Source organism: Balaenoptera physalus (genome assembly GCF_965194825.1).
Source record: "Balaenoptera physalus genome assembly, chromosome: 2".
Taxonomy (NCBI): Eukaryota; Metazoa; Chordata; class Mammalia; order Artiodactyla; family Balaenopteridae; genus Balaenoptera; species Balaenoptera physalus.
In genome coordinates, this window is record NC_138883.1 from 141,203,000 (window position 1) to 141,273,132 (window position 70,133).

General features: G+C 50.9%; 2 protein-coding genes, 1 long non-coding RNA gene and 1 pseudogene across 5 annotated transcripts; 2 read left to right on the forward strand and 2 right to left on the reverse strand.

The window, feature by feature from the left end:
* Positions 1 to 311: 311 nt before the first annotated feature.
* ISG20 (interferon stimulated exonuclease gene 20) lies at positions 312 to 14,251 on the forward strand. Of its 2 annotated transcripts, none has more exons than XM_082449937.1 (4): positions 312 to 1,175; positions 1,471 to 1,722; positions 12,281 to 12,481; positions 14,035 to 14,251. In XM_082449937.1, exons 2-4 carry the CDS (start codon positions 1,495 to 1,497, stop codon positions 14,119 to 14,121), a joined length of 516 nt encoding a protein of 171 aa, XP_082306063.1. In that variant the 5' UTR covers positions 312 to 1,175; positions 1,471 to 1,494; the 3' UTR covers positions 14,122 to 14,251. The 2 variants fall into 2 exon arrangements, with proteins under 2 accessions (XP_082306063.1, XP_082306064.1); XM_082449938.1 differs by lacking the exon at positions 312 to 1,175 and adding an exon at positions 1,276 to 1,354.
* Positions 5,956 to 12,272, reverse strand: LOC309655096. Its single transcript, XR_014260618.1, has 2 exons — positions 9,521 to 12,272; positions 5,956 to 7,811 (listed from the first exon to the last, which is right to left on the reverse strand). It is a non-coding gene; the product is annotated as an uncharacterized lncRNA (long non-coding RNA).
* Positions 14,252 to 18,479: 4,228 nt separating the features above from the next.
* LOC309655631 (myeloid-associated differentiation marker-like) lies at positions 18,480 to 35,269 on the reverse strand (the record flags this gene model as incomplete). Its single annotated transcript, XM_082450964.1, has 4 exons — positions 18,480 to 32,936; positions 34,437 to 34,652; positions 34,757 to 34,895; positions 35,214 to 35,269. The coding sequence occupies 4 exons, from the start codon at positions 35,267 to 35,269 to the stop codon at positions 32,094 to 32,096; spliced, it is 1,254 nt and encodes a 417-aa protein (XP_082307090.1). The 3' UTR covers positions 18,480 to 32,093.
* A 233-nt stretch (positions 35,270 to 35,502) lies between these two features.
* Positions 35,503 to 46,929, forward strand: LOC309655632 (myeloid-associated differentiation marker pseudogene; annotated as a pseudogene). The gene is made up of 3 exons: positions 35,503 to 35,521; positions 39,215 to 39,316; positions 39,405 to 46,929. The product of its transcript is annotated as a myeloid-associated differentiation marker pseudogene (transcript).
* The last annotated feature ends 23,204 nt before the right edge of the window (positions 46,930 to 70,133 follow it).

Genomic DNA, 70,133 nt, shown 5'->3' on the forward strand with positions numbered 1-70,133 from the left:
TGAAAACACCGAGAACCTGGGGAAATTCCTTTCGAAGCCCCAAATCTTTGTGACAACGGGGGGGGGCTGTCAGATTCGACAGCTCAAAGCTTGTTCCATGTGGATCTGGGGTAGGAGGCAAGATGGGAGTGCTCAACTCACCACAGTATATAATGGACAATTTCCTCATTAAAGCCGATTCTATTTTTGCCCCGGATGTAACTCATTCATTTATTCAATAAATGTTGAGTGCTCCCTATGTGTTAGGCATTGTTCTAAGGGGTCAAAGTTCTAGCTTGGGAGAGCGTAGCCCCTGGGAAACACGGCCGGGCTGGTGGGGCTCCCTCCAGGCCTGCTTCTCCTTGTCCTCAAACAGCGTCAGTCCAGCTGGAGGCAGAGCACGTCGAGGGCAGACAAATGACTCTTTCTGAGGCATCCCTGAGCCAATAGAGGCCGTAGGGCTTTACTGGGTTGGCAGTGGGGGATAGCCCCCCTTGCACCCCAACCTTCTCCTGCCCTTCCCAATCAATAACCTCAGTGTCCCAAGAGCCAGCTCTCCCTGCCCCCATAAAAGACCTCACAGAGGGACTTCCCTGGTGGTCCATTGGTTAAGACTCCACACGCCCAATGCAGGGGGCCCGGGTTCGATCCCTGGTCAGGGAACTAGATCCCGCATGCCACAACTAAGAGCCTGCATACCGCAACGAGGATCCCGCATGCCACAACAAAGACCTGGTGCAGCCAAATAAATATTAAAAAAAAAAAAAAAGACCTCACAGAGTTTTCAGATTGGTGGCGGCCCCCCGGAAGTTGTGGGACATTCCCTGGGCTCCAGTCCTGGGGATGTTTATTCCCTGGCCAGAGGGTGAGAAATGAAAGACAGATGTTGCAATCCACTCCATCCACATCAGCTGCGTCATCCGAGGAGGGGGAGGGCTTGAGCGATTGGGTGGAGGGCAGGGGCAAAGGTGGGACACCCAGACACAGAGCCGGCCAGCTTCATCAATTCTGGCTCAGGACACCGAGCTCCCCACCTTCCGGCAGCCCAGCCCATGTGCCCGGCCTCCCGCCCCTGATTTCACTTGATAGCAAACCAGAAACTGAAACAGGGTCAGGATTCCCGGCTTGAAGTCAGAGATGAGTCACTGCTAAGAGCAACTGCAGTAGCTGAGAAGGGGCACCAGAGAGGCAGGCAGGTGAGAGTGGGAGACAGGATGGTGGGTTCAAGGCATTTCTCTGGGGTAGCAGCCAGGGGAGGTGCTGGGAGGGGGTATCCTGGTCCTGAGGCTGCCGGGCAGGACCAGAGAGAGGCCCTGGGACCGCCGGCTGAAGAAGCCAGTTGGGGTGGCAAGAGGCCAACTTCCTTCTGTGCCAGGTGGTGTTTGTGACAAAGGGCAGGGCAGAGGGTGTAGGCTGGCTGGGAGGTGGCTGAGGACGCCTGGGGTCTCAGCTGGCCCTCATGTGATGCCCCTCCTGCCGCCCCCTCTCCAGCGCATCTGAGGGTCCCGGTGGAACATGGCAAGAGGCATGCATGTGGTGGCCATGGACTGCGAGATGGTGGGGCTGGGGCCCTTCAAGGAGAGCGGCTTGGCTCGCTGCAGCCTCGTGGACTACCACGGCAACGTGCTCTACGACAAGTTCATCCGGCCCGAGGGCGAGATCACCGACTACAGAACCCCTGTCAGCGGGATCACGCCTCAGAACATGGAGGAGGCCACCCCGTTTGCCGTGGCCAGGCTGGAGGTAAGAGAAGGGCCATATGCCAGCCAGGCCAACACACATATACTCCCCCACACACACACATACACACTTCCCCGGCACCTCCCCTGGTTGCTGGAGCTGTGACCTGTGACCCCAGCCATGTCAGATTCCCTGGCACCCATGCGTGGGGAGCACCAGGGCATGAGAAACCCGTTGGTGTGTCCATCACATCCCTGAGGAGGCTTCCTGCCATCAGACAACCTTAGACTTGTATCTGGGAGCAGCCTTCGGGGCATCTGGTCCACCTTGCTGGTCTTACAATGGGGAAGCTGAGTCCTGCCTGCTGTTCCCTGCACACTGATTTGGGAGCTAGATTCCTCCTTCTTTCCTCTATACCGGCTGCCTCTGGGGAGCCCTGTGGGGGAAATGGGGGATGGGTCCTGGGTGGAGGCCCTCACTGGCTGGGCGCTTGGCAGGGCGCCCTCCTGGTCCTGAAGGACAGGCCAGCCAGAGCCCACTGAGCTCAGGGAGAGCTTGCTCCCAGACCCACCGCAGGCCATCCACTCATAGTGATGGGTGTGGCACACCGAAGTCTCCCATTCTCTTGCCCTTCAACTTGTTGTGACATCTCCAGTCTACTTTCTGTTTCTCTGAATCACTAGAAGAAAAGGAAACTCAACCACTCTAGAAGTGGCACTAGGGTTAGTCATTTCTGGGAAGGTGAACTCACATTGGGGAAGTTCATGAAGAACACAAAGAACTGAGGTTCACCTCAATCCCACATACTGCGCATGTGCCAGGCTCCAGGTGCCGGAGATAAGCCCACAACAATAGCCCCTGTTTTCTGAGCACTGGTTACTCACTGGATGCTCTCCTGAGCTCCATCCAGGAGCTCATTCATGCCTCACAAAACAGTCTGCCAAAAGTGTCTTCAGGAGCTGTTAGCTCAGAGCTAAGAGGGCCAGGTTTGAATCCTGGCTTTGTTCCTTACCTGCTAAGTTACCTTGAGCAAGTTCCTCACCCTCTCTGTACCCCATTTCCCCATCTGGAAAAGAAAATGGGGGTGATGACAGCAGCAATCTCACAGGATTATTGTGAGGAACAGACATTGTGTGTCCCCATATTACAGATGAGGAAACTGAGGCTCTCTTGAACTAAATAGTGATTTGGTAGGACTGCTGAAACAAAGTACCACAAAGTGGGTGGCTTAAACAACAGAAATGTCTTCTCTCACAGTTTTAGAGACTAGTTCTAGAAGTCCCAGATCAAGGTGTCAGCAGGGCTGGTTCCTTCTGAAGGCTGCAAGGGAAAACCTGTTCTGTGTCTCTCTCTTAGCTTCTGACAATTTGCTGGCCATCTTTGATGTTCCTTGGCTTGGAGAAATGTCACCCCAATCTTCGCCTTCATATTCACATGGCATTCTCCCTGTGTGCGTGTCTCACAAATTGCCCCTTTTTATAAGGACATCGGTTGTATTCGTTAGGGACTCAACCTATTCCATTATGACATCCTAACAATAACGTCTGCAATGACCCTATTTCCAAATAAGTCACATTTTGAGGTGGCTGGGGTTAGGATATAAACAAATGAATTTGAGGGAGAACGCAATTCAACCCATAACACTAAGCAACTCGCACAAGTTCAGATAACTAGAATGTGGAAGGCTCGAAACCTCTAGAGCTGTGTGTCCAGTAGGGTCCCACCAGTTAGGGGTGACAGGTGAGCACCTGAAAAGTGGCTGGTCTGTCTGAACTGAGATGTGCTGTAAGTGTAAAATATGCACTGGATTTCAAAGACTTGATTGAAAAAAGAACCATAAAGTACTTCGATAATTTTAAAATATAGATTATATGTAGAATGGTAGTATTTTTATATATTAGGTTAAATAAAACATTAAAACTAATTTCACCTATTTCTCTTTACCTTTTAAAATATGGCCGGTGATGATTTAAAATTACCTATGTGGCTCACGTTATGTTTCTTTCTATTAGACAGCACTGTTCTAGAGGTACTAAGAGGGTACTAAGGAGCCCTGAGGAGGGGGCAGAGTACATCAGGGTGGTCCTGGAAAGGCTCCATGAGGCTGGTGCTATTTGCCAAAGGGGAGGGAGGATTCTGTGTATGCAACTCAGTGGGCCATAGAGAGCCACTGAGATTCTTGAGTAAGAGCATGGCAGGATCAAAACCACTGTCAAGAAGACCTGAACGGGGCTGCTGGGGAGATGGATGGGAGTGAGGAAAGAGATGGCAGCAGAGAGAAGAGTCAGAGACCCCAGGGAGCAGTGCCTTAGTCATCAGTAGCATCCAGAGGATCGGAAAGAAGGAAACGTTAGGACAGAGGAGGACAAAGGTGAGTCACCAAGAAGGGGAGGGCAACACGAAGAAAGGTGGGGTGGTTTAGGTGCCGATGGGAGACCTAGGGATACTACATGGAGCTGCCCACACTCAGATCCCCACTGAGCAGTCAGGTGGGCGGCTTGGCCCCATCCCTTCTCCTCCTCCCCAGCCTCCCTCCCCATCCCAGCAGCAGGAAGGGCAGAAGAGAAATGCAATTCCCTGGACGCCCTCCAGCACTGGCCTGGGAGTCAGGACACCTCGGTCCTCATCCAGACTTGGTGCCAAAATGCTTTTGTTTCTCAGTTGGAGATTATGCCGGGCCCTTCCAGTGTGTAACATGGAGTGCCGTCCGGAGTAGTCACTTAACAGCCGTTCGAGGAGGGAGGCGGGGATCTAAAGACCGGGCAGCTCTTTGGAACCACACCTGCCGTTCACATTTCCTGCTCGATCACTTACTGGTTTGTGCGACCTTTGGCAAGTTACTGAAACTTTCTGAGCCTGAGTTTTCTCATCAGTGAAGGGGGAGTACTAATGCCTCCTTCCTGGCCTTGTGTAGGTTGGGTGTAGTGATGTGGTCTGTATCCCTAAGCACAGTGCCTGCTTCATGGCTGATGGTCATCAATGTGCCTGTGGAGAGAACAAGGCAGAAAGTCAAATTTTACATCCCGTCCCCTCTCCAACTTCCCTTGAGAACCTCGGTCTTAGATTCTGGCCCTCGTTTTCTGCCTGCTGCACAATGTATGCTCCCTGCCCATGTCTTCTACCCTGCTGCCAGAGACACTTCCCCAGGCCTGGCTCAGATCATAGCCCCCGCTCCCATCCCCACGCCCTGGTTCAAATACCTCCAAGGCTCCCATTGCCTAAGGTCCGGCAACCCAACGTCCATGGTCCTCTAAACACCACCTACCTACCTTTTCTGCCTTCTCTCTCAGCTCAGCTGTGCTTCAGACCCAACCCTACTCTCTCCCATCCCCCATCCCTTTCCCTAGAAATACTGCCATTCTGGCAGGCCCAGGCCAGAGGAGTCCTGTGTGATGCCCTGCCCGACCCCCTCACCCTCCCCACCCCGAACTCTACCCCCCTGGGGGTCTCACCCTCCTTGCTATAGCCCACACACTTCCTTTCTTTCTTTGGCCGCGCCGCGTGGCTTTCGGGATCTTAGTTCCCCAGCCAGGGATAGAACCCGTGCCCCCTGCAGTGGAAGCACTGAGTCCTAACCACTGGACCGCCAGGGAATTCCCATAGCCCACACACTTGAGAGCTTGCCTAGCCACACACACGGGTCTGTCTAGCTCCACAGCTCCTGCCATGTACTTTATCTGCCCCAGGTTGGATACTGTGCTTTGAACATAGAAGGTGCCCTGAGAATGTTGGTGGGATTGGAGTTGAATTGATTTTCACAATATAGGAGTTCTGGCAGCTGCGTGGAAGAGAATTGCCTCTGCCTTCGTGTTGGCCTTTGCTGTCAAGATACAGTAATACACGTACAGCCCAGGGGGCAGAGAGCAAGCACTGTCTTGATTTATTTTTAAAAAATATTTATTTATTTATTTTATTATTTATTATTTATTTTGGCTGCGCTGGATCTTCGTTGCGGCGTGCGGGATCTTTAGTTGGAGCATGTGGACTTTTAGCACACTGTCCTTAGACTTGGCTGGATGTGGGATCAATCCCAGCTCTGCCACCTGATTGCCCTGTGTCCTCCGGCTTGTTGCTAAACCTCTCGGTGGCCCTCAGTAGGATCCTCTGTAACACAGGGGTGATGAAGCAGCACAGGTGTATCCAGCCTCACGTCCAGGCCCTGTTCTAAGCACTTTTCATACCCCACTACCTTTACACCCCACCACAACCCTGGGAGGTAGTTAACTAGTATCATCACCCCATTTCGCAGATGAGCAAACTTAGGCACAAGGCTGAGCAAATTGTCCAAGAAAGGGGTGGAGCAGAGACTCAACTTCTGGCCCGAGGGCTTGCTTTGTGATGTTCTGATCCTGTGATCACAGTGTGTAAATGCGTGCTGTGAATGCTAAGTGCCTGATGCACGAACAGGTAGTGTCGGCGCAGCGTGGGAGTGAAGCTGTGGTTATGAGGCAACCGCCATCATCTGTTTTCACAAACAAGGACACTGAGGCACCTTGACCTCACTCATCACCCACAGTATTTCAATCCCAAAGACCAGGCTCACAGATCCCAAGCTGTGCTGGGGAGCCCCCAAAGGGCAGAAGCCTGTTAGCCATTTATCAGACCCCACAAGGCAGGTGACACCTCTCAGCCGAGCCACCAGCTCACCGGGCACCGGTTTCTTGCAGGCCTTTTTCAAAGGTGGCTCGCCAGCCTGTCTCTTCCTGCAAGTGGGCCCGGCTAGCAGTGAGCCACAGACCAGGCCATAGAAGCCAGGCCGGCTCCAGGGAGCCACGGAGCGCCCCAGTCCACCCAGGGCCCATGCAGCCACGAGGCACTAGGATTTTGAGGGGGCTCCCCTCACCCCCTTTTCTGTAATGGGATGACATTGCTTTTATAATGCAAGGTAACTGCCTTGTTATCTTCTGACGCCTATAGGTCTCACTGTCATCCAGCACGGTGGTTCTCAGTGCACTGTGATTTTGCCCCCAAGGGCAAATCTGGAGGCGATATCTGGAGGCATTTCTTTTTTTCTTTTCTTTTTTTTTTTTTTACAGTAAGATCAGATATTTTTATTTTATTTTATTTTATATTTATTTTTTAAACATCTTTATTGGAGTATAATTGCTTTGCAATGGTGTGTTAGTTTCTGCTTTATAACAAAGTGAATCAGTTATACATATACATATGTCCCCATATCTCCTCCCTCTTGCATCTCCCTCCCTCCCACCCTCCCTATCCCACCCCTCTAGGTGGTCACAAAACACCGAGCTGATCTCCCTGTGCTATGCGGCTGCTTCTCACTAGCTATCTATTTTATGTTTGGTAGTGTATATATGTCCATGCCACTGTCTCACTTTGTCCCAGCTTACCCTTCCCCCTCCCCGTATCCTCAAGTCCATTCTCTAGTAGGTCTGCATCTTTATTCCCGTCTTGCCCCTAGGTTCTTCTGACCATTTTTTTTTCTTTCTTTTTTTTTTTTAGATTCCATGTATATGTGTTAGCATACGGTATTTGTTTTTCTCTTTCTGACTTACTTCACTCTGTATGACAGTCTCTAGGTCCATCCACCTCACTACAAATAACTCAGTTTTGTTCCTTTTTATGGCTGAGTAATATTCCATTGTATATAGGTGCCACATCTTCTTTATCCATTCATCTATTGATGGACACTTAGTTTGCTTCCATGTCCTGGCTATTGTAAATAGAGCTGCAATGAACATTGTGGTACATGACTCTTTTTGAATTACAGTTTTCTCAGGGTATATGCCCAGTAGTGGGATTGCTGGGTCGTATGGTAGTTCTATTTTTAGTTTTTTAAGGAACCTCCATACTGTTCTCCATAGTGGCTGTATCAATTTACATTCCCACCAACAGTGCAAGAGGATTTGGAGGCATTTCTTTTTTAAAAAATTTATTTATTTATTTATTTATTTATTTATGGCTGTGTTGGGTCTTCGTTTCTGTGCGAGGACTTTCTCTAGTTGCGGCGAGCGGGGGCCACTCTTCATCGCGGTGCACGGGCCTCTCACTATCGCGGCCTCTCTTGTTGCGGAGCACAGGCTCTGGACGCGCAGGCTCAGTAGTGGAGGCATTTCTGATTGTCACAAGTGAGGTGCGGAAGGCTGCTACTGACATCCAGTGGCTTGAGGCCAGGGATGGTGCGGAACATCCTACAATGCACAGGACACACACTCACACCAAAGGAGTATCTGGCCCCAAATGTTAGTAGTTCCAAGGCTGAGAACCCTGTTCTACAGAGAGCCTCACAAATCAGACTGTCAGCACAGGAAGGAACCGGCGAGGAGACCAAGGTCCAGAGAGGGGCAGTGACTTGCTAAGGACACACAGCAAGCTGGGCTACAGCTCAGTGCTCAGATGCAGGGCTCTCAGCTGAGAAGTCAATGCTCTTTTAATTCATTTTTTAATCTAACGGTAATTGTCCATAGACTGTAACTCATTTTTGTAAGTAAATGCTCTTCTAATGTTAACCTGGTATACTGAGAAGCATCCACCCCATGACGGGGATTGGGGAATGATAATGACACTCTTAGTTTGCAAATAAAGAAACTAAATCTTGTGTGGCATCGTGGTTTAGGTGGGAAACAGAAAGGAAGCCACAGTAGCTTGTGAACAGGGACTGGTTTCAGCTGTACCAAGCGCTGTAGCCCTTGCCTGGGTTGAAGTGCCCTGTCGGGGCCCCGCCACCTGGCAGGTCTCTCTGGGGCTCAGCCAGATGGAGGAGGACGACTTTGTCATCCAGGTTTACCCCGGGTAAGCAGACAGAAGCTGGGGGCAGGGGCACCCAGAGAGCTTGGCAGGGGACAGAAGGAAAGAGGGGGACCAGGGCCACTCCTGAAGGTGACAGTAGGGGACCTGGGCCTCCACAAGGGCAACATTCTTCAGAGTCCCTTATAATCATGTCTCCTGGCAGCCAGGAATGAATGAACGGACAGATGGAAGAATGGATGCATGATGGGAGCAGCGGGCTCTAAGGGGCCGTACAGGCATCGGTGCCGGGATTGCCAAACTTGGCAGATGGGAAGAATACCCTGGAACATTTGCTAATGCCCCTCCCCTGGTGATGTTGATTCCGCAGGTCTGGAGTAGCGCCCTGCCCTCTGGATTTCTAACAAGGGTCTCGGGTGATTTTTTTGATCAGGCCTGGGAAATACTTGGACTAGAGGGAAAACACAGTGGAAAGAGAATTCAGGCAGACACCAGGGCCTGTCACTCCTCTGCGTGTGACATGGGTACACACCACTGGCACCCCCCTTTCCCTGTTGGTAAGATGGTATGACAATCCCCACCTCACAGGGGCCATATTCCTGATTCAAGAAATCTTCAGTGAGTGCCGTCATGGGCCCAGCAGTAGAAATTATTAATTTCCACCCTGAAATTAATAATGCTAATATAATCCCTAGGTTCTCAGTAGGTAGTAATAACAACAACTGTGATAATAGGGACAGGGTCAGGCAGATCCGGACACCGCATCTCAGCAATCAACTCACCAGCTGTGTGACCTGTGCAAGCCTCTTACCCTCTCTGATCCACAACCCCCTTCACTATAAAATGACACTAAGAATATTCTTGTTGAGAGGCCCCATGATGAGGCGAGGAAAGTACCTGGCCCAGTGCCAGGCAATGAGAACAGATCGATGAATGTCCCTTTCCCCCAACCACTCCAGTTCTTTCCAGGAATTTGAGCCTCCCTCCCCTGTGTTTGGCACACCTGCCTCATGACACTGATTCAGGGCAGGTCCAAAGCCAGCAGGTCACACAGCCCTGAGGCCCATCCAACTGGCACCTCCACACCACCCTGGGTTTCCCTCCCAGCCCTGCCACAGAAAGTCCATGGAGCCTCACCTCTCCAGGCCCTCACCTTACAAATGGGGAAACTGAAGCCCAGAGACCATCTTCGACCTCCCTGAGACCACATAGCGAGTCCCAGCAGCCTTTCCCTGCCCGGTGCCCAGCATCTTTGTCCTGAAGAGTTGGCATCTCTCTGCTAAACAGACTGTTCTCCTCCTTTCCCTACTTCTTCCTTCCTTCTGCTTGTCTACCTCTTATTTTATTTGTCTCATGATGAGTCTCATGGTCCTGAATGTACCCCTCTCCCCCCGCCACCACCGGGACCCTGGGGCTCGGGAAGTGATGAATTTCCCAGGAATCTACCTCACAGTGACTCGGCCCTCTTCCGCCTGGGACCGGCTGCTGTGGCTGACTCTGGGGTGGCACAGTCCCCTCAGAGCTTTGTGTGAACTGGGCCTGAGTCAGCTCATAGACAGGAAAACAGGCCCCATTGTTCAGAAACATAAAGGATGTCAGCAAGGAAAGGCGTGTGACCCACAGCTGCCCAGCACAGCCACAGCCACTGGCCCTGGGCCTCTACCCCTCCCCTGCGTGCTGCCCGAGCCCTTTCCTCCACACATAGGATTCCCCTTGAGCCGCTGCTCTGAGGTCGTGCGCCCTTACTACTCAGGGTGACCCACAGACCAGCGGCATCAGAACCACCTGTTACAAATGCAGAATCCCACGTCTGAATCCAGATTTTGGTGAGATTCACCAGGCGATTCCTCAGCCCAAGTGTGACAAGAACTGGTGTCCCTCAGGAGTGGCCCAGCTTTATTCTTTGAGTGCTTTCCCCAGTCCCTAGGTTGGGCGAGGGTCTGTCCGGAGGAGGACCCCAACAAAACCACGGTACCGGTGGGGCAGGCTGGTGACATTATGTGTTGACAGTGGATGGACCGACTCTGCCCCCAGTGCTGTGACCGTGGACAGGTCACCTCACTTCTTGGAGCCTTAGCTTCTTTCTGCAGAGTGGCCACAAGGGGGAGCAAGTCAAACGCCCCATGGGATGTCTGGGGAAGCCACTGGAAGCAGAAGCAGGACACGGGACGGTGTTGGCCATCCAGAGGGCTCCTTCCTGGGGCACAGAGGAAGAGATGAAGGCTGCCGGAGAGCTGTCCTAGTTGGGCCTGAGATGGCCATGAGCTGCCCTTCAGCTGGCGCCTGGTACAGCTCGCCCCAAGGTCCCCCTTCCGTCCTCCCCAGTGGCAGCCAAGGGAAGGAAAGGTGACCCGCCTGTGTGGCCAGTGATTGTGGCTCTCCATAGGGCCACCGTGGGAGAGGAGGTGAGAATGGAGGCCTGGGCATACGTGCAGGGCACAGGACTGGGGCACCCTGAGGGTTGCCCTCTGCAGCTTGGCCGCTGGGCTGGCGGAGGCCTGGAGCAGGCAGGTCTTTCAGCATAATGCGGTGGTGATAAGCAGGCTTTGAGGGCTGGCCCTGCCACGAACTAGCCGTGTGACTTGTCCCAGTTATCTAGTGACGCTTAGCACGTCACCCCAAAACGTAGTGCTCCAGTGTCAATATTTATGTCGCTCAGGCATCTGCAATCTGGGCAGGGCTCGGCAGAAGGGGACAGCTGGTTGGCCGAGGCACCCGGCAGGCCCGGGATTAGAATCACGGGATGGTTCGCTCACCCACCTGTGCCGTGGCTGGCGCTGGGGCTCCTTGGGCACAGCTCCCTACCTCAGGGTGGTCTCCCCAGCATGGTGGCTTCAGGGTAACTCAGGGCTCCCGGGACACTGGCCCCATAGAGAGATCAGAAGTCACACAGCCCGGCCCATATTCAAGGTGAAGGGAATTAGACTCCATCTTTTCTGTGAGGAGTGTCAAGGAATCTGCAAATATTTTAAATTCATCAGAGTCACCTTGAGTAAATTACTCCACTTCTCAGCACTTTAGTTTTTTCAACTGCAAAATTCAGTTAAACACAACCCTCCCTCATAGCTGTATGGCTTTTCTATGGCTGCTATAACAAAACCGTAGACTTGGTGGTTTAAAAGAACGAAAATTTATTGTCTTACACTTCTGTGGTTCAGAAGTCTGATGTGGGTCTCACTGGGCTGAGATCAAGGTGTCAGTAGGGCCGTGTTCATTTCTGGAGCCTTTGGAGGGGGATCTGTTTCCTTACCCTTTCCTGCTTCTATGGCTGCCCCTGTTCCTAACTCTCAGCCTCTTCCTCCACCTCCACAGCCAGAGGCAGCCTGGCAAGTTCACATGGCAGATCTCTCTGACCTCCACATATAAGGACCTTGGGATTATGCTGGGCCCACTCGGATCATCCAGAAACTCTCCCTATTTTAAGGCCATTTGATTAGCAACCTCAAGTCCATCTGCAACTTTAATTTTCCCTTGCTGTGTAACATGTTCTCAGGGCCTGGGGATTAGGGAGTGGGCATCTCTGGGAGGTCAACCCGCCTGCCACAGGAGGGTTGTTAAAAGGATTAAACGACATAATGTATGTGATGCACAACGAGTGCCTGGCTCATGGGACCATGGCCATTGCTATCACACAGAAACCACGGAAGGAGTTGGGATGGGCCTTCCGGCAGCACTGAACTGTTGAGGGTGAAGGGGTCTGGTCCAATCTCCTCATTTTATCGATGATATATACGTTCCAAGCCCAGAGAGGGATGGTGATTTGTTCATAGTCACACAGCAAGTCCAGGAGGACTTTGCTCATAGTCACACAGCTCAGGCCAGCACCCCCCCCCCCAACATGATGTCACCAAGTTGCCCCAGACCCACCCGAAGTACCCTGGGTGACGTTTAGGGTGCGTGTCTTCCTGGCCAGATCCTGCAGCTCCTGAAAGGCAAGCTGGTGGTGGGTCATGACCTGAAGCACGACTTCAAGGCGCTGAAGGAGAACATGCGCAACTACGCCATCTACGACACGGTCGCGGACAAGCTTCTTTGGCGCGAGGCCGGCGTGCTGTACTGCCGGCGCGTCTCCCTCCGCCTGCTGAGCCAGCGCCTCCTTGGGCGGCGCATCCAGGTGAGAACCACCCCCTTCCCAGGCTGGGGCCGGACTGCCGGCTCTGGGGGCCTGGCCCTTCCCGCTAGGACTGTAAAGTCTCCCAATAGCTCCGGAGCAAATATTTGGCCCCAAAGATGCTCAGCCTCCCCTTAGTCCTGAGAGGCTGTGTGCTGTGAGAGGGGCGGGGTTTCTCCAGGAGGGCAGGGCGTTTATCTGGGAGCTGACCCAGGAAGCCCTGCTAGAGTGAGGATGAGCGGCAGGGAAGGGAAGGCACCCAATCGAGGCGTTTTTGTGTGTTTTCAAAATCATGCCAGTTTCCCTGCGGGTAACTGAAGCTTAATCCCCCTGCCCAACTCTGCGAAATGGTGTAGAGCACAGAGCGCAGATGTATCCAGGGAGCCGCACTATTTACACACACCTCCCTTTCGGCAGGAACTGATGCTGCTCCCGGGGCCCTAATTCCTCAGCACTTGCAGCCACAGACAGAGCAGGCCCCCCCCCAGAGCCCCAGGCAGAAGCCTCTGGAATTGCCCCCCAGATAGGAAAGCGGCAGATATCCGATGAGGGGGATTCCAAAAAGTGAGAGAGGGACCCTGAGCTCAAACCCCCAGGCAAAGCAGTCTCCAGGAGGCGGCAGGCAGGTGTGTGCTGGGGGCTGGGAGCTCACGGGGGTGGAAGGGCCCAGGGAGGCGGGGTGGACACTAGGAGCTGCGGCCACACGTGGGCCCTTCCAGCTCCGCCGATGTTTATGAAGCACCTGCTCTGGGCCAGGCTGGACCAGAGGCTGAGCACCCGGGTGAGCAAGGCCCGGCCCATCCTTGAGAAACTCGTGGTTGAACGGAGGGTGGCCCGAGACCTGAGCATCAGCACATCTGTGGGGCGTGTCCACAGAGGGGAGGGCAGGTGTCCTGGAGCAGGGACGGAGGACGGGGGGCAGGCAGGACACCAGGTCTGAGTGGAGTGTGACGGGGCCGTCTTAGTGGAGGAGGCAAGAGAGGGGGCGCCGGGGAGGGGAGAGCCCGAGCCCCAGCCTGAGGAGTTGGGGGTGGCTTGGCTGGGGAGCAGGAATGTGTAGGAGACAGGGGATGGGCCTGAGGTTGGGCCCCTCTGTTGGGCTTGTGGCACCAGGGACCGAGGACAGAGTGTCAGCACGTGGATTCACTGAAGAGCCCTGTTCTCCACGTGCTGAGCAAGGAGCCCCTTAGAGACATCTGTGTCCACATTCCTCGGTGCCCTGGGGCTCCCTGTGAGAAATGCTTCAGCCCCTCTGGGTCTGAGGCCAAGTCTGCAGTGCCCGGCCCACACCCAGCGGATCGTAAGCACCTGGAGGGCACGGCCTGGCCCTCAGGATGCTGGATTCTGTGCCTGGCCATGCCTGGGTCTAGTGCTAATGGGTGAAGCCAGGCCTGCTCCGGCCCCCTGCTGAGTCCAGGGTGTCAGAGGCCTGGGAAGACTCACCCACTGACCCACTTGAGCCCTGTAAGTCAGGGTGCGAGCAGGGAAGGCCCAGGTCACATGGGCGCCTGGATTCAGCCGCACCCCAAGTCCCCACTCTGTACCTGTGTCTGCAGGACAGTGTGTTGGGACACAACTCGGTGGAAGACGCCAGGGCAACAATGGAGCTCTACCGAATCTCCAGGAGAATTCGAGGACTTTGAGGGCTGCCCGTCTGGTGGTATTCAGCACCCTCCGCAAGGACTACAGACCTTCGTCTCTTCAAAACAAAAATGCCCTTGCTTTTGGAAAATACATTTTTAGCAATAAAATGGCTCTATATTTTCTCTACTCCCTCGGATTCTCCTCTTGTCTTTTTCTTTCTTCTCTCTGAGCCAGGTGTCTGTGGACACCACCCAGCACTGAGAGGACAACGAACACTTGAGCCAGGACAGGGACAAGTGTCAATTTGCTTAACATCTTGAATCCTGTGGGTCCAGGAAGAAGTTCCTGTGACTTAATTAATACCCCTGCTTCGGGGCTTCCCTGGTGGCGCAGTGGTTGAGAATCTGCCTGCTGATGCAGGGGACACGGGTTCGAGCCCTGGTCTGGGAAAATCCCACATGCCGCAGACCCGTGCACTACAACTACTGAGCCTGCGTTCTAGAGCCCACGAGCCACAACTACTGAAGCCCCCACGCCTAGAGCCCATGCTCCGCAACAAGAGGAGCCACTGCAATGAGAAGCCCGCACACCTCAACAAAGAGAAGCCCCCCTCGCCACAACTAGAGAAAGCCTGTGCACAGCAATGAAGACCCAATGCAGCCAAAAATAAATAAATAAAAAATTTTTAAAAAACCCAACAACAACCCTGCCTCCACCTCCCTTTTCCAGTTGCATTTATTCCTGGGAGCGTGGCATTATTTTCTGGGGGTGACACCCACTCAGAGGTCCATTCATCCCATCTTGAAATTGGTTCCAGGGCACTGGTGAGCTTCCAGGCAAAGGTACAGGAGGAGTGATGGGTGCCACCCCTGGTGACCTTCAGCAAGTCATCCGTCTTCTCATTTGTAAAATAAGGAAGCAAAGGTGGTGGACTCTGGAGTCTGTGGGAACTAGGCTGAAATTTGGGTTCTGCCATTTAGTAGCTGTGTGACCTAGGGCCAATTACTTAACCTCTCTGTGCCTCAGTTTCTCCATCTGTAAAGCAGGAACTTCTAACAATTCATAGGGTTCTTGTGAGAGGCTGTAACAAAGTGTCCAGGACCATGCCTGTCATAGCTCAAGCAGCCACCAAATTCAATAACTGGTGACTATCCTGCACACAACCCGGCGTTCTAGGAGAACTGCTGCCCTCTGCTGCAGGGCCTGGCCCTCTAAAGGAAGGGCATGAGTAGGGTATGGAGAGAAGGATCCAAACCAGAGCAGTGACTGTGCAGTAGAATCGGCTGCAGAGTTGTTATTTTAATCCCTGACTGGGTCCTGCTTCAGCTCCACTGAACCAGGCTCCCTAGGGGTGGAGGTTAGGGTGGGGGAGTGGGGGTGAGGCAGGCACCTGTTAGTATTTTGACCTTCACAGGTGATTTTGAATCCTAAGACATCTGAATCACCAGAGGAGCTTTTTCAGCGCCCCCCAGTACCTAAGCACCATGTTTTCGCACTGGACCGGGCACCAGCATCACCTGGAGGCTGCTGGGCCCCATCCCAGAGTTTCTGATTCAGAAGGTCTGGGGTGGAACCCAGGAATCTGCATTCCCAACAAGTTCCCTGTTGATGTTCTGCTGCTGGTCCGGGGACCATGCTTTGAGAAGCACTGCCCAAGCGGCAGGTGACTGTGATGTGCAGCCATGGATGAGCCACTGGCCTAAGGGCTGAGCACCGCCAGGTGGACACCTGTCACGGATCCAGCCTCGACCCTGCCATCTCCCGTGGCTGCCTGCTCATGCAGACAGAGGGCCACAGTCCTGCAGGATGTGCCCTAAATAGCCCACTGCATGGGTGAGGGACTCCAGGTGAGGTTAAGAACCCCAGGGATTAAAGTCCAGGCCCGTCCGCCCCCAAACTCCAGTGCTTTACACTCAGACAGATTTACAATGGCGGTACTTTCCATTTGCACCACTGACTCTGAAAGTCTGGTCTGGGAAGGGCAGGGGAGGTGCACCTTGATCTCTCTGGGTTTTCTCCTGCCCTGTCTCCCATGTTTTAGGGTCAGGACCTCTGCTCTTAAGATCAATGAATGAACACTGGAAGCTGCTGGGTGAGGCTGTGCGTTTGGCTGTGCGTGGCCACCAGGTGGAGCCCTTGGGCCATCTCGCCCCCAGGCTGCCTTGCAGTCAGAACCAGCGGGAGGGACACTCTGGCAGGAGGTGTGAGGGGCTGGGTCTTTAACATGGTTAGGCGGCTGCTCCAGGGACCCTCTAGATGCCCTCGCTCAGCCACTGAGCTGAGGCTCAGAGGGGGCCGGGGGCCGTGGTACAGCCTGGCCTGGAAGGTGACCCCAGGCTCCCTGACTCCCAGCCCAAGGTTCCTTCCAGGGCTTCAGGCTTCCTTGAAAGGAGAGGCACCAGGATTCCCAGAGGAAAAGTTTTCCCAAAGGAAATCCCTACCCCGACTTCTTCTTTCTGGCTCTGGGGTTTGGATGCCCCCAGGGGAGAGAAAAGCTGGGGAGGTCCCCCTACCTCCCAGGTGGGCCCCCAAGGTGAGGGTCAGTCCCCAGAGGGCAGCGTGTGCTGTGGCCCCTGCCCCTCTCCCGGGCTCCCTGCCTCCTGCCCAGCCAGCTTCTCAGTGGAGGGAAGCACAGTCACGTGGGAAGCACATGGGTTGATGCTCTAGAGAGACCCCAGCTTCAGTCAGCCGACCTGGCTTGAGTGTCTCCCTCTGTGGGCTCAGGGTCCCCGGCCATCAAAGGGGCTGAGAAGGGGACTGAGATCCCATAGGCAGGGTGTCCAGCCCGGGGCTGGGGGTGGTGGGGGCCCATAAACAGCAGCATCACCACTGATCCTAATAAAACAGCTGCTCCTGCTGCCCCTCTAGACTCCTGACCTACCTGGGTCCCCACACACCTGGGGTCGTGCTGCCTGGGTTTCCCTCTCTCCTCCTCACTCTCCTGTGAGATCCTTGGGGTCAGGGCTACTCCACCGCTCATCTCATTATTCCCAGAACTTGCCACAGGCCCTGGTGCTCTGCCAGGGAGTGAGGAGGTGGATGGAGTGATGGAAGGAAGGAAGGACGGAGGGATGAATCCATTCTCAGCCGGCACTGGAATAAGAGGTCTCGTGTCTGACCTAAACATCCTTTCCTCCTTAAGCTGCCCCACCCGACAGAGCTCCTCTCCTTCCCTCAGCGAGCACACATCACACAGCCCAGCGCAGCGTGAGGACCAAGTAACACAGTGGCCGACATTTCTCAAGGGCTCGCTCGGCACCAGGCACAGTTCTAGGTGCTTCCCACGTATGATCTCATGTATAGAAGATGCTATTATTCTGCTCATTTATGATGAGGCAGCTGAGGTACAGGGAGGTTGAGTAACTTGACCAAAGTCATACAGAGATTAAGTGTTAAGTCTGGGAGTGGAATCACATTAGGGGAGAAGATGCTTGGGAATTCCTCACCGTGGAGGGGAACTGACAAATCCAATCTCCTTCTGTAGCAGCACAAGTCCCATCCCTGGCTTGGAGAGGAAAGTATCCCAGGACAATGGGTGAGTGACGGTCAGCACTCAGGGAGCCTGGCTTTCAGCCCCAGACACTGGAAAAGGGAATTTAACCAATATTTATTGGCATCTGCTATGTGCAGTGCATGTTGTAGCTTCTCCTAGTTTAAAACAAAACAAAAGCAAACCCTCGATTCTACATCCTCCCAGCTATTGTCCTTTGCACTCTTTCTCCACAAGCATCCTGAACACGATCTACACACCCCTCTCTCCATTTCCCCTCCTCTCATTTGCTCTAAGCCCAGCTCTGACTTCTGTTCCCACCTCTCCATGGAAACCGCTCTCACCAGGTCACCAGTGAGTACCATGCTGGCAACTCAAGATGTATTTCCCTTCTCATCACTAGACCTCTCAGCATCATTCACCTGGGTCAGGAAACCCTTCTCTGGAGTGATTTTCCTCCTGCTGCTCAGCCTCTCCTCTGTCTTTCTCCCCCTCCTCCTCCTCCTCCTCTCCCATCGTCTGAGTGTCTCAGGTCCTCAGGACTTGGGCCCAGGCCACCTCTTCTTTGTGTGCCTTCTTGTCCTCGTCCAGTCCAGTGGCTTTAAGAGTCCACTCAGTCGACAAATGTTATTGTGCCCCGAGTGTGTGCCAGGCACTGTTCTAGGCACTGGACAGAGAGCAGAACAGAACCAATAGCTCTGCCCTCATGGAGCTTACACTCTAGTGCAGGTGATGGAGAATATGCATATCAATACATAATATCAGGTCAGTGGATGATGAATGCCATGAAAAAGTATGACAGATGAGAAGAGCATTATTGAAATGTGGTGAAGGGCAAGGCTGCTATTTTAGGTGGGTGGGCAGGGCAGGCTGCTCTATGGATGTGACATTTAAGAAGGTTCTGAATGAAGTGATTAGGCTGTATAGTGACAACTCCCCAATTCCTGCCTCCAGAGCTGATCTCTATTGAGATCCAGAGTCATATCCAACTGCCTCCTGATCTCTCCCCTTGGATGTCTCAGGACACCTCACACTCACCATGTCCAATCCCATCTCTTGAATCGCCCTGCCCCCGACAACACACACTGATCCTTCCTCATCTTTCCATCTCGGTCAGTGGCACCACTTTCACAGATGCTCTTCACAACACACTTGTGAATCCACCCACTCTTCTTCCTCTCTAGAGTCACCACCTGGTCCAGATCCATCCATCCCTCTCACCTGGACGCCTGCCATAAGCCTCCAGCTGATGCCTCTATCTCCATTCTTTCCCTCAATTTCTGCTTGGAGTAAACTCAAACTAAGAGACCTTCGAAGGCTTCTCTCTGCTCCCTTAGGATGAAACACAAACGCCGAAACGTCACCTCCAAAGCGCTGCAAGCTCAGACCCCTTTCTACCTCTCCAGACTCATCACCTCCCTCCCTCCCTCCAGCCGCTGAGAACTTCTTCCAATTCCTCTTTGTCATCTCAGAGCCTTTGCAAATGCAGCTCTCACTACTTGGAATGTTCTACTGTGAATAATAACATTATTTTAAATGGAATATTTAAAGAACAAAACGAGCTCCTCACCATTAAAAATACCATCGCATAAATTTTAAATTCGATAAAAATATTGGGAGATGAAGTCTAGTCCATCTTTCAGAAAATAGACTGAGATGTTTAGAGATAGAAAATAAGACAGAACAGATAAGAAAATTAGACGCTCTATCTAGGAATTTCATATCTAACAATTAGGATTTCTAGAGAGAAGAAAGAAAACAGAGGAGGAAAATTTCTCAGAGTTGAAGGGTATGAATTTCCTAAGACTCACTGCATGCTTGGCAAGAGGTCTAAAGTAAGACCTACTGGAAGGCACATCACTGTGGAAATTAAATCCCTGGGTGTAAAGAGAATACCCTAGACAGCCAAAGCAGTGTAATAAGGTACACATTGAAGACCAGGAGTCAGAAAGACATCAGACTTCTTAAGGCTGGAAGCTTGAAGACAATTGATGTCATGTCTCAAAATTCTGAAGGAAAATTATTTACCTGCTAAAATGCCATAACTAACCAAACTACAGGTCCAATATGAAGACAAAATAAAGATTGTGTAAAAATTCTACACTTTCAAAAACTTATCTGCCATATTTCTTGTTAAAAAAGCTATTGGAGGATGTGGTCCACCCAAATGCAGGAGGAAACCAAAAAAAGAGAAGAACCAGTATGACAGGCAAAGGATGCTCCGGGGAGGATGGGGAAGGGATGTCTCCAGGTGACAGTGTATATTGAGTCCAGAGAAGAGACAACTCAGACTGCAGCAGGATTCCAGGGAGACCTGGATATCTCTAAATGAAAAAGGGAACCACACCGAAAGGAGATCTGTAGTTCTATTGGTTAGGCAATTTCAGGCACATAGAAAACTAAGCAAAATAAAATATGAGATGATTATTAATGCTAAGAAACAAAGAATGTACAAGAATAGTAGAAATACACCCTTTTGTCAATATTTCTGTAGTCATACAAATATAAACACTGAGCATTGATTTAACCCTGCAAAATCATGATATAACTATTTTGAGAAGATAGAGAAAGGGGGGACTTCCCTGGTGGTCCAGTGATTAAGACTTTGCCTTCCAATGCAGGGGGTGTGGGTTTGATCCCTGGTCTGGGAGCTAAGATCCCACATGCCCCCCGGCCAAAAAAACCAAAACATAAAACAGAAGCAATATTGTAACAAATTCAATGAAGACTTTATAAATGTCCACATCAAAAAAAATCTTAAAAAAAAAAAGATAGAGAAAGGGTGTGCATACCTCTTACCTTTACATTTCATAGGAAGGAGTCAGGAAATAATATTCCAAATAGGAAAAGAAATAAACAACAGTATAAGCATGCTATATTGAAATATAGAGGTAACTATCATAAAAGAGAATTAAGTGAGTTGAAAATGCTTACCTTTGGGTAGCAGTTGTTGAGGATGGGGGGATTTGGCCAGGGGAGCATTGGTTTTCTATTGTAAGCCTTGGTATGTTACTTACTTTAAAAAAATGGTTTGGGTATTATTTTTAGAAGAACTTAAATAAAATGCAATGGGAGAGATAGGTAAATTGGACTGGAAAGAGAAACACAGGGAGCTTCAACTGTATTATTAATTGTTTTAGGTGATAGGTGCACAAGTGTTTGTTATATTATTTATATGCCTCTCAATACCTAAAATATTCTATAATTATTTTTAAACAGCAACAGCAAAGTGATGCTATTCAGAGAGGGTAACTGAAGGTCCAGGGTTGTGGAGTTTAGGAGATGGGATAGAGCATAAATACAGAAGTTAACCATGGATAGAAGGAAGGACAGTTATGACTACACCAAAAGAAGAGGGGTTAGAAAAGGTGGAGATACAGAGATATTTTGAACTATAGTTGGGAGAAGCTGAGAAATTACAAATCCCATTGCAAGAAATAGAGCTGTAGTTCTGGTTTTCAGCTGAAGATATAGGAGCTATGGGAAGATATTAGTCTCCTAAGGCTGCTGAAACAAGTTACCATAACCTTGATGGCTTAAAATGACAGAAAGTTATTCTCTCACAGTTCAGGAGGCCAGATATCTGAACTCCTGCTGTCAGCTGGGCCACACTCCTCTGGAGGCCCTGGGGAAGAATCTATTCCTTGCTCTTCTAGCTGAGGGTCACTGCTGGCATCCCACTGTGTTCCAGGACTTCTGGCAGCATCACTCCCGTCTCTGCCTCCATCTTCGCACAGCTTTCTTTGTGTGTGTTGGTCTATAACCTCCATCTGCCTCTCTTTGTTTTATTTATTTATTTATTGGCTGCACTGCTCTGCATGCGGGATCTTTGTTCCCGACCAGGGATTGAACCCGTGCCCCCTGCATTGGATTCTTAACCATTGGACCACCAGGGAAGTCCTGCCTCTCTTTGATAAGAATACTTATGATCGAATTTAGGGCCCACCCAGAAATCCAGGATTAGCTTCTTCTCTCAAGACCTTTAACTTAATTAGATCCGCAAAGGTATTTTTCCCAAATAAAGTAACATTCACAGGGTACAAGAATTTGACATGGAAATCTCTCCGGGGAATATTTTTCAGCCTACAAGAGGGACTGATGGAATTTAAGGAAACAGTAATTTTCTCACTATTCCCCAGGGGAAATTCAGTAAGAAATCAACAAAAGCAGAAAAGAAGTTGCTGAATAAAAACGAAAATGAAACTGACTTGAATCAACGAGCATGAATTTTGTAGTGGACTCTTTCAACAAAGTTGGTAGGCTCAATTTTGTGTCAAAAATCTCCTTTTCTGTGATTCCCTTATCACTTTGAGTAGCCAAAAGCCTGAAACGTTTGTGTTGATTGTGTAATTTTCAGGTGTGGCAGGGAATGAAACAATGTGGAGAAAGATACTTTGGGTAAATGTAAATCAACTAAAGCCTGGGTTACAAATTTAAATTCTGACAAATAGAATTTGAGGTAACAAACATCATAAGGAACTAGGAGGTATTTTATGAATTGATAAAATGAACATCGATCAAGACGATGTAACAAACACAAACATATATGCATCTAACAATATAGCCTTAGAATATATGCAGCAGGGCAGTCCAGTAGAAATTTCTGCAATTATAGAAATGTTCTGTACCTGCCCTGTCCAATACAGTAGCTGCTAACAACATGTGGGTATAGAGTGCTTGAAATGTTGCTGGTGAAACTGAGGGGTTGAATTTTTAATTCCATTTGATTTTAATTAGTTAAAAATTTAAATAGCCACACATATCTACTGGCTGCTATATTGCACAGTGTGGATAAAATAAGAACTGAGAGAATAATGAGGAGATATACATAAAGCAGTGATAACAGTTGGAAACATTAATGTACTTCTCTCAGAACTGGGTTGATGAAGAAAACAAGAAGGATAACTCTGAGGTGGTAGCAGCAGGTTCCTCCACAATAACAACTTTTACCATCTTCTTCTTTATTTCCTGTTTTGACCCAAAAAGAGCTGAATGTTCACACTATTTGATAACAAATAAAGATATTTGCTATTTACTAACCGATTTCATCCACTATCCTCATGATTCATGTTTTATCATGTTGGGGGCATTAAAAAATATTTTTCCCCTTTGGACCTTGAGTCAGTATTTGGATATTCCATTGGGTTGAAGTCAAGCAATAGTAGATGGCCTTCTGCAAATTCATCATCTAGGTTCCCCTGACCCTTGGTTCCTCTCGAGCTATGACCATATCTCTCCTTCCCCTTACAGCCAGTAGCTACCCCAGGAGAAGCATATATTTACTGTCTTCCCTTCTCCTTCTCCCTCTCCAATACACTGGCTTCTGTCCTGAGAACTTCATGAAAAAGCTCTAAGCAAGGCTCTCAATGATCTTCAAATGGTCAAATCCAAAGAACCCTTTTCAGTGCTTATCTCATGAGATCTCTGCTTATCTCTGCAGCATTTAACCATGTTGACCACACCCTCCTGGCACTCTCTTCTCTATTATTTTTTTTATGACATGAACCTCTCCTGATTCTTTCCAGCTCACTGCCTACTTCTCTGCAGATTCCTCTTCTGCCTGCCACTTAAATATCACTGTTTCCTCCGTACTTTCTTCTCCGCCATCTCTGCTTCTCACTCTGCCTAGTCTCCCTGGGAATTTATACTTATGTCCATAACTTCAATTACCCCTTTAGGGAATGACTCACTAGCCTCTTTCTTAAACTCCTAACCTGTCCAGTTGGACTATCCACAGGCACTTCAAACTCAGCAAGTCACACAATTCTACCTAGAATCATAATCCCCATTTTACCTTCCTCATGTACTTCTCTCTTGGTTTCATGACTTGATACACCCATCCAGTCACTTAAGCCAGAATCCAGGGCTTTCCTTAGCTCCTCTGTCTCTCTTTCACTCCCCATATCCAATCATTCTCCAAATACCTCCTGCAGTTACTCTCAGTAACTGCAGGAGGTCTTTGGAGTTACTCTCATCTTCACTGCTCATGACCTCATCATCACTCTCCTGGATTTTATTTAAATTTTCTTCCACTGGCACCTTATTTACAGTCTTGCTTTCCTTCATTCCTTATTCCACTTTGTCTTCCTAAAAGTCAAAAACTTGTTATTCTTCTGCTCAAAATATCTTTCAAAGTCAAGTCTAGTGGGTAGTTGTTACACAACTACCCACTAGACTTGGATAATTTTTTTTTCTTTTAGAAATAACACTTCATCATTTCTTTGCGATCTACTCCTCTATAGTACGCAGACCTGATGGGTATTATCAAGAATCAAGAGTTTCTGGCCTTCTCAAGCTACACCAATTGGTCCCTGTATCCAAGAGGTTTGAACACTGTGGATTCATTCAAGCCTGCAAACTATTGCTCATTTATCCCATCAGCAGCACTCTGACAAAGCAGGTGTTCTCACTGCCTAGACCCTTAGTACTTCCTCAAGTTACCATATATTCTCCAAATAAATCAATTTTCTGATGAAATCAGCAAACATCGATTTCTGTTTCTTACAACCTGGCAGCCTGCTCCAAAATCCAAACTCATTAATAAGGCAGGCCAGGCCCCTCAGTAAGTGGCCTCCACCTTCTTCTCCTGCATCACCTCCTGTCATGGTCTCCCTCACCATTCACTCCAGCCTCCAGAATAACACTCGCACCCGTAACACTATACACCTAGAAAATTCCTCCCCCTCCTCTCCAAGTCTCAACTTGTGCCACTTCCTCTGTAAAGCCTCTCCTGCCACCCCCAGACACTCCACCTTCCCTGGCCCCTTGAGTAACTTTCGATCATGTTTTACTGAAACTGCCCCCTTACAGGTCTAATCTGCACCCCCTCCCACCCCTTGAACTGAGACCAGAGCACAGCCTGACATGTGGTAGTACTCTGCTCAGTCAATGCTACTCTAAGCCTCAGTTTCTTCATCCAGAAAATGGGGATAATAGCATTTGTGTTTAGACATGAAGGCTCTTGATTACACCCTGCAGAGAATATCTCTGGCAACTTAAGCAAAGAACAACTGTACTAGAAGGATGTTGAGTAGCTTCAAGAATTATTAGGGAGGGACCATGCTTAGATCAGGCTCCGACCAGGAAGAAGGGTTGCTGGGCAGCCAGGGCACAGCCAAGGGCAGCTGGTCCAGGCACCGTGGCCACTGGAAGTACACACTGGATGCTACTGTAGGCTCAAGTTGAATGAATTCCGATCTGACCTGGTGTCTGTGTGACCCCTGCTCCTTAGGTGTGTGTCCAGGCCCCATTTGTGGGGCAGGACAAATGTTTATCTGGCCTTTTAAGTTTCTTATTGACAGTGAGGCCCGGTCATTCACCAAAACTCACGCATCCTCAAATATGGGGGGAGTTCAGGCTCTCAATGGTTCCCCTCCTTGGAGGTATACATCACACAAGGTCATGGGGTTGTTAGGAGGATTAAATGAGATAAAACATGATCCAATGATTCTCAAACATTTCGCCTAAAGGCAGAAGGGATGGAATGTATCCAGGTCAGGAGGTCCAGCCTGGATCCTGAGGCTGTAAGCTTGTGTAATATTCATTCAACAAACACCTCAATGTGCCAGGCCCTCTTCTCAGCACTGGGAATACATCAGTGAACAAAGGAGAAGATACCCCTACTTGGTGGATCTATATTCTACTGTTTATATTTGAAGCCTCATGTTTCACTTGAAAGTGAATGTGAAGTTTTGCATTCTATTTGGTAATAGGACCCTTACAATATACCGATAACATATCAGGCTTGTTTCAATACATAAGTAATGACTTCCTACTAATGGGCTGGTGGCTGAGCTGTCCTATTTGCTTGAAGATACAGACAACTGTGTCTTTATGTGCCTATATTTGAGCAAGTTCTGGTTGACACCAAGAACAAAGTTTTACCGAATGTGTGGGAGGGGAGAAGAGAAAGCAGGGGTGCCAAGGCCCTTGGGAAGGGGACAGATAGTGAGACATGATGGAGGGATCTGGGGCCCTGCCAGACTCTGCCAGGGTTCAAGAAGAGAATATTCTGGAAGTGCCTCCTTCTGCCTGAAGCACCAGAAGAACCACAAGCTCTTTCTTTTAAGGGATTTGCATAAGGAGTGGTCCCAGACTAGCAACAAGAGTGTTACTGGGGCACAGTGGTCAGGGCTGATGGGCAGCTGGCCCCAGCTCAGCACGGACTTGGACCACTGCGGTCACCAGGTGGCCTGAGGGATGCTGTGCTGCTGGCAGCAGTGGGCAGCTGGGAGCCCAAGGGACAGGCAGGCTGCAGCCGGGACAAGGGGAGTGACTTCCCTTGGCAGTAGTGCTAAGAGGGTGTCATTGGCCCTAAGGCTTGTCAGGGCCAATGTAAGGAGGGAAGGAGGCCCAGAGAGACCCACACTCCCACTCCATGAGCAGCCTGGTTGCCCAGATGGGTGGTTTTGGAGAACTTTGTTTCCTGAGGAAGCTCACTCTCCTTCCAGGCAAAGCGCTGGACTGTTTTATGGGAAACAGATGCTGGTTGGAGTGGAGGTGAGGGGATGGGCTTGATCTGAGCACCCGCCCCCCATCTCCCCACCCCTGGTCAGAAGCAGACCCAGAAAAGGCCAACTAGGATGAACCCTCACCAGCCCAGCTGCCTCTGGAAGAGACCTCAGATTACAGCTCACACGTTTTGTCAGCTAAGAAAGGGTCCATGAGGACTTGGGCTGCAGCTGGGCTGTTGTTGACACAATTATGAGGTCACACGTGTCGTGCTCGCTGCAGGTCAAGCACTGCTCTGGATTCATTTTTTCCTCCCAGCAGCCCTATGAACTATATACTCACTGTCCCCATTTTCACAGGCACAGAGAGGTTAGCTGGCCTAAGATCACACAGGTAGTAAGTGGCAGAGCTGGGATTTGAACCCAGCCACGTGGGTTCAGGATCTGAAACTCTGCTTGGCGTTGGCCTTGCAAGTTATACTCAAGAGGGAGAGAATAGCCAATACTTCCTCAGCACCCACAGTCTGACTAGGTGACTATAACCTCTATTTCATTTCATCTTCAGGGATATTATTGTTGTCATCCCTGTTTTAGAGGTGACGAAACTGAGGCTCAGAGAGTACATTACATCATTTGCTCAAGGTCACACAGTTACTCCCTGACAGAGCCTGGATTTGAATACAAGTCTGTCTCACTGCAGAGCTCAGCTCATAATGGTACCTCAGTAAATGCTGTGCCCCTTCCCTCTTCTCTTGGGTCCAGGAATCATCTCCTGGACACCATCTGTCCTGCTCTGGCTGCAGTGCCCCATCCCAGCCAGACCACTGCCTACTGGTGAGCCAGACAGAAAATGCCATAGAGAGCGTGGAGACCTCACACGGGGACTGACTGGAGCCTTGCCACCCTCTTTCGGGCCACCCACCTCCCTAGAGAGACCCGAGAACAGGAGCCAGCCACAGACCAGGGCCACATGGGTTGGCAGCCAGTGGCGTGTCCCTGGGGTGGGCAGCCAGGTGCCCGAGGCAGCATGAGAGAAGAAGCCAGCTCCGTGATTTTTCCGAGAAGTTGGTCCAGAGCCAGAGAATGGGAATGTTCATGCCCTGGACTCTGTTCTGGAAGCAGTGCAGGCCACAGTCTGGGGCTGGTGTGACCTGGAGTCACCCCTGTGTGGAGGAGGCTCTGGCTGGCCGGCTGATGAGGGCAGCCTCAGGCCGCTGCCCCGGGAGACAGCAAGCCCAGGCCAGGCAGGGAGCAAGGGAAGGGCCTGAGGACTGGGTACTGGGGGCTTCTCCATCAACTGTGTGTGCTAAGGAGCTGTGGGAGGTGCTAGCCACCCAGCAGGTGGACTTGGGGGCCATGGCTCCCCCTCCCCAGGCCCCTGGGCTCAAGGTGCCTCTCATCCCTCTGCCTTTCGAGACAGGGATGTGCGGGCATCTCTTAGCTCCTCCCCCAGCCTGTCCATCAAAGCTGCACGGAATATGGAGACCATCTGGCCAACCATCCCTCCCCTGACCCTTCTTCTCCATTTGGCATATCTTCATACTTAAATTTTGTTTTCTTAAAAAGGTAATATATTTACATGGTTGAAAATCAAAATGCTCTAAAAAGACATATATTGAGGAACGTCATTTCTCGCTGAGACTCCATCCACTCTCCCTTCAGCTCCCTTCCCCCACCAGGACCAGGTAACTGCTCCACTGCACTCACGGGAGTCCTTCCCGCGCTTCTTGATGCAAACCAATTGTATACAGATGTATTTATTTGTATTTCTCCCCATTTCATTACATCAAATAGCATACTAGACATCATTCTGTATCTTACTGTTTTTACTTAATATACCTTGGATATATTTCCTCATCATTATTTTGAGAGTATCCTCTTTTTTCCAGCTGTATAGTACTCCCTCTTCTGTCTGTACCATGGTTTATGAACCAGCATCCTAAAGATGAGCACATAGTTGTGTCCAACCTGTTCAATCTTATTTTCAAATGAGATCTTGGGCGGAGCTTGATTCGCGCCAGGCTGCTCGGGGTAGAGAAGGTGCTGGGTGAGGCCAACACCCTACTTGCTACCCCACTGCCTCACCAGAACCCTAGCGCTCCAGACCACGATTTTAGCCCAATCTGCTCACCTCATGGGTGGGAAACTGAGGCTCAGAGCAGGGAGTAGACTAATCTGTGGTCATGAGTTACACTGTGGCAGAATTGGAACTAGAAACCAGATCTCTTGGGCTCTTCCCTCCAGACTACTCACGGTTCATCCCCAGGGGGACCAGACCAGGGCAGTGGCGCCACTTGACTGCAGTCAGAGTAGATGTGACTGTGGACCCAGCTGTGAACCCCAGATCTGCCTCTCTCTCACTGTGGCCTTCCGACTCCTCTTTCATTATTTGGAATCAGCCCCTTTGTACTCCCAGCAGGAAAGAGCTCAGGGAAGAGGCAGGGTTGGGAGGGGACCAGGGGTCTCTGGCACCCCCTCCCCCATCTTGCAGATGAGGAAACTGACTCACCCAGCAGTGAGTGACCTCCTCAGGGTGACGTGGCAGGTTTGTAGCAGAACTAGGGTGGATGGGGCACAAGCCCAGCCTGGAGGACGCTGCTGCCACACTTGTAACAGGCAGCGTGGGGCAGTGGAAAGGCAGCCGGCCTGGGAACCAGGAAACCTGGGTCCTGTCTTTGACTCTGCCATACACGGGGTGACTCTGGACAAGTCCTGCCCTCTCCCTGGGGTCCAGCTGCACTTCCTCTATGACAACAGGGTTGGACTAAGTAGAGGACCTTTACACTTTCTTTTGAGCTCCATAGTGAGAGGACTGGACCTTGCCTTGGAACTGTGACAAATTAAATTGTAACCTTTAATCCCTACCAAAGAGGAAGGATGGGGCAGCTGCTTTCATGAACCATGAGACTTGGACAATGAGTGCTTCAGCTGAGCCCATTCTGGGTAATTCTTGTACTAAACCACAGAGGCATTTCCATCCTCCTGGGAAGTGAAGTCCCAGGGTTGTGTTCAGTTTGATTTGGGAAATATAAGAATATGAAATTACTTGCACCAAGACTTGTGGATCAATGTACACTTGCTTTCCCAATGAAAAAAAATTAATCAATAGTCAATCTAAGAAAAAAATGGAAATTTTATTCCCACCAACCTGAGGATTATAACCTGGGACACAGTCTTTCAGAAAGCTCTAAGAACTGTTCCGAAGAGGTACGGGGTAGGTAGCCAGTATGCATGTGATTTTGGTGAGGGGTGCGTGCAATCAAGCACACATTTCGTTAGAAGGTCACTGTTATTTGCTAGGAACAGATACGTTAGTTACTGGCACTCCTGTTTTTCTAAGTATGGGAAGATGCAGGAAACTGGGTTCATAAAAAATTTCTCCTGCGAATATCTAACTGAGGGCCAGTTCTGCCAGTTTTCCCAGAGCACAGAGTGCCTCATCCCGATCTTAGCCCTGAATTCCTTTCAGGGTGGATTGCAGGTCAGTGACTGCCGTGGCTAATGACTTGATTCTTGCAGAACTGGGTGGTGGGCAACATTTTTTATTTCACAATCCTCTCCCTTTCGGCCTTAATTTTGACCAGGGTTTGGGAGGCATTTCATCGCAAATTTGTCCCAAGGCGCTAGGAATGCCCATATCAGGGCACTCAAGGTGCTGTTACTCACCTAGTCCTGCTAACAGTAGCCAAAATCCTCTGGACCAGCTGTCTTACTAGTCTGTCAGCTCCAGGAAATGGTTCCCTCCTGTTGCTTCTTCCCATATCTAGAGTCACACTACTACAATCACGGATCTTATAGACTATACATCAGGTCAATCGTTTCAACTCACTTGGTCATCATTATTTTTCTCATAGGCTCAGTTACACATTTGGTAATGCAAGAAATAATAATCTTGTAAAATAGGCAGAATACAAGTAATACAGCCAGTGATATTAATAAAGTCATAAGTAAGCACTGTTATCTTCTAAGGAGTTCATGGCTGGCACCAGAAGAAGAAAAATTCATCGTTATGGTGGAGCAGGTACTTCTTCCCTTGGGGAGGTCGGGTTAACACAGAATGCAGATGCACAATGTACACTAGAGGGAAGGGAGGAGGCCAAATGGGCAGAGAACATTTTTATGTTAAATTTTTCTGGTCTTGCCTAAAAATAGCAATTTTACTTCATTACTTCTTAAGATTTTCTTGCCATGGGGACCACCTCCTGGGAGCCCTCCCCATCCATCCAACCTGCCACTGGGTGAAGAACTCATGCTTCACCCCAGGACTGGAGTGAGTGGCAGCCTTGGTGGGGGGGGTCCTTCCCCTGCCTCTCCCCCAGAGCTCTGCTTGCCTGGCCCCTCTGGCCCTGGTGACACAAGGATGCTGGGCTCTGAACATCCTGGCTGGGAGTAAGAGAGGAAGAAGGCTTATGATGCGTTTCTGACCACCAGTTACTGTAAGGGGCTGCTGGTCTGAATGCACAGGAGCACAGAGGCACACACACACACACACACACTCAGCATGCACACAAACACACACCTTTAAACAGAGGCACCAGGAGCTGGCAGGGCTCCTTTGAGAGCTAGGGGACCAGATAAGGGGCATTGGGGTGGGGCGCACCTCTCCTTTCCTAAGGCTGGTCCATTCCCTAGGATTTGGCTGCGGCGGTGGTGGGCAGGCTGGAGGGATGGGGCATGGTGGGGGAGAGACTGAGGGAGGGGTGCCTTGAGAGGGTGCTTTGGGTGCGAAGGGAAACCTGCTTGGCAGCGTCTGAATTCTAGGCAAATTTGGGGCGATTAGGATCTGTGGATTTTGTGGGGTTTCTTACTTTTATCTTTAAAAGGTTTAAAAACTAACATTATAGATGTGGTAGAAGGGACAAAGCTTCTCTCCGTGATTGACAGCAGGGGCTGATGGGGACCAGAAACTCCAGGAACTTTTAAAAAATTATGCACATTTATATAGATGCCATTATTCATGAGTCCCAGAGAAGTAGGAAACAGCAGCAAGAAGCAACTGGCACACAGAAGCACACGTGTGTGCACCACACGCAGTCACTGCAGTGTCTTTGACTATGGCAGCAGCAGTCTCCACCCCATTCAAACCACTCCAACAAAAATAAAATGAAAAGAAACTTTCCTTCAGAATAAGGCCACCCAGTAATTTGTGACCTCCTAACCAGGAAAAAAACAAACAAACCCAGTCTAACATCAGCTTTAAGGCTGGCAGTGGCCATGTTCTTCTCCCCGCACAGGCAGGACGTGCTGTTTTGAACACTGAGGCAGGAGGGCCACATCGCTGCCCCTCACAAACACTGCAGATGGTTGTCTTCAAGACCGTGCAGTTCTCTGCCAGCTCCTTTTTTGATTCCGCAGAGCGTAGTTGGGATGGAAGGCATCCACCCCTGGCTTCCTCTAAGAAGGTCTCTAGGCAGTGGGTTTAAGTAAGCCTGCAAAAATTCTGGAGCCAATTTCAGCTGGGGCTGAGTACCAGCTAAGGCCTAGGGATCCAGGGTCTCTGCTTTAATCCTCCTGTCACTGGAAATCACTGGCCTCCAGAGATTTTTTTTTTTCTCCACTGGGAGAAAGGGGTTCAAATCCCTAGCTACCCACGCCACCCACTGTAAACCTACACACATACACCAACGAAGGCACCTCCAGGGGCACAGGCATGCTTTGGCTGTGAGGCCCCTCCGGAGGCCCGGGGTGTGAACAGCTGCACAGAGGGCTGTGTGATGTGGAGTCAGCACCTTAGGAGGTGGGAGGGGGGCGGTGGGCAGAGGAGGAAGAAGCTCAGGGTCCCGATGGATCAGAAGAAGGAAAAGGGGAAGAGGCGGTCAGCACACAGGAGACAAGAAAACAAAGATGACCAGTAAAGGGCCAAAAAGCAGAAAATGTAGAAAAGATGAGGGCAGCAAGAGAAAGAGGCAAAACAGGATCTGGGCAACCACACAAAACAGGAAGGAGACAGAGCGGAAGGAGGGGAGGAAACAGGAAAGAGAGCGAGATGAATGGGGAAGGATGTGAGCAGGGAGAGAGGGGACAGGATGAGGACACCAGGGGACAGAAGAACTCAGAGAAAAGTGGGAATTGGGAGCCCCTGGGATGATCCTCAGTGCCTGACAAAAACGAGAAGGGCCCAGTACACTGCGTCGGCCATGTAAGTCAGCAGGTTGATGGCTGTCAGGATGGCCACAGCCAGTTGTTGGTCGCAGATGCACATCGTGGAGGGGAGCTCATCACTGCAGCTCACATCGCTGGACCGCTGGGGATGGCCGCCGAACTTCTTGCTGAACTGGTAGAGCGGCCAAAGGACCAGGGCGCTGGCGTAGGGGAGGACGGAGAGCAGACTCAGCCCCAACAGGAAGATGCAGAAGATGGGCTGCCTATTGTCGCAGTCAACCAAGCCCAGCAGGAGGGCCATGGTCCCCAGGAGGAAGCAGATGGGGTACACGGCCACGCACCACACCAGGGCCGGCTGGGGCTGGCACAGGTGGGGGCTGCAGATGAAGGTGAAGATGACACTGGCCACGAAATTCTGCAGAAGTTTGAGCAGGCTATGCATGGTACCCATTAAACTGGTGAGCTCACCTGGCAGGTAACAGGCCCAGGTCCAGACCACTTCGGTGGCATAAGCCACAGCAGCGATGCAGGAGAATGCGGTGGCAGCGATGGCGTGGTCCCGGGTGGGGCCCTGAGGCAAGAACTGGATGTAGGTGATGGCAAAGACGATGGAGGCCGAGAGGCAGACGAGGGTGGCGTGGCAGGCACGGTTGATGGAAAAGTTGTACCAGTCGAGGGGGAAGCAGGACTGGAGCCCACATAACTCAACTATGAGGATGATGAGGGTCACGACGAAGCAGAAGCACCAGATGAACAGGTACCAATTACTTATGGCCCCACTCCAGGTGCCCACGCGGGCCACCAGGGAGAAGGCCACACAGGTGGAGAGCAGCTGCAGGAAGCGGAAGAGTCTCAGGATTCAAAACGGGGAGCCCAGACTGGAGGACGGTGATTCGGAGGGCGTGTTAGTGGACATGGTCAAGAGGGTCTCCTCAAAGGCATGGCAGTGGTCTTCACTGAGGACCCATCAGAAAAAGATCCGGCTCTGGAGGGGATTAAGTCACACGCCTGGAGAAGGCTCGGGGGCCTGTGGTGGCTGAGGCTCAGGATGTGTGGAGTTTGAACCAATGGCCCAGACACTTGGGTAACAGCACAGCCGCTCCAGAATGATTCTCCCCACACATCATCCTTGGCCTTGTCAGGAGACTGTCTTATCACAAAGCTCACAGCTGGGTTGGGTCTGGCCTCAAACCCATGAACATTTTTTTATCTCTTTGAGCTGTGGGCCATTATCTACAGAGACAAAGGGTACAATGGTCCCTATCTGCAATCCCACCCCTCCAAGTCAATGAAAATAGAAAATAATACTTAAAAAATTCTTTGGTAACAAGGTTTAACCTGAAAGGACATGAGACAATTTATGGTCTTTGTTTATTTCATTAGTGTGAATGTTCAAAAGTTCAGTTGCACAAACACTAACGTGTTTGATTACAAGGCGCTTTCAGACCCCAGTGGGATGTTATGTCATATAGAGTATATGTACCAAGTCACCTGTCTGAAGCTGCAAAATTGTGAATTCTGGAGCATATCTGATCTGAAGGGTTTCAGAAATGGATTGTGGATTGTACCACTTAACCCCATTCTACAGGAGACAAAACTAAGGCTCAGGGAATTAAGTCCCTTCTCTAAGGTGGCATGGTTAGGAAGTGGGAACCCCAGATAAAAATGCCAAAGCCATGGGTTTGAACCCTTTGCTCTACAGCCCAGCATTTCAGCAGGGCCCGTTGGTGGGAGCCCAGGACCAAAGCTTGGGCTCTGGGAACCCAGGACATGCCTTCAGGGCCATGGCCTCCTTCCACTGCAACCTGAAGAGACATGTGTCCCGGCCTTTCCTCCCTGCAGCCATCACTAGAAGGAGCTGCCATCTGAGGAGACACATCCCCACCCGGAGGAGGGCAGCTTCAGGGGTGAACAGGGATAAGCCATGGGGTGAAAGCAACGCAGTGGGGACAAGATGATATGTGAAGTAGGAATTGTTTTGAATCCCCTCCCCCCAAATTTTGCCTTAACATGTGACTCTTCCCTATTTGGGAAAGAAGACACCAACCCAGCATTACTCCAAGAAGGAGCATCACGGGGGAACCAAACAACAAAATAATATGTTTGGCTGTTAAGTTCCAAAGCTGCCATCCAGGTGCGAGTCTGGAAGGATCTAGCAATAGTCCTACCTGAGCGAGGATTTTTCTGGCCTGGGAGACCGGTTAGCAGCTCCAAAGGTGGGAAGGAGGGATTGGAAATGGACGAGGATGTTGTGTCTGGATGCTGATGCGGAGCCTTTCAGGGCATCCCAGGGAGGGGGTGGAGGATGGACGGATGATAGGCCCCCTCTTACGGGCAGGAGCTGAAAGAGGAGGCACCTGCTGGACCTCTGGGTGGTGACAGCCCTGAGGATGCACTTGGGACTGGGGCGGGGGCAGCAGAGTGGAGATGAGCTGGGGAGGATTCCGGGGTCCGAGCGGCCCCGAGGCAGCCCAGTAGGTGTCTTCTGACCCAGAAGGGATGCAGGCATGGAGCCCACCTTCCCCATGGAGGAGGGGCTGGAATGGAACTGAGGGAGGGAGGACGGGGGCCTAAAGGGGTTTCAGGGTTGGGACAGGGGACACGTGGCGAGCGTGGCAGGGACCATGGAGACCAGGGAATTGCCCAGGACACCTGCCCAAGACGGTCCCGCCAGCAGGGCTGCAGTCCTGCCTCACACAGGGCCTCCTGCAAGGGTCCCAGGGTGTGGGAGACTGAGAGCTCCTCCCCAGCCTGCTCCCTCCTCAGGGACAGCTGCCCTGTTTCAAAGGGACTATTGGCCGAGAGGTGCCCCCAGGGCTTAAGGGTCAGCACCCTGAGCCCGCAGCCAGCTTCCTGCCATCAGGGGCCTTGTCACCTTTGCTGATAATAAGCCCTGGGAAAAGCTGAGGCTGGAAAGAGAAACACAGAGCAAACCCCGAGAACCTACCTGGACTCACAAGGCTCCTTCAGCCCCAGTTGCCAGTGGAGCCCTGGAGCCTGCTGGCCTTCCAGTGGGCACTGCCAGGGGTGGGGTGTGGGCAAGAGGCACTGGATTTAAGGGAGGCGGGGGGTGTCACTCTGACTGTCCCTGAGTTTGTTCCCAACTTACTTCCCAAACTGGCCCTGCAATTTACACCTAAGGCTAAATGACAGCTTTGGATGCATGTAACGCCACAGAGGGAGGGCTTGGAGAAGGAGAGGCATGGGGGTTCCAGCTGTGTGGCCCTGGGTAAGGCATGTGCCCTCTCTGGGCCTCAGTTCCCCCACCTGTAAAGCAAGAGGTTTGCCTGAGTTTCCCCAAAAGCCCCTCCTCCACTCTAATCTGTAAGCGTGGAAATGGTGCCCCAATCAGAGCACATCCTAGATGTGGCTGAGCCCTGCCTGCCCAGCAGCCGGGCATGCTGGACTCGAAAGACAGTGAGCCGGGAAAGTCATGGCTGGGAGAAAGGAAGGAAGGAGGAGGGGAGATGGACACTCGGAGTTACAGGGAGCCTGTGGGGCCTGGAGGAGACACTTCGTAGCTGGATGATCCTGGGCAAGTTACTTCACAGAGTCTCAGTTTCCCCATCTGTGCACTGGGCTTAATACCTACTTTGTGTCAATTAAATGTCTGAAAGAATGAGAAGGGCTTATCAGAGGGCCTGGCACATGGCCCTCTCAGTTCATGCCAGCTGCCTGTTCCCCTCAAACAGGACCCAGAAGGCCCTGACCCCACTCTGGACATTAGCACATGCAAGCTTGATTTGCTCCAGATCAGGGTTTGCAAGCCAGTTTGTACTGGAGGTGGCCCAGGGATGTGTTTGTTTTTCCTTCCCAGTGTTTTCAGGAAGAGATGGTGTAAAATCGGTATTATTTCTTCTCTAAGTGTTTGGTAGCTGCAGGTTTTAATGTCACATGAAAATCCAGATTTTCAGCTCCTTTTGAAGCGTCAGGAGATCTGGTGTCACTGCGCTGCGTTCCTTAGGAGGGGGGGGTAGCTGGAGCTGAGCAGCTTCTACGCCCTTTACGTTATAATGTTTTTCATTCTTCATCTCTGTTTAGTATTTTCTATATTTTCTCATTCTCATGTATAAGTGACGTAAAGCAGGACTCTGATCATATCTCATGTGCCTGGTTTCCCCCCTTCAGCGTGGCCAGGCTTCCTGCCTGCTCACAGGCGCGTCCACCCCCGCCCCCCACCCAGGGAGCATCCACATCCTCAACCTCAGATAAAACCTTCAACACATTTCACGTGCTCTGAAACCATATTTAGACATGTGTGTACATATATGCATACGTTTGTAGGGCGTATCTGTAGATTTTTTTCCCCCGATTATAATCATGAGACCATGTCATGCACACTGCATTGTGCTTTTCTACCATCCCCCGACAGATGCAGCTGGTCCTCTCCACTGGGCCTTGGTCCTCTCCATCTCCTTTACTTATCTCCTTCCCTCCCAGCTCCTGTGGGCATTTGGACTGACCACCCTTCTCTAATCAGGGAATCATACTCTGTGAGTCTCAGACACTGGGTGACCACAGGATTATGACAAGGGGTCCCTTGGATCAATGTGCCCATATGCTCTAGGGCAGGAGGTCGGCAAGCTTTTCTGGAAACTTTTAAAAAAATATGACAAAGATTATATTTTTCATTTCTGGAAATTAATCTTGTTCTCCTAGGGCTACTGCAACAAATTATCACAAGCCTGGTGGCTTAAAACAACAGAAATTTATTCTCTCACAGCTTTGGAGGCCAGAATTTTGAAATCAAGTTGTCAGCAGGGCTTTACTGTCTCTGACGCCCCAGGGGAATGTCCTTCCTTTCCTCTTTTAGCTTCTGGAGGCCCCTTAGCTTGTGGCACTGTTACCGAACTCAGGCTCGGCGGCTCGTCAATCAAGAAGTCAAATACTGAGAGACAAGTGTTGGGCTTTGCCTAGAACAAGGTGCCGTTCATCGCTGTCAACATAATCGTCACCAACGCCTCACCATCAGCCCATGTTGGGCAGTGAGTTGAAAAAAGTACTAATGAACGTCTCCACCACTTTTTGTGGATCATCTCAGTATGGAGGATTGGCGTTTTTACAGTTTAGTAGGTCTGAGGTGGAAAACGGAGTATAAGACCAATAACAGCCACCTGGCTGTCCTTGTGCATTCAGACCTCCTGCAGGGAACTGTCTTAGTGGAAATCCACCCCCCCTACCCCTCCGCCTCCCCCTGTAGGGGACACGCTCTGGCCAAACTGAGCGCCCTGTGGGGTCTTAAAGGGAGAGACTACTCCAGACCTCGTTTCTTCCTCATGCTGTGAGGGCGCTGAGGCTCTGCCCGGTGCACTAGAACTCTTCCTCCTTCCAGAGACCGGGGGAAGGGACCCCGGGCAGCCCCTGCTTCAGGCATCAGGATAGGAACCACAGCAGCTGGGGTGGATTCAATTCCCTAAGAAGCTGACCCCCTCTTCTTCCTCCCTTGCCTGCAAAGACCCATCTGTAAAGGGGGTGGGCTTTTCACAGTGTAGTTTCCCTTTTTTAAGGGCAGTTTTCCCTTTTTTTTAAGGGCATTAATTTAGTGCCCTTGTTGGAAGAACCCTTATTATGGAGCAACAGGAAGGCCTGCACATGGAATTTCCTCCCACTTACCAGATCTTTGACAAAACAGTTCTAACTGCAAAATAGTGGAGTCATTTAGAGACCCATTCAGGGGTCACCGTTCTTCAGAATCGAAAACATGCATGGGCCAGGCTGCATTAAAACAAAAAAATCAGGCTTCCCTGGTGGCGCAGTGGTTGAGAATCTGCCTGCCAATGCAGGGGACACTGGTTCGAGCCCTGGTCTGGGACGATCCCACATGCCGCGGAGCAACTGGGCCCGTGTGCCACAACTACTGAGCCTGCGTGTCTGGAGCCTGTGCTCCGCAACAAGAGAGGCCGCGATAGTGAGGCCCACGCACCGCGATGAAGAGTGGCCCCCGCTTGCCGTAACTAGAGAAAGCCCTCGCACAGAAACGAAGACCCAACACAGCCAAAAATAAACTAATTAATTAAAAAAACAAACAAACAAAAAAATTAAAAAAAATTTTTTTTTCTTGGTTATAAGGTCACAGCTACAGTTTTGCCAGGCTGCCAAGATACGTCCTAGTGGACTTCTAGAAGGGACGGATGTAGACCCCACTTCACTGGCTCCCCAGAACAGATTTCAAAACAAACAAACAAATTCTCCCTCGGGGAGATACTGGTGCAGAGTCATAAACAAGCCATTACCCACTCCTGCAGTGTCCAAACTGAGCCCAAAGTCCCAAAGGGCAAAGAATATGCCCAAACGGGTGGGAAGGGGGCTCCGGGGTGCACAGCCCTGCACTCACTCAAGAGCTCGGCTGCTCCTTCAGAGGCCAGTTTCCTTCTCTCAACAGAAAGCAGAAGCAGGCTGTCAGCAAGGAGTGGGGAAAGACAGAGAAAGTTCTGGAAACGAACAATTTCGGCAGCTTCTGGCACATGCCTGTAGATCCTGGCCAGAAGTAGCTGGCGCCCTGACCTTCCCAGCTGCACTCCCCTCCTCACCCCAGGACGAGGTGGAGGGGCCAGAGCCTCGGGGACCTGACGCCTGCCCGGCTGCATGACATTGTCACCCAGCTCAGGCTCGGCTGTCGCTGAAGAAGCCAACACTGAGAGATAAGTGTTGGGTAGAAGAAAAGTAGCTTTATCTTAAGGAAGCCGGCAGCCAGGGGAGAAGGGGGTTTACTGCGCAAAAAGAACCAACTCCTTACATGCAAGTTTCAGCCGGATTTATACAAGAAGGGAAGCAGGAAAAGCTGCAGGCTGCGCGCTGGGGGTGCCCTGCTCTTCTCTTTTGGAGACCTTTACATTAACCACGAGGCGCCTTGCTGGCTTTTAAACTTGAGTCTGGTCCTTACATTGTCCAGATCAGAGGGTCAGTGTTCTAGGGGTCAGTGGTCATATATTTCTGGAGAAAGAAGAACAAAGACAGAGCAAAGCAGGCAAAGCAAAACAGGAAGCAGTCCATCAAACCCCAGAGCTGTGTTTAACTATTCACAAGGCTTTGGTTGTAAAACAAGCAAGGTTACAACACCAGTGACGGTGACCTGCCTGATCATCACCATTACCGTGTGCTCATCCTCAGACCTGGGCTCCGTGCCCATCGTGGGCTTCCCCTTCCACCTGCTGCGGCTGCTCTCCACTTGCGTGCCCCTCTTGCTGGTGGCCAGTGAGGACACTCTGAAGGGTGATGTAATTAACTGGTGCACGTTCATCGGTGCTTCTTCTTCACTGTGTCCCACATCATCTTCATGGTGGAGTTTTGTGGGCTCCAGTCCCGCCTCCCTTGCTCCTGGGACGGCTTCTCTATTCCCACGCCGTTTACTTCGCCGTCGTCTGCCTCTCAGCCTCCGTCATCTTCCGCATCACCTACATCCAGTTCTTGTCTCCAGGCCCACCCGGGACCACGCCATCGCCGCCACTACATTCGCCTTCATGGCTGCTGTGCTTTACGCCACTGAAGTGGCCTGGGTCTGTGTCTGGCCTGGCGATATATCTAACTGTGTGCCCACGTTACCAGGCGTGCTCAGGAGGCTGGAGAACTATGTGGCCTGTGTCATTTTCGTCTTCATCGGCAGCCCCTACCTGTACCAGTCCCAGCCGGCCCTGGTGTGGTATGTGGCCGTGTACCCCATCTGCTTCATCCTGGGGGCCATGAACTTCATGGTGAAGGGGTCTGACTGAGACGAAGATAAAAAGCTGCCTGTCCGCTTTCCCCGTTTCCTGTCGGGGCAGATTATGCTCTCCATCTTCTTCTACACCACTGCCTGGTCCTCTGGCCTCTCTACAAGTTCAATAAGAAGTTTGGTGTCCAGCCCCAACGGTCCAGCAATGGGAGCTGCAGAGACAGACTCACCTCCTTGGCGTGCATCTGGGACCAACGACTGGCTGTGACCATCTTGACAGCCATCAACCTGCTGATTTATGCAGCCGACATGGCATACTTGGCCCAAGAGGCTTTTGTAGGGACTAAGTATCAACCCAGGGGCTCCAGGTTCCTCTTCTAACTGGAAGTTTCTACACAGAGTTCTGATGTCCTCTTCCTGGCTCCCCTCGCTCCCTGCTCACATCCTTCCCCATTCATCTCGCTCTCTTTCCTGTTTCCTTCCCTCCTTCTGCTCTGTCTCCTTCCTGTTTTGTGTGGTTGCCCAGATCCTGTTTTGCCTCTTTCTCTTGCTGCCCTCATCTTTTCTACGTTTTCTGCTTTTTGGCCCTTTTCTGGTCATCTTTGTTTTCTCGTCTCCTGTGTCCTGACCACCTCTTCCCCTTTTCCTTCTTCTGATTCATCGGGACCCTGAGCTTCTTCCTCCTCTGCCCACCGCCCCCCTCCCACCTCCTAAGGTGCTGACTCCACATCACACAGCCCTCTGTGCAGCTGTTCACACCCTGGGCCTCCGGAGGGGCCTCACAGCCAAAGCATGCCTGTGCCCCTGGCGGCGCCTTCGTTGGTGTGTGTGTGTGCGGGTTTGGGGTGTGGGGTGGGTAGCTAGGCACTGGGCCTCCTTTCTTCCAGTGGAGGGGGGTGTACAGTGCACCTCCCCTTTAAGTTAAAAAAAAACCCTCTGGATGTCAGTAATTTCCAGTGGGCGGGAGGATTAAAGCCGTGACCTTAGATTCTAAGGCCCCACCTGGTGCTCAGCCCCACCTGAGATTGGCTCTAGAATTTTTCCAGGCTTACAAAAACCCACTGCCTAGAGGTCACCTTAAAGGTAGTTGGTATGCCTTCCAACCCAGCTACTCTCTGGGGAATCAAAAAAAGGACCTGGCAAAAAATCACAGGGTCTTGGAGACAAATGTCTGCAGTGTTTGTGAGGGGCAGCGATGTGACCCTCCTGCCTCAGTGTTCAAAACAGCATGTCCTGCCTCTGCAGGGAGAAGAAAACGGCCACTGCCAGCCTTAACAGTGATATTAGCCTGGGTGTTTTATTTTTCTTTTCTTTTTTCAGAAAAATGGTGAAGATAACACTATTTACTTATGACCTGATTAACGTCACAGGCTCTATTATTTGTACTCGGCCTTTTTTACAAGATTATTGTTTCTTGCATTAACAAATGTGTGACTGAGCCTCTGATAAAAATAATGATGACCAGGAGGGCAAATGAGGGTCAGGAGGGCAAAAATTACTGGGTGATCCTTTTTGTAACGGGGAAGCTTCTTTTCAAATTTTCTTGGGCAGGTGGGTTGGGGGGTGGGCGTTGCTGCGGCCACAGTCAAACTGCACTGCTTGAATGTATTTCTCTGTGCCTCTTGCTTTCTGCTTCTCTGGGACTCATGAATAATGTGACCTATAAAATGTATATAATTTTTAAAAAATTCCCCAGGACTTCCATTTCCCATCAGCTCCTTCTTCCAGTAGTAGAAAAAAATCTTGTCCCTTATCCCAAATCCATAATGTTCTTTTTTTTTTTTTAACTTTTAAATAAAAAGAAAGAAAAAACACAAACCCCACAAAATCACCAAATCCTAATTGCCTCAAATTTGCCTAGAGCTCAGAGGCAGCCCAGCTGATTTCCCTCCTCACCCAAACCGCCCTTTCTGTGCCACCATCATTCCACCATCTCCTGCCCTCACCTCAGCCAGAGCCTATGGAGTGGCCCAGCCTTAGGAAAGGAGAGGTCAGGCCCCACCCCAATGTCCAATATCCTGTCCCCTAGCTCTTAAAGGGGCCCTGCCAGCTCCTGGATGCCTCTGTTTAAAGGTGTGTGTCTGTGTGCATGCTGTGTGTGTGTGGGCACACGTGCGTGTGTCTGTGTGCATGCGTGCATTGAGACCAGCAGCCCTTTGCAGTAACTGGTGACCTGGAAGTCACACCAAGACTTCTTCCTCGATTAAGCTCAGCCACAAAGGCTCAGAGCCCAGCATCCTTGTGTCACCAGGGCCAGAGGGGCCAGGCAAGCAGAGCTCTGGGGGAGAAACAGGGGAAGGACCCTCAGTGCTGCCACTCACTCCAGTCCTGGGGTGAAGCATGTGATCTTCACCCAGTGGCAGGTTAGGTGGAGGGGGAGGGCTCCCAGGAGGCAATACCTATGGCAGAAAAATCTTAAGAAGCAATGAAATAAAATTCGTATTTTAAGGCAAGACAAGAAAAATTTCAACATAAAAATTTTCTCTGCCCATTTGGGCCTCCTCCCTCCCTTCTGGTGTGCATTGTGCATCTGCACTGTGCCTTAACCAGACCTCCCCAAGGGCAGAAATACCTGCTCCACCGTAAAGATGAATTTTTCTTTTTCTGGCCCCAGCCACATAACTCCTTAGAAGATAACACTACTTACTTATGATCTGATTAATGTCACAGGCTATATTATTTGAACTCTGCCTTTTTTACAAGATTATTTTTTCTCGCATTAACAAATGTGTGACTAAGCCTCCGATAAAAATAATGATGACCAGGTGAGTTGAAACGATTGACCTGATGTATAGTCTATAAGAGCCATGACTGTAATAGTGTGACTCTAGATATGGGAAGAAGCAACAGGAGGGAACCATTTCCTGGAGCTGACAGACTAGTAAGACACGTGGTCCAGAGGCACTTGGCTACTGTTACCAGGACTAGATGAGTAATAGCACATTGACTGGTCTATCAGTGAAATCCTCAGCTGACCTAGGAATCAGCATTCCTGGGACAAAATGGTCAGGAAATGCCCTCAAACCTTGGTCAAAATTAAGACCAAAATGGAGGGGATTGTGTAATAAAGAATGTTGCCCACCGAATGTAAATTGATACAGCCACTATGGAGGTCCCTTAAAAAACTAAAAATAGAATTACCATATGACCCAGCAATCCCACTACTGGGCATACACCCAGAGAAAACCATAATTCAAAAAGACACATGCACCCCAATGTTCATTGCAGCACTATTTACAATAGCCAGGTCATGGAAGCAACCTAAATGCCCACCAACAGACGAATGGATAAAGAAGATGTGGTACCTGTATACAATGGAATATCATTCAGCCATAAAAAGGAACGAAATTGGGTCATTTGTAGTGACGTGGATGGACCTAGAGACTGTCATACAGAGTGAAGTAAGTCAGAAAGAGAAAAACAACTATCATATATTACTGCATATATGTGGAATCTAGAAAAATGGTACAGATGAACTGGTTTGCAAGGCAGAAATAGAGACACAGATGTAGAGAACAAACGTATGGACACCAAGGGGGGAAAGCAGTGGAGGGGTGGGGGTGGTGGAATGAATTGGGAGGTTGGGATTGACATATACACACCAATATGTATAAAATAGATAACTAATAAGAACCTGCTGTATAAAAAATAAATTAATTAAATTAAATTTAAAAAAAAAAAGGAATGTTGCCCACCACCCAGCTCTACAAGAATCAAGTCATTTGCCACTGCAGTCACTGACCTACAATCCACCCTAAAGGGAATTCAGGACAAGTATCAGAATCAAACACTTTGTGATCTGGGAAAACTGGCAGAACTGGCCCTCAGATAGTTAGACATTTTCATCAGATATTTTTATGAACCTAGTTTCTTGCATCTTCCCATACTTAGAAAAACACTAAAACTGTTAACTAAGATATCTGCTTCTTGCAAACAACAGTAACCTTCTACCAAGCTGTGTGCTTGGTTGCATGTAACCCTTCCCCCAAGTCACATACATACTGGCCTCCCCCCTTACCTCTTCAGAACAGTTCTCAGAGCTTCCTGAGAGACTGTCTCCCCATTTACAATCCTCAGGTTAGCTAGAATAAAATTTTCCATTTCTTTCTTAGGTTGACTATTGACTAATTTTTAATCCACAAAAGCAAGTATGCATTGACCTCCCCAAGTCTGGGTGCAAGAATCTCATATTCTTATATTTTCCTGAATGAAATTGAACTCAACCCTGGGAGCACATTTCCCAGGAGGTTGGCAATGCCTCTGTGGTTTAGTAAAAGAATTGCCAAGGAAAGGGCTCACTTGAGGTGCCCATTACTCAAGCCTCATGGTTCATGAGGGCAGCTACTCCATCCTTCCTTTTTGGTGGAAGTTAAGGGTCATTTGTCACAATTCCAAGGCAAGGTCTAGTCCACTCACTTTGGTGTTCAAAAGAAAGCTTAAAGGTCCTCTGCTTAGTCCAACCCTCTTGCCATAGAGGAGGTGCGGCTGGACCCCAGGGAGAGGGCAGGACTTGTCCAGAGTCACCCTGTGTCTGGCAGAATCAAAGACAGGGCCCAGGTTTCCTGGTTCCCAGGCCGGCTGCCTTTCCACTGCCCCACGCTGCCTGTTACAAGTGTGGCAGCAGCGTCCTCCAGGCTGGGCTTGTGCCCCATCCACCCTAGTTCTGCCACAAACCTGCCACGTCACCCTGAGGAGGTCACTCACTGCTGGGTGAGTCAGTTTCCTCATCTCCAAGATGGGGGAGGGGGTGCCAGAGACCCCTGGTCCCCTCCCAACCCTGCCTCTTCCCTGAGCTCTTTCCTGCTGGGAGTACAAAGGGGCTGATTCCAAATAATGAAAGAGGAGTCGGAAGGCCAGAGCGAGAGAGAGGCAGATCTGGGGTTCACAGCTGGGTCCACAGTCACATCTGCTCTGACTCCAGTCAAGTGGCACCACTGCCCTGGTCTGGTCCCCCTGGGGATGAACCGTGAGTAGTCTGGAGGGAAGAGCCCAAGAGATCTGGTTTCTAGTTCCAATTCTGCCCCAGGGTAACTCATGACCACAGATGAGTCTACTCCCTGCTCTGAGCCTCAGTTTCCCACCCATAAGGTGAGCAGATTGGGCTAAAATCGTGGTCTGGAGCGCTAGGGTTCTGGTGAGGCAGTGGGGTAGCAAGTAGGGTGTTGGCCTCACCCACCACCTTCTCTACCTTGAGCAGCCTGGCGCGAATCAAGCTCCGCCCAAGACCTCATTTCAAAATAAGATTGCACACAGCCATTGCTCATCTTTAGGATGCTGGTTCATAAACCAAGGTACAGACAGAAGAGGCAGTACTATACAGCTGGAAAAAAGAGGATGCTCTCCAAATACTGATAAGGAAATATCTCCAGGATATATTTACTCAAAACAGTAAGATACAATACAATGTCTAGTATGCTATTTTTATGTAATAAAAGGGGGAGAAATAAAAATAAATATACCTGTATATGCTTGATTTGCATCAGGAAGCATGGGAAGGACTCCCATGAGTGCAGTGGGGAGTTACCTGGTCCTGTGCGGGGAGGACAGCTGAGGGCAGAGTGGATGGAGCCCCAGGCAGAGGCCAGGTTTCTCAATGTGTGGCTTTTTAGGACATTTTAATTTTGAGCCACATAAATATATTACCATTATAAGAAAATAAAATTTAAGTTTGAAAAATATACCACTAGGATAAGAAGGGTCAGGGGAAGGAGAGTTGGCCAGTTGGTCTCCATATTCCCTGCAACCTTGATGGACAGGCTGGGGGAGGAGCTAAGAGATGCCCGCATATGCCTATCTCCAAAGGCAGAGGGATGGGAGGTGACTTGGGCCCAGGGGTCTGGGGAGGGGGTTCTGTGGCACCCAAGCCCACATGCTGAGTGGCCAGGGCCTCCCGCTGCCTTTTAGCATACACAGTTGTTGGAGAAGCCCCCCCACTGCCCAAGCCTCAAGCCCTTTCCTTGCACCCTGCCTGGCCTGGGCTTGCTGTCTCTTGGGGCAGCGGCCAGAGGCAGCCCTCATCAGCTGGCCAGCCAGAACCTGCTCTATGCAGGGACGACTCCAGCTGACGCCAGCCCTAGACTGTGGCCTGAGCTGCTGAACAGAACCGGGGTGGAGAGGTTCCCGTTCTCTGGCTCTGGAACAGCTTCTTGGAAAAATCACGGAGCTGGCTTTCCTCAATCCACCTCTGAGTGGAGAGAAGAGGGTCTGTTCTGTCCTGTGGCCTTGGGCTCCTGGCTGCCCTCCTCAGGACCAGCTGCTGGCCGCCAATCCATGTCGCCCTGTCTGTGCAGCTGGCTTCTGTCCGAAGGTGCCTGTAGAGATGCATGTGGTCAGAGGAGAGTCAGCCATGCTTCATCAGCCCGTCTGAGGTCTCCACACTCTGGAGTTTTCTGGCTGGCTTGCCAACAGGAAGTGGTCTGGCTGAGATGGGATCGCTGCTGCAGGACCTCTGGGTGGGGCACTGCAGCCAGACCAGGACACACAGGAGCCAGGAGATGACTCCTGGACCCAAGAGAAGAGGGAAAGGGCTCAGCATTTACTGAGGTTTTATTATGTGCTGAGATTTGTAGTGAGACAGACTTGTATTCATATCCAGGCTCTGTCAGGTGTTGCTCTGTGACCGTGAGCAGAATACACAATGTAGTCTCTGAGTCTCAGTTTCGTCATCTATAAAATGTGAATGACAATAATAATATCCCTGAAGATGAAATGAAATTAGGTATTAAATCACATGGTAAGATAGCTGGTGCTGAAACAATATTGGCTGCTCTCTTCTTCTTGGGTTTAAGGTACAAAGTCAATACCAAGCAGGGTTTAAGATCCTGAAGCCACATGCCTGGGTTCAAATCCCAGCTCGATCACTTACTACCTGTGTGATCTTGGGCCAGTTAACCTCTCTGTGCCTGTGAAAATGGGGACGGCAAGTACATAGTTCATAGGGCTGCTGGGAGGAACAAATGAATCCAGAGCAATGCTTGACCTGAAGTGAGCACGACACATGTGACTTCTTATAATTGTTGTGTCAATGACAGCCCAACTGCGGCCCAAGTCCTCATGGACCCCCTTTCTTAGCTGACAAAACGTGCGAGCTGTAATCTGAGGTCTCTTCTGGAGCCAGGCTGGGCTGGTGAGGGTCTGTCCTAGTTGGTCTTTTCTGGGTCTGCTTCTGACCAGGGGTGGGGAGATGGGGTTGGATGCTCAGATCAAGCCCATCCCCTCACCTCCACTCCAACCAGCATCCGTGTCCCATAAAGCAGTCCAGTGCTTTGCCTGGAAGGAGAGTGAACTTCCTCAGGAAACAAAGTTCTCCAAAACCACCCATCTGGGCAACCAGGCTGCTCATGGGGTGGGAGTGTGGGTCTCTCTGGGCCTCCTTCCCTCCTTACATTGGCCCTGACAAGCCTTAGGGCCAATGACACCCTCTTAGCACTACTGCCAAGGGAAGTCACTCCCCTTGTCCCGGCTGCAGCCCGCCTATCCCTTGGGCTCCCAGCTGCCCACTGCTACCAGCAGCACGGCATCCCTCAGGCCACCTGGTGACCGCAGTGGTCCAAGTCCGTGCTGAGCTGGGACCAGCTGCCCATCAGCCCAGACCACTGCCCCCAGTAACACACTGCTGCTAGTCTGGGATCATTCCTTGTTCGAATCCCTTAAAAGAAAGCCTGTGGTTCTTTCTGCTGCAGCAGGCAGAAGGAGGCACTTCCAGAATATTCTGTATCTGGACCCTGGCAGAGGCTGGCAGGGCCCCAGGTCCTTCCATCATCTCTCTCACTCTCTGCCCCCCTACCACAGGGCCCTGGCACCCCAGCTTTCTCTTCTCCCCTCCCACACACTCGTTTGAAGCTTTGTTCTGGGTGTCAACCAGAACTTGCTCAGACATAGACACATAAAGACACAGTTTTCTGTATCTTCAGGCAAATGGGGCAGCACAGCCAGTAGCCCATTAGTAGGAAGCCATTACTATCGTATTGAAACAAACCCTGATATGTTATGGGTATACTATTATGTCCGTGTTACAAAATAAAATGCAAAACTCTACATTCACTTTCAAGTGAAATATGAGGCTTCAAAGATAAACACTAGAATACAGATCCACCAAGCAGAGGTATCTTCTCCTTTGTTCACTGATAATATTCCCAGTGCTGAGAAGAGGGCCTGGCACATTGAGGTGTTTGCTGAATGAACGTTACACGAGCCTACAGTCTCAAGATCCAGGCTGGACCTCCTGACCTGGATACATTCCATCCCTTCTGCCTTTAGGGGAAATATTTGAGAATCACTGGGTCATGTTATATACCATTTACTCCCCCTAACACTCCATGGCCTTGTGTGATGGACACCTCCATGGAGCGGAACCACTGAGAACCTGAACTTCCCACCATATTTGAGGATGTCCCCACCGTGTGAGTCTTGGTGAGAGACTGGGCCTCACCCTCAATAAGAAACTTAAAAGGCCAGGTAAATATTTGACCTGCCACACAAGTGGGACCTGGACACACACTTAAGGAGCAAGTGATAGACAGACACCAGGTCAGATCAGAATTCCTTCTGCTGGGGCCCACAGTAGCATCCAGTGTGTGCTTCCATGGCCACGGTGCCTGAACCAGCTGCCCTTGGCTGTGCCCTGGCTGGCCAGCACCCCTCCTTCCTGGTCTGAGCCTGGTCCCTCCCTAATAATTTTTCAAGCTACTCAGAATCCTTCTCGTACTGTTGTTCTCTGCATAAGTTACCAGAGATGTTTTCTGTAGCGTGAAATCAAGAAACTTCATGTCTGAAAGTAGATGCTATTATCTCCATTTTCTGGATGAGGAAACTGAGGTCTAGAGTGGCATTGACTGAGCAGAGTACTACCATGTGCCAGGCTGTTCTCTGGTCTCAGTTCAGGGATGGGGGGCAGGTTAGGCATGTAAGGGGAAAGGCCCTGAGATAACAAAGAGGAATTGGAAGAGCTCTCAGTGGCTGGAGAGAGGGAAGTGATTAGGCTGTAGAGGTAGAAAGGGCTCAGAGCTGGCAGGGCTTTGGCGGTGATGTTTCGGAGTTTGTGTTTCATCCTAAGAGAAGCCGTCCAACTATCTTAGATTGAGTTCATTCCAAAGCAGACATTGAGGGAAAGAATGGAAATAGAGGAATCAGCTAGAAGCTTATGGCAGGAGTGCAGGTGAGGGGATGGATGGATCTGGACCAGGTGGCGGCTCTAGAGAGGAAGAAGAGTGGGTGGATTCACAAGTGTGTTGTGAAGAGCATCTGTGAAAGTGGTGCCACTGACCGAGATGGAAAGATGAGGAAGGATCAGTGTGTGTTGTCGGGGGCAGGGCGATTCAAGAGATGGGATTGGACATGGTGAGTGTGAGGTGTCCTGAGACATCCAGGGGGAGAGATCAGGAGGCAGTTGGATATGACTCTGGATCTCAATAGAGATCAGCTCTGGATCTCTATAGAGATCAGCTCTGGAAGCACAAATAGGGGAACTTTCATCATACTCACTTCATTCAGTATCTTCTTAAATGTCACATAAGTAGAGCAGCCTGCCCTGTCCACCCATATAAATAGCCGCCTTGCCCACTCTCCACACTCCAATAACCCTCTCTTCACCTGTTTTCCCTTTTTCATGGCATTTATCACGCAGAGACCTGATATAATATATATGGTTTGCATATTCTCCATCTCCTGTACTAGAGTGTAAGTTCCCTGAGGGCAGAACTATTGGTTCTGTTCTGCTCTCTGTCCAGTGCCTAGAACAGTGCCTGGCACACACTCGGGGCACAATAACATTTGTCGACTGAGTGGACTCTTAAAGCCACTGGACTGGACGAGGACAAGAAGGCACACAAAGAAGAGGTGGCCTGGGCCCAAGTCCTGAGGACCTGAGACACTCAGACGATGGGAGAGGAGGAGGAGGAGGGGGAGAAAGACAGAGGAGAGGCTGAGCAGCAGGAGGAAAATCACTCCAGAGAAGGGTTTCCTGACCCAGGTGAATGATGGTGAGAGGTCTAGTGATGAGAAGGGAAATACATCTTGAGTTGCCAGCATGGTACTCACTGGTGACCTGGTGAGAGCGGTTTCCATGGAGAGGTGGGAACAGAAGTCAGAGCTGGGCTTAGAGCAAATGAGAGGAGGGGAAATGGAGAGAGGGGTGTGTAGATCGTGTTCAGGATGCTTGTGGAGAAAGCGTGCAAAGGACAATAGCTGGGAGGATGTAGAATCGAGGGTTTGCTTTTGTTTTGTTTTAAACTAGGAGACGCTACAACATGCACTGCACATAGCAGATGCCAATAAATATTGGTTAAATTCCCTTTTGCAGTGTCTGGGGCTGAAAGCCAGGCTCCCTGAGTGCTGACCCTCACTCACCCATTGTCCTGGGATACTTTCCTCTCCAAGCCAGGGATGGGACTTGTGCTGCTACAGAAGGAGATTGGATTTGTCAGTTCCCCTCCACGGTGAGGAATTCCCAAGCATCTTCTCCCCTAATGTGATTCCAGGCCCAGACTTAACACTTAATCTCTGTATGACTTTGGTCAAGTTACTCAACCTCCCTGTACCTCAGCTTCCTCATCATAAATGAGCAGAATAATAGCATCTTCTATACATGAGATCATACGTGGGAAGCACCTAGAACTGTGCCTGGTGCCGAGCGAGCCCTTGAGAAATGTCGGCCACTGTGTTACTTGGTCCTCACGCTGCGCTGGGCTGTGTGATGTGTGCTCGCTGAGGGAAGGAGAGGAGCTCTGTCGGGTGGGGCAGCTTAAGGAGGAAAGGATGTTTAGGTCAGACACGAGACCTCTTATTCCAGTGCCGGCTGAGAATGGATTCATCCCTCCGTCCTTCCTTCCTTCCATCACTCCATCCACCTCCTCACTCCCTGGCAGAGCACCAGGGCCTGTGGCAAGTTCTGGGAATAATGAGATGAGCGGTGGAGCAGCCCTGACCTCAAGGATCTCACAGGAGAGTGAGGAGGAGAGAGAGAGAGGGAAACCCAGCCAGCAGCCTGGGGGACAGCCAGCTCTTCTTCCGCCTTGACTCCCCAGAGCCCAAGCTAGCCCTCAGCACACAGGAGATGCTCCACAAATAAGTACTGAGTGAAGAACAGCTTCATCATCACACTTTGGCTACTGTCTCTCGAGCACTTGCCGTGAGCCAGGCACTGGTAAGTCATTTCATCCCCACAACCACTCTCTGAGGAGGCCCCTGAGAGTGCCATGCTGGAGGGGTGTAAAGCCTGGAGAGTGTCTCCGAGATTCTGCTTGCTTGAGACAGGCTCAGAGAGGTGAAGAGGTGGGAGAGGTGGGAACAGAAGTCAGAGCCGTGGTTAGAGCAAATGAGAGGAGAGAAAATGGAGGGGGGGGGTGTAGATGGTGTTCAGGATGCTTGTGGAGAAAGCGTGCAAAGGACAATAGCTGGGAGGGCGTAGAATCGAGGGTTTTCTCTTGTTTTTTTTTTTGTTTTTTTTTTCAGGTTTAAAAATACAATTTATTCATGATCCTTTTTGTACAATACAGCATGCATTCCTAATTATAAAGGAAACTTGAAAATAATGTGATACTTTATTTTCCAAATCTAAATATTTTTTTAAAAAGTCTTTGCATCAGTTTGAATATATGAACACTGAGGAACTTAGACGAAATAAAAATCTACTGATAGGGCTTCCCTGGTGGCGCAGTGGTTGAGAATCTGCCTACTAATGCAGGGGACACAGGTTCGAGCCCTGGTCTGGGAAGATCCCACATGCCACGGAGCAACTAGGCCCGTGAGCCACAACTACTGAGCCTGCGCGTCTGGAGCCTGTGCTCCGCAACAAGAGAGGCCACGATAGTGAGAGACCCGCGCAGCGCGATGAAGAGTGGCCCCCGCTTGCCGCAACTAGAGAAAGCCCTAGCACAGAAACGAAGACCCAACATAGCAAGCAATCAATCAATCAATCAATCAATAAATCTTAAAAAAAAAAATCTACTGATAATTGTTAGTACAATTATATACAACTATCTTAAATAACATTACATAAAACATTTTTATTTAGAAATACAACATTTGTTTTCCTTTCTTGTATTAAACAATTTTATCTAGGCTCTTGCAGTACTTGCAGTACTGGCATCAATCATATAGCCAATTTTTGCATCATCTAACACAGTTTTTGCATTTAAAAATATACATATAGCTCTGTTTCCTTATGATGCTTTCACAAAGAAATCAAATCCTAAACCACATATCTAAATGTTACTAAAATTTATACCAGTTCCCCAAGCCTCCCAGTACTTAGTTGGCATGTGTTTGGTACATACACATCAGTTTGTTGCTTTTAAAGGTGAAATTTTAGAGACTTATTTACCATCATATAGAGACAATTACAATTGTAAACTTCATGTTAAATGTTTTATCTAATTTGATAGTGTTTCCATCAGCTGAGTCTTCTAATCAGAGATATGCTGGGAAATATTTAAAACAGGCTCTGGCAGTGACGGGAAGTTCAAATCCTGATTTGTACTATTTTCCAATTTCCATAGAGTAAATACTCCTACTCTGGTTAATTTTAAACTACCAACGTGAAGTCAACTGTCTTGCAAACTTCCTGAAATTTTAACAGTGGGCCCTCCTGAGCCAGTGTGAGCCAAACCCACAACACCAATAAAAAACCACAAACATCTTTCTACCTACAAATCTGGTTCTTTTCCACTTAGTACTCCCAGGTGCTTGTCTTTAATCTGGGTTACTCCACAGTCTTCATCTTTACTGGCTGCTTCTCTTCAATACAAACTCACTTATATTTACTAAAATCTCTCACTCAATCGCAGCTTAGGCTCATTTTAACAAAAATAATTTTCATAATATTGACAGTGACCATATTCAACCTCATGTTAATTCCAAAACTTAGTGAAAGTTTTGTTCTAATCATTTACATTGCTCTCCGGTCACTAATTACCATGCCATGGCCAAATTTGAAGGTTCCTTTGCAGTTTTCCCAACTCATTTTATGAGACCAGTATTATCCTGACACCAAAGACAGTACAAAAAAACAAACGGACCCCTCTGCAAAAAACCACTATGCAAAGTTGATTTAACATTTGAAAATCAAATTAAATCCACAATTCCAACATGCTAAAGAAAATTATTTGAGAAAATCAAGCACGATAAAAACTCTCAGAAAGTTACAGAGGAATTACCTCAACTTGATAAAGAAAATCTACAAAAAACAAACAAAAAACCCACTAAAACCAACATCCTACTTAATAGCAAAAGACACAAAGCTTTCCCTCTAAAACTGGAAACAAGGCAAGGACGGCTCTCACAACTCTCATTCGCCTCACTACAGGAAGTTCCAGCTACTACAATAGGCAAGAAAAAGACATAAAAGGCACAAAGATAGCAAAGGAAAAAATAAAACTCTCTCTTTGCAGGTGTCCATGATTATCTATGTAGACCAACCCAAGTAATCACCAAAAGAAAAAAACAAGAATAAGTAAGCCAGCTCTGTGAGGTCACACAATACAAGATAAACACACAATCAAATCAAACACACAAAATCAATCGCATTTCTATATATTAACATAAAACAATGAAGAAAATAACGTTCTTATATTTTAGAGATAAGTACTGATATATTTACAAACAAAATAACAATTTCTGATATTCATTTCAAAACAATTTGCTGAGGAGGACAGGGTAGGGATATACATAAAGCAAGATTGGTCCTAGGTTGCTAGTAGCTGAAGTTGGATAATATAGAAATCTTTATAAGCACTAACCTCTCTTGTTCCGCTGTTCTCTAAGCGTGGTCCTTACACCAGCAGCACCGTCCTCCCTGAGGAACTTGTTAGAAGAGCAAATGCTCCGCCCCCAACCTATTTATTTTGAATCAAAGGCTCTGCACGTGACGCCCATTACTCTGGGACTTAACAAGCCCTTCAGGTGATTCTGATCCAGGCTAATGATTCCAAACCGTGGCACGTCAACTGCTCTCACCTGAAGATGTTACTGAACCAAACTTGGGTCTGCCAGCCCACACCCTGTAAAGCCAATCTACTGACCCTGGGTTCTGATGAAGGAAAGTGCAGCGTTCACTGAAGGGCATCAAGCAAGGAGGCCAGGACAGCTAGTGCTTAAAAGACCCAAATTCCCCGAAGGCTTTCAGGGAAAAGATTTTAAAGACAGGGTGAGGGAGGGGGGTTTGGGGGTGTGTGATCCGCTCATGGACATTCTTCTGATAGGCTGGTGGTGAGGTAATCAGGAGTCAAGATCATCAAACTTTAGGTTCCAACCGGTCTGGGGTCTCCGTGCTTGTGAGCAGCAGACAGTTAACCTCTTCCACCTGGTGGGAGTTTCAGTATCATGTGACAGAAAGACTGCTTGGTGCTGGATGTGTCATCAAATGAAGCTGGATGTCTGCCATCATAAAACTGATGTAGATTACTGTAGTTTCTCTCTCTTCCTCTTCTTTTTCTTACCCTTTCAAAAGAGAGCAGTGTGTGTGGTGAGTCTGACCTCCAGCCGCTGGGCCCGACGCTGACACCCCCGCTCCCGCTCCCGCCTCAGAGCCTCTTGTTTTGTTTTAAACTGAGAGATGCTACAGTATGCCTGGCACATAGCAGATGCCAAAGGACAAAGAGCTTTACCTAAGGACAAAGAGCTTTTTATTGGCAGAATCTGACCAAAAATTCTGATCCTTTTGGTTCTTGGCCTGGCCTCTGGACCCGAGTTGAAATGATTTTCCACCAGAATTTCAAACTCAGTAGTGACTTTATCCTAATGCTGAGTGCTGTGAACTGAATGTTTGTGTCCCTCCAAAATTCATACATTCAAGCCTAACTTCCCAATGTGAGGATATTAGGAGGTGGGGCTTTTAGGAGGAAATTAGGTCATGAGGGTGGAGCCCACATGAATGGGATTAGTGCCCTTATAAGAAGAAGTAGGAGAGATGATCTCTCTGTCTCCACCACGGGGAGGACACAGCAGGAAGACAACTGCTTGTAAACCAGGCAGACAGCCCTCCCCACACACTGGATCTGCTGGCACTTTGATCTTGAACTTCCCAGACTCCAGAACTGTGAGAAGAAAATGTCTGTTATTTAAGCTGCCCAGCCTAGGGTGTTCTGTTATAGCAGCCCAAACTGGCAAAACGTGGGGTCCTAGCAATACACCAGGCAGCACAATTTGTGTAGTTGGAGTGTTTTTTTCCAATCACAGCCTCAGGGGCAGGCATGACAGAGCTGGGATAAAGGTGTCATCTTCCACCAAGCATTTCCAGACCTGGTGCCCTCCCCCACCCTCACTGGCCACCAGTCCTCAGCCCCCATCCCCACCCCCACCCCGAGCAAAGCCGTGGTGCATCTTCGTTCAAGGCTGCCTTTCACTGGGCGCCCCTCTGTGCCTGGCCCTTCACTTCATTGTCTCTGATCCTCACACTAACCCTGAGAGGGTTATTATTATCCCCAGTCTACAGATCAGGAACCAGAACCTCAGCGGGGCTAGTACTCAGGACCTCCCAGCCCAGAAACCACTGCACCGGGGCCTGGCCTCCAACCCTTGGCCAGCCAGGTCTTGCCTTTCCCTCAGCTGCACCTCCGGCCAGTCTCTGGTATCCTTCCAAATGGTCTCCTGGGCTTCCAATTATTAAAAATCTACTGCTCCTTTTGGTAGACACTAGTTGAGTCCCGAATGCAGTTAGCTCTGAACCACCAGGCCCTGCCAGCTCCCCATCAGCGCGAGTTCTTCCTCCAGACAGAGGGTCTTGGGTGGGGGTCCGTCAAGCAGAACTGCTCCCGCCTCCACTGGAGGACACCTCGGGAGCAGGGCTGGGACTGGCTGGCAGGGCGGGGTCTGTATCCCTCTCCCTCTGTCCGAGCCCTGAACACTGGGGGATGGGCAGGGCAATGAAGAGGTGAGGATGTCCAGTCTTGAGCGAGGGACCAGCTTAGTGCCCTAAACTCAGGTCCCCAACAGCATCCCCTGGGCTCCCCAGCACCTGGGAACAGAGGCCAGAGTTCCTGCCAGGAAACACAGCACATCGCTTGAACTCAGGGTGCTGGGCCCAGACCAGCGTTTGCCTTTTCCTCCACATCTCAGCAAAGCTACTCAAACCCTCTCAACCCCCAGCAGGAAAAGCATATGTTCTTTCCGTATAGAGGAGAAATTGTTCCACGAGTGAGTAAGGTTCTTGGGCGCAGAGCCAGGCTCAGCCCGCAGCACGCTGGGCAGGAAGCAGGCAGCATTCGTACCACTCCTGGAACCAGACTGGGCTGCATCCTCATCTCCCAAGATCTTTGGATGCGGCCGGGCTCTGGGGAGCAGGGGCGGGATGTGTACCTGAAGACAGTTAGCAGGTCAGGGTAGAGAATCCTTTCCCTGCATAGAAGCTCTTTTCTCCATTCGGGCTGGGCTGTGGGCGGAGGAGAGAGGGAAGGAGGGAAGGAGGGAAGGCTACGGGGTTTGAGAGTGGCGGGCGCCCTTTCCAATCCCTTCCTCATTCCAGCTGCAAACAGGTCTGAGTCAGAGGTGACCCAGGTGAGCTCAGAGAGGCAGGGCCACTTTAGACTGTCCTTTCCAAACACCCCAGATTCCCCTTGATGCCTTCAGGGTGACGGGGCAGGAGGTGATCGCGTCCCTGTGGCGTAGTTCATTCTGCCAGAGCCCCGTGAACGTACAGGTCTTTCCAAAGCCAGCCCTGGACTGGAGGGCACTGCTGGTTCCCTGGGCTCAACTGAGTCCTGGTGTCTACTGGACTCATTTGTTAAGCATCCACTGAGAATGGGGCTGGGGAATTGGGCAGAGAAGGGATGGGGAGGCCAGTGTTGGGGTGGGTGGAGGGGCCGAGGGGAAATTGGTCAGGCTCCACATAAGGGAAAACATTGAAGAAATTGGGGATGTTTAACCTGGAAAGTCGGAGACTCAGGGTTGAGACGGGAGACATGAAGATGATGTGAAGATGGGTGACAGGTCACCATGTAGAAGTGACACTGGATTTATCCTGGTTGGAAGCTTCAGTGGGGAAGCCCTGCGTGTATAGATCAGGGACCTCAACCCTCCCTCTGAGTGTGCTTAGGAGACAGTGAATCATCTGTCCTTGGACATATCCAGGCCAAGGGTCCATGGCCCCCAGGTGAAAGGAGTCAGGTGGCAGGTGGGAGGTGGAGTAGGGCTCAGGCCTCAACCTGGTGGCCTGTGGTCCAGAGACAGCCCTGAAGATGTTCCCATGGGCCAGGGTTTCTGCACAGCCAAGGTCAGCTGGGCCGAGTGGCAACCGCCCAGCGCAGCCGGGCCTGAGTTCCTAGTTCTGACAAATATCAGGCCTGGGTCACTCACTTGCTCCTGGACGGGCCCCTTAGGCATTTGGGTTGTGAGCCCTGACCACACTCATCACCCTCCGCCTCTCTAGGTTCACCCGCAGGCCCACCTGGGGCAGGAAGGGAGGCGGCAGGACCTTCCCACGGGCTCAGGTGGGAGCACATGGCATGAGTGCCCGGCCATGACTCTGATGCCAGATGGACCCCACCCGGCTCGAGACCCCCCACTGCCCGCTCCTCCTACCCATCCCCACGCTGCCATCCTGCCAGGGTCTATCGTGATCTCAGGGATTGGTTGTTTCCACCCAGGACAGCAGAGTCACACATGGGGCCTCCTGTCCTGGAGCAGAGACAGTCCCCAGGGTGTTGAGGGACCAGGAAGGGCACCAGGACAGGTGCTCTGTGAGCTGAGATGAGGGACAACATAAGGATGTGTCTCCTCCCCCTGGCCCAGGAGGACGGCCCAAGGCAGGATGCCGGCAGCAGTGGGGCAGAGGGAAGGTGAGGGGTGGATCGGGGGGCAAAGGGGACTGGACACTAACCGGGGGAAGCACAGTGGGGCAGCTAAAGGGATTGGGAAGAAGAGACCGGAAGGCAAGGTGGTGCTGAGAAGCCCAGCTCTCCCTTCTCCTTCTTGCCTGGGATAGACCGTGACCTACGCTTTTCAGATCTGAGGGCAGAAGACCAGGAGGGAGTAGTCTTCATGGGGAGGAGATTCCAGCTGATGCCTGACCAGACTGGGGCAGATTTCACTGTGGCCCCATTTGTTTCCATGACGGCTAGAGGAGTTGGGACTAATATCCCCATTTTACAGAGGAGGAGACTGAGGTGGGACTTGCCCAGGGATGAGTAGAGCCCCTAGGTAACAGCAGGGCTCCTGGGTGTGTCCCAGGTCCACTCTCTGAGGCACTGCTCTGGGCCACCAGGAGCGGGTCTGCTGGGGAGGACAGAGCTTGGGCTCAGGAGCCAGGCTTGGTTTCCTAAAGGTAATATGGGAAATAAACCAGCCCCAGGCAGGGTCACTGGAGGACAGTGTACGATGATGTGTTTGAAGCACCAATCACAGAACTAGTCACAAAGCAGGTACTCAACAAACATCACCTTCCCTGCTTCCCTCCTTCACAACCTCGGTGAATAAAGCCAGCATTTGCAGGCATCAACCCCAGGTGTGTGGGGACCCAGCTAGGTCAGGAGTCTAGAGGGGCAGCAGGAGCAGCTGTTTTATTAGGATCAGTGGTGATGCTGCTGTTTATGGGCCCCCACCACCCCCAGCCCCGGGCTGGACACCCTGCCTATGGGATCTCAGTCCCCTTCTCAGCCCCCTTGATGGCCGGGGGCCCTAAGCTCACAGAGGGAGACACTCAAGCCAGGTCGGCTGACTGAAGCTGGGGTCACTGTAGAGCATCAACCCATGTGCTTCCCACGTGACTGTGCTTCCCTCCACTGGGAAGCTGGCTGGGCAGGAGGCAGGGAGCCCGGGAGAGGGGCCGGGGCCACAGCACACGCTGCCCTCTGGGGACTGAGCCTCACCTCGGGGCCCACCTGGGAGGTAGGGGGGCCTCCCCAGCTTTTCTCTCCCCTGGGGGCATCCAAACCCCAGAGCCAGATGCAGGAGGTCTGGTTAGAGATTTTCTTTGGGAAAACTTTTCCTCTGGGAGTCCTGGTGCCTCTCCTTTCAAGGAAGCCTGAAGCCCTGGAAGGAACCTTGGGCTGGGAGTCAGGGAGCCTGGGGTCACCTTCCAGGCCAGGCTATACCACTGCCCCCAGCCCCCTCTGAGCCTCAGCTCAGTGGCTGAGCGAGGGCATCTAGAGGGTCCCTGGAGCAGCCGCCTAACCATGTTAAAGACCCAGCCCCTCGCACCTGCTGCCAGTGTCCCTCCCACTGGTTCTGACTGCAAGGCAGCCTGGGGGCGAGACGGCCCAAGGGCTCCACCTGGTGGCCACGCACAGCCAGACAGGCAGCCAGCCCTCCCTACCACCCCCCTCCACCAGCTTCCAAGGTTCATAAAAATAATAAGAGCAGAAGTCAAGACCCTAAACCCTAGACCCAGGGCAGGAGAGAGACCGGAGAAGTCAGGCTGCACCTCCCCGCCCTCCCAGACCAGGTGCCCAGAGGTCAGTGTTGCAAATGGGAGGCTGCCATTGTAAAGAGGTCTGACTGAAAAGTACTGGAGTTTGGGGTCGGATGAGCCTGGATTTGAATCCCTTGGGTTCTTAACCTCACCTGGAGCCCCCTTCCATACAGTGGGCTATTTAGGACACATCCTGCAAGGCTGTGGCCTCTCTCTGTATGAAGGCAGCCAAGGGAGATGGCCCTACACCACTTCCCAAGGGGCGAGGCGGGGCCAGTGATAGGTGTCCGCCTGGTGGTGCTCAGTCCTTAGGCCGGTGGCTCATCCGTGGCTGCACATTATAGTCACCTGTTGCTTGGGCAGTGCTTCTCAAAGCATGAGCTCCCTGCCTCCTGCACAGCCAGCTTCTCGGTGGAGGGAAGCACAGTCACGTGGGAAGCACATGGGTTGATCCTCCAGAGGGACCCCAGCTTCAGTCAGCTGACCTGGCTTGAGTGTCTCCCTCTGTGAGCTCAGCAGACCCACTCCCAGTGGCCCAGAGCAGCGCCTCAGAGAGCAGACCTGGGACACACCCAGGAGCCCTGCTGTTACCTAGCGGCTCTACTCATCCCTGGGCAAGTCCCACCTCAGTCTCCTCCTCTGTAAAATGGGGATATTAGTCCCAACTCCCATAGCTGTCATGGAAACAAATGGGGCCACAGTGAAATCTGCCCCAGTCTGGTCAGGCATCAGCTGGAATCTCCTCCCCATGAAGACTACTCCCTCCTGGTCTTCTGCCCTCAGATCTGAAAAGCGCAGATCAGGGTCCATCCCAGTCAAGAGGGAGAAGGGAGAGCTGGGCTTCTCAGCACCACCTTGCCTTCCGGTCTCTTCTTCCCAATCCCTTTAGCTGCCCCACTGTGCTTCCCCCGGTTAGTGTCCAGTCCCCTTTGCCCCCCGATCCGCCCCTCACCTTCCCTCTGCCCCACTGTTGCTGGCATCCTGCCCTGGACCATCCTCCTGGGCCAGGGGGAGGGCACACATCCTTATGTTGTCCCTCATCTCAGCTCACAGAGCACCTGCCCTGGTGCCCTTCCCGGTCCCTCAACACCCTGGGGACTGTCTCTGCTCCAGGGCAGGAGGCCCCATGTGTGACTCTGCTGTCCTGTGTGGAAACAACCAATCCCTGAGATCATGATAGACCCTGGCAGGATGGCAGTGTGGGGATGGGTAGGAGGAGCGGGCAGTGGGGGGTCTCGAGCCGGGTGGGGTCCATCTGGCATCAGAGTCATGGCCGGGCACTCATGCCATGTGCTCCCACCTGAGCCCGTGGGAAGGTCCTGCCGCCTCCCCTCCTGCCCCAGGTGGGCCTGCGGGTGAACCTAGAGAGGCGGAGGGTGATGAATGTGGTCAGGGCTCACAACCCAAATGCCTAAGGGGCCCATCTGGGAACAAGTAAGTGACTCAGGCCTGATATTTGTCAGAACTAGGAACTCAAGCCCGGCTGCGCTGGGCGGTTGCCACTCGGCCCAGCTGACCTTGGCTGTGCAGAAACCCTGGCCCATGGGAACATCTTCAGGGCTGTCTCTGGACCACAGGCCACCAGGTTGAGGCCTGAGCCCTACTCCACCTCCCACCTGCCACCTGACTCCTTTCACCTGGGGGCCATGGACCCTTGGCCTGGATATGTCCAAGGACAGATGATTCACTGTCTCCTAAGCACACTCAGAGGGAGGGTTGAGGTCCCTGATCTATACACGCAGGGCTTCCCCACTGAAGCTTCCAACCAGGATAAATCCAGTGTCACTTCTACATGGTGACCTGTCACCCATCTTCACATCATCTTCATGTCTCCCGTCTCAACCCTGAGTCTCCGACTTTCCAGGTTAAACATCCCCAATTTCTTCAATGTTTTCCCTTATGTGGAGCCTGACCAATTTCCCCTCGGCCCCTCCACCCACCCCAACACTGGCCTCCCCGTCCCTTCTCTGCCCAATTCCCCAGCCCCATTCTCAGTGGATGCTTAACAAATGAGTCCAACAGACACAGGACTCAGTTGAGCCCAGGGAACCAGCAGTGCCCTCCAGTCCAGGGCTGGCTTTGGAAAGACTTGTACGTTCATGGGGCTCTGGCCACAGGGACACGATCACCTCCTGCCCCCTCACTCTGAAGGCATCAAGGGGAATCTGGGGTGTTTGGAAAGGACAGTCTAAAGTGGCCCTGCCTCTCTGAGCTCACCTGGGTCACCTCTGACTCAGACCTGTTTGCAGCTGGAATGAGGAAGGAATTGGAAAGGGCGCCCGCCACTCTCAAACCCCGTAGCCTTCCCTCCTTCCCTCCCTCCTCCGCCCACAGCCCAGCCCGAATGGAGAAAAGAGCTTCTATGCAGGGAAAGGATTCTCTACCCTGACCTGCTAACTGTCTTCAGGTACACGTCCCACCCCTGCTCCCCAGAGCCCGGCCGCATCCAAAGATCTTGGGAGGTGAGGATGCAGCCCAGTCTGGTTCCAGGAGTGGTACGAATGCTGCCTGCTTCCTGCCCAGTGTGCTGCGGGCTGAGCCTGGCTCTGCGCCCAAGAACCTTACTCACTCGTGGAACAATTTCTCCTCTATACGGAAAGAACATATGCTTTTCCTGCTGGGGGTTGAGAGGGTTTGAGTAGCTTTGCTGAGATGTGGAGGAAAAGGCAAACGCTGGTCTGGGCCCAGCACCCTGAGTTCAAGCGATGTGCTGTGTTTCCTGGCAGAACCTCTGGCCTCCGTTCCCAGGTGCTGGGGAGCCCAGGGGATGCAGTTGGGGACCTGAGTTTAGGGCACTAAGCTGGTCCCTCGCTCAAGACTGGACATCCTCACCTCTTCATTGCCCTGCCCATCCCCCAGTGCTTAGGGCTCGGACAGAGGGAGAGGGATACAGACCCCGCCCTGCCAGCCAGTCCCAGCCCTGCTCCCGAGGTGTCCTCCAGTGGAGGCGGGAGCAGTTCTGCTTGACGGACCCCCACCCAAGACCCTCTGTCTGGAGGAAGAACTCGCGCTGATGGGGAGCTGGCAGGGCCTGGTGGTTCAGGGCTAACTGCATTCAGGACTCATTGGAGTCTATGGAAAGGAGGGGCTGACTTTTTTTTTTTTTTTTTTTTTTTTTTTTTTTTAAGAATTTTATTTTTATTTTTATTTATTTATTTATTTATTTATTTATTTATTTATGGCTGTGTTGGGTCTTCGTTTCTGTGCCAGGGCTTTCTCTAGTTGTGGCAAGCGGGGGCCACTCTTAATCGCGGTGCGCGGGCCTCTCACTATCGCGGCCTCTCTTGTTGCGGAGCACAGGCTCCAGATGCGCAGGCTCAGTAATTGTGGCTCACGGGCCCAGTTGCTTCGCGGCATGTGGGATCTTCCCAGACCAGGACTCGAACCCGTGTCCCATGCATTGGCAGGCAGACTCTCAACCACTGCGCCACCAGGGAAGCCCAGGGGCTGACTTTTAATAAAAATTCTTTCTATGTGAGCTGGCATCTTTCCTCTAAGGGAAGGAAAGGGCTGGAAGACAGCGACCACGGCTGAAGCTCCCCTGCCATTTGGAAGCCCCAGGAGCCTGGCCCGAGGTGCAGCCGAGGGAAGGGCGGGACCTGGTGGGCAGAGGGCTGGAGGCCAGGCCCCGCTCAGTGGTTTCCGGGCTGGGAGGTCCTGAGCGCTAGCCCTGCTGAGGTTCTGGTTCCTGATCTGTAGACTGGGGGTAATAATAACCCTTCCAGTGTTAGTGTGAGGGTCAGAGACAATGAAGTGGAGGGGCGGTCACAGAGGCTTGCCCAGTGAAAGGCAGCCTTGAACAAAGATGCACTTGTGATCCACTCATCCCTCTCACCTGGACACCTACCATAAGCTTCCAGCTGATGCCTCTATTTCCATCCTTTCCCTCAATTTCTCTTTGGACTGAAAAACTAAGATACCTTTGACGGCTTCTCTTAGGATGAAACACAAACTCCAAAGCGTCACCTCCAAAGCCCAGTACGCTCCGAGCCCTTTCTACTTCTACAGCCTAATCACTTCCCTCTCTCCAGCCACCGAGAACTCTTCCAATTCCTCTTTGTCATCTCAGGGCCTTTCCCCTTACGTGCCTAACCTGCCCCCCATCCCTGAACTGAGACCAGAGCACAGCCTGGCACAATTAGTACTGAGCTCAAGCAATGCTACTGTAAGCCTCAGTTTCCTCATCCAGAAAATGGAAATAATAGCACTTGCTTTTAGACATGAAGATTCTTGATTACTCCCTGCAGAAAACCTCTCTGGCAACTTAAGCAGAGAACAACTATACTAGAAGGATGCTGGGTAGCTTGGAGAATTATTAGGGAGGGACCAGCCCGAGAACAGGCTCAGAGCAGGAAGGAGTGGTGCTGGGCAGGCTGGTCCAGGCTCCTTGGCCATTGGAAGCACACACTGGATGCTAGCGACTTCAAGCCCCAGCAGAAGGAATTCTGATGTGACCTGGTGTCTGTGTGTCGCCTGTTCCTTAGGTGTGTGTCCAGGCCCCACTTGTGGGTCAGGTCAAATATTTGTCTGGCCTTTTAAGTTTCTTATTAGGGTGAGGCCCAGTCTCTCACCAAGACTCACAAGAGGGAGGCATCCTCAAATACGGTGGGGAATTCAGGTTCTCAATGGGTCCATGCAGGGAGCTGTGCATCACACAGTACCTTGGAGTTGTTAGGAGGGTGAAATGAAATAACACACAAATCACTGATTCTCAAACATTTTCCCTAAAGGCAGAAGGGCTGGAATGTATAGGTCAGGAGGTCCAGCCTGGATCCTCAGGCTGTGCTCTTGTGCTATATACAGTCAGCAAACATCTGCCATGTTCCAGGCCCTCTTCTCAGCACTGAGACTATATTAATGAACAAAAGAGACAATGCCCCTACTTGGTGGATCTATATTCTAGTGTTTATCTTTGAAGTCTCCTGTTTTACTTGAAAGTAAATGTAGAGTTTTGCATTCTATTTTATAAGAGGGCCACGATAATATACTTATAACATATCAGGCTTACTTCAAGACAAAAGTTATGGCTTCCTACTAATGGGCTGCTGGCTGACCTGCCCTATGTGCCTGAAGATATAGAAAATGGTGTCTTTATGTGCCTATATTTGAGCAAGTTCCGGTTGACAACAGGAACAAAGCTTAAACTGAATTTGGGGGGAAGAAGAAAGCTGGGGTGCCAGGGTGCTGTGGTAGGGGGCAGAGGGTGAAAGAAATGATGGAGGGATCTGGGGCCCTGCCAGCCTCTGCCAGGGTCCAGGAACAGAATATTCTGGAAGTGCCTCCTTCTGCCCAAAGCACCAGAAAGAACCACAAGCTCTTTCTTTTTGCATAAGGAGTGGTCCCAGACAAGCAACAAGAGTGTTACTGGGGCCAGTGATCTGGGCTGATGGGCAGCTGGCCCCAACTCAGCACGGACTTGGACCACTGCGGTCACCAGGTGGCCTGAGGGATGCCGTGCTGCTGGCAGCAGTGGGCAGCTGGGAGCCCAAGGGACAGGCAGGCTGCAGCCGGGACAAGGGGAGTGACTTCCCTTGGCAGTAGTGCTAAGAGGGTGTCATTGGCCCTGAGGCTTGTCAGGGCCAATGTAAGGAGGGAAGGAGGCCCAGAGAGACCCACACTCCCACTCCATGAGCAGCCTGGTTGCCCAGATGGGTGGTTTTGGAGAACTTTGTTTCCTGAGGAAGCTCACTCTCCTTCCAGGCAAAGCACTGGACTGTTTTATGGGACACAGATGCTGGTTGGAGTGGAGGTGAGGGGATGGGCTTGGCCTGAGCATCCGCCCCCCATCTCCCCACCCCTGGTCAGAAGCAGACCCAGAAAAAGCCAACTAGGATGAACCCTCACCAGCCCAGCTGTCTCTGGAAGAGACCTCAGATTACAGCTCGCACGTTTTGTCGGCTAAGAAAGGGTCCATGAGGACTTGGGCTGCAGCTGGGCTGTTGTTGACACAACAATATAAGAGGTCACACGTGTCGTGCTCACTGCAGGTCAAGTACTGCTCTGGATTCATTTATTCTTCCCAGCAGCCATATGAATTATGTACTCACTGTCTCCATTTTCACAGGCACAGAGAGGTTAGCTGGCCTAAGATCACACAGGTAGTAAGTGATCGAGCTGGGATTTGAACCCAGGCATGTGGGTTTGGATCTTAAACTCTGCTTGGCGTTGACCTTGAAATTTATACCCAAAGGGATAGAGTAGCCAATACTTTTTGTACAGAATGTCTGATTAGGTGATTTATTACCTCTATTTCATTTCATCTTCAGGGATACTATTATTGTCATCCCCATTTTATAGATGATGAAACTGAGGCTCAGAGAGTACATTATGTAATTTAAACAAGGTCACACAGCTACTCCCTGACAGAGCCTGGGTTTGAATACAGGTCTGTCTCCTTGCAAAGTTCAGCAGGTAATAGAACCTCGGTAAATGCTGAGCCCTTTCCCTCTTCTTTTGGTTCCAGGAGTCATCTCCTTGCTCCTGTGTGTCCTGCTGTGACTGCAGTGTCCCACCCAGAGGTCCTGCAGCAGCGCTCCCATCTCAGCCAGACCACTTCCTATTGGCAAGCCGGCCAGAAAATGCCAGAAGGAGTGTGGAGACTTTAGGCAGGGGCTGATTGGAACCTCGCCATCCTCTTTCCACCCACCCGCTTCTGCACAGGGACCTTCAGACAGGAGCCAGTCACACAGACAAGGGCCGCGTAGATTGGCAGCCAGCACTGCTGCCCCCAACCAGGGCAGAGAGCCAGGTGCCCGAGGCCGCAGGAGAAAAGGGTCCCTCTTTTCTCCACTCAAAGGTAAATTGAGGAAGGCCGGCTCCGTGATTTTTCCAAGAAGCTGGTCCAGAGCCAGAAAATGGGAACATCTGTGCCCTGGACTCTGTTTTGGACGCGGCTCAGGCCACAGTCTGGGGCTGGTGTCAGCTGGAGTCATCCCTGTGTGGAGGAGGCTCTACCCACTGGGTGGGGCGGCTCTGGCCGCTGCCCCGCAGACAGGGAGCCCAGGCCAGGCAGAGAGCTAGGAAAGGGCCTGAGCCTTGGAACCGGGGGGCTTGTCCATCAGCTGTGTGTGCTAAAGGGCTGGAGGAGGCCCTGACCACCCAGCAGGTGGGCTTGGGTGCCACAGCTCCCCTGCCCCAGACCCCTGGACCTAAGGGGCCTCCCATCCCTCTGCCTTTGCAGACAGGCGTGTGTGGGCATCCTTCAGCTCCTCCCCCAGCCTGTCCATCAAGGCTACAGGGAATATGGAGACCATCTGGCCAACTATCCTTTCCCTGACCCTTCTTCTCCACATGGTATATTTTTCAAACTTAAATTTTTTTGTCTTAAAAAGTAATTTCCTTACATGTTTCAAAATCAAAATGCTCTAAAAAGCCGTACAGTGAGAAACCTGGCTTCTACCTGGGGCTCCATCCACTCTCCCCTCAGCTCCCCTCTCCCATCAGTACCAGGTAACTGCTCCACGGCACTCACGGGAGTCCTTCCCGTGCTCCTTGATGCAGATCAAGTTTATATAGGTTAATTTTTTTCTCCCCATTTTGTTACATAAAAATAGCATACTATACATCATTCTGAGTCTTAATGTTCTTACTCAGTATATCCTGGAGATATTTCCTTATCAATATTTGGAGAGCATCCTCTTTTTTCCAGCTGTATAGTACTCCCTCTTCTGTCTGTACCATGGTTTATGAACCAGCATCATAAAGATGAGCAATGGTTGTGTCCAATCTTATTTTCAAATGAGATCTTGGGCGGAGCTTGATTCGTGCCAGACTGCTCGGGTTAGAGAAGGTGCTGGGTGAGGCCAACACCCTACTTGCTACCCCACTGCCTCACCAGAACCCTAGCGCTCCAGACCACGATTTTAGCCCAATCTGCTCACCTCATGAGTGGGAAACTGAGGCTCAGAGCAGGGACTAGACTCATCTGTGGTCATGAGTTACCCTGGGGCAGAATTGGAACTAGAAACCAGATCTCTTGGGCTCTGCCCTCCAGACTACTCACGGTTCATCCCCAGGGGGACCAGACCAGGGCAGTGGCGCCACTTGACTGGAGTCAGAGCAGATGTGACTGTGGACCCAGCTGAGGACCCTGGATCTGCCTCTCTCTCACTCTGGACTTCCGTTTCCTCTTGCCCTGCTTGGGATCAGCCCCTCTGTATCCCAGCAGAAAGGACTTAGCATTCTCTAAAGGAAACGCAAGCTCCCCAAACAGGGTGAGAGCGTTTGGGCTGCTGAGCTGGACTCTGAAGAAGTGGAAAGTCAACAATGTGCAGGAACAAGGGCATCTGGGGGACCTCAGACTGTGGAGGCACCTGGAGACAGTTTGTGTTTTTGAAAAGAATCACTGGACAGTCTGACCACCGGTAAGTGACTGAGGAAACTCATGTTGTGAAAGAGAAGTATGTTTACCGCCAAGCAGGAGGTGGTGAAGGAGGGTCTGTCTAATCAGGAAGGATGTAACCAATAAACAGTATGCAGCAGCCAAGAGGGAAACAAGTAGAGATGGTGGACAGAGGGGAGGGAGCCGGCTTCCACCTCCACGTCTGAGTCTCCCAGACTGGCACAGTCCAGGGGCACCGGGAAGAGGCAGGGTTGGGTGGGGACCAGGGGTCTCTGGCACCCCCTCCCCCATCTTGCAGATGAGGAAACTGACTCACCCAGCAGTGAGTGACCTCCTCAGGGTGACGTGGCAGGTTTGTGGCAGAACTAGGGTGGATGGGGCACAAGCCCAGCCTGGAGGACGCTGCTGCCACACTTGTAACAGGCAGCGTGGGGCAGTGGAAAGGCAGCCGGCCTGGGAACCAGGAAACCTGGGTCCTGTCTTTGACTCTGCCATACATGGGGTGACTCTGGACAAATCCTGCCCCCTCCCTGGGGTCCAGCTGCACCTTCTCTGTGACAAGAGGGCTGAACTAAGCAGAGGACCTTTAAATTTTCTTTTGAGGTCCATAGTGAGAGGACTGGACCTTGCCTTGGAATTGTGACAAATGACCCTTAACCCCCACCAAATAAAAGGGATGGAGTAGCTGCCCTCATGAACCACGAGGCTTGGACAATGAGCGCCTCGGGTGAGCACATCCGTGGCAATTCTTTTTTTTTTTTTTTTTTTAAATTAATTAATTAATTAATTTATGACTGTGTTGGGTCTTCGTTTCTATGCGGGGGCTTTCTCTAGTTGTGGGAAGCGGGGGCCACTCTTCATCGCAGTGTGCGGGCCTCTCACTATCGCGGCCTCTCTTGTTGCGGAGAACAGGCTCCAGATGCGCAGGCTCAGTAGTTGTGGCTCACGGGCCCAGTTGCTCCGTGGCATGTGGGATCTTCCCAGACCAGGACTCGAACCCGTATCCCCTGCATTGGCAGGCAGATTCTCAACCACTGTGCCACCAGGGAAGCCCATCTTGGCAATTCTTTTACTAAACCACAGAGACCTTTCCATCCTCCTGGGCAGTGAGGTCCCAGGGCTATGTTCAATTTGATTCAGGAAAATAGAAGAATATGATATTCCTGCACACAGACTGGGGGGAGGTCAATGCATACTAGCTTTTGTTGATGAAAAATTAATCAATAGTCAATCTAAGAAAGAAATGGAAAATTTTACTTGAGCCAACCTGGGGAATATGAGCCAAGAGACAGTCTCTCAGAAAGCTCTGAGAATTGTTCCGAACAGGTAAGGCAGGAGCTCAGTATGTATGTGATTTGGGGGAAGGAGTACATGCAACCAATCACACATCTTGGCAAAGTTACTGCTCTTCGAAAGAACCAGAGACTATAATTAATGGTTTTAGTGCTTTTCTAAGTATGGGAAGATGCAAGAAACTGGGTTCATAAAAATATCTCCTGAAAAACTCTGGCTATCTGATGGCCAGTTCTGCCAGCGTTCCCAGATCACTGTGTCTCATCCTGATGTCCGACCTAAATTCCCTTCAGGGTGGATTGTAGGTCAGCGACTGCAGTGGCTAATGACTTGATTCTTGCAGAACTGGGTGGTGGGTAACATTTTTTATTTCACAATCCTCTCCCTTTCGGCCTTAATTTTGACCAGGGTTTGGGAGGCATTTCATCGCAAATTTGTCCCAAGGCGCTAGGAATGCCCATTTCAGGGCACTCAAGGTGCTGTTACTCACCTAGTCCTGGTAACAGTAGCCAAAATCCTCTGGACCACATGTCTTACTAGTCTGTTAGCTCCAGGAAATGGTTCCCTCCTGTTGCTTCTTCCCATATCTAGAGTCACACTACTACAATCACGGATCTTATAGACTATACATCAGGTCAATCGTTTCAACTCACTTGGTCATCATTATTTTTATCAGAGGCTCAATCACACATTTGTTAATGCAAGAAACAATTATCTTGTAAAAAAGGCAGAGTGCAAATAATATAGCTAGTGACATTAATGAGGTCATAAGTAAGTAGTGTTATCTTCTAAGGAGTTACATGGCTGAGGCCAGAAGAAGAAAATTGCTCTTTATGGTGGAGCAGGTATTTCTGCCCACAGGGAGGTCTGGTTAACGCATAATGCAGATGCACAATGCACACCAGAAGGGAGGGAGGAGGCCCAAATGGGCAGAGAAAATTTTTATGTTGAAATTTTTCTTGTCTTGCCTTAAAATATGAATTTTATTGCATTGCTTCTTAAGATTTGCCTGTCATGGGGACCCCCTCCTGGGAGCCCTCCCCCTCCACCTAACCTGCCACTAGGTGAAGATCACATGCTTCACCCCAGTACAGGAGTGAGTGGCAGCAGTGGGGGGTCCTTCCCCTGCCCCTCCCCCAACAACTCTGCTTGCCTGGCCCCTCTGGGCCTGGTGACTCAAAAGATGCTGAGGCTTTGCGGCTGAGAACAGGAGAGGAAGAAGGCTTTGGTGTCTTCACAACCACCAGTTACTGTAAAGGGCCGATGGTGCCACGGACATACATGCACATACACAGGCAAACATGCACACTGAGCAGGCAGACAGGCACACACCTTTAAAGAGAGGCATCCAGGGGCTGACAGAGGCCTTTGAAGAGTTAGCAAACAGGATGTTGGGCATTGG

What these genes read in the sequence shown, in the direction of transcription:
- ISG20 (XM_082449937.1), top strand. Translation starts at nt 1,495, where the DNA reads ATGGCAAGAGGCATGCATGTGGTGGCCATGGACTGCGAGATGGTGGGG. An exon ending in TTGCCGTGGCCAGGCTGGAG is followed by an intron (nt 1,723 to 12,280) that starts GTAAGAGAAGGG and finishes CTTCCTGGCCAG; the next exon opens with ATCCTGCAGCTCCTGAAAGG. An exon ending in TCCTTGGGCGGCGCATCCAG is followed by an intron (nt 12,482 to 14,034) that starts GTGAGAACCACC and finishes CTGTGTCTGCAG; the next exon opens with GACAGTGTGTTGGGACACAA.